This window comes from Jaculus jaculus, chromosome 2 (assembly GCF_020740685.1).
Source record: "Jaculus jaculus isolate mJacJac1 chromosome 2, mJacJac1.mat.Y.cur, whole genome shotgun sequence".
Taxonomy (NCBI): Eukaryota; Metazoa; Chordata; class Mammalia; order Rodentia; family Dipodidae; genus Jaculus; species Jaculus jaculus.
Genome location: NC_059103.1, coordinates 34,624,217 through 34,690,083, shown reverse-complemented (window position 1 = coordinate 34,690,083; position 65,867 = coordinate 34,624,217). Strand labels below are relative to the sequence as shown.

At 43.4% G+C, this 65,867-nt stretch overlaps 1 protein-coding gene and 1 long non-coding RNA gene across 2 annotated transcripts; one reads left to right on the top strand and one right to left on the bottom strand.

Moving 5' to 3' along the window:
* Window positions 1-9,821: 9,821 nt before the first annotated feature.
* On the bottom strand, window positions 9,822-13,522 carry LOC101611143 (mitogen-activated protein kinase 6). Its single transcript, XM_012950914.2, has one exon. It carries the CDS (start codon window positions 12,804-12,806, stop codon window positions 10,644-10,646), a length of 2,163 nt encoding a protein of 720 aa, XP_012806368.2. The 5' UTR covers window positions 12,807-13,522; the 3' UTR covers window positions 9,822-10,643.
* Window positions 13,523-37,919: 24,397 nt separating this feature from the next.
* LOC123458844 lies at window positions 37,920-52,539 on the top strand. The gene is made up of 2 exons (XR_006635806.1): window positions 37,920-38,116; window positions 52,122-52,539. It is a non-coding gene; the product is annotated as an uncharacterized LOC123458844 (long non-coding RNA).
* The last annotated feature ends 13,328 nt before the right edge of the window (window positions 52,540-65,867 follow it).

The window sequence follows — 65,867 nt, the reverse complement described above, 5'->3', positions numbered from 1 at the left end:
ATTTTATGGAAAACTTTGAGAAGCATTGGTGTTAGTTCTTCCATGAAGGTCTTGTAAAATGTGCCAGTGAATCCATCTGGGACTGGGCTTTTTTTTTTTTAATTTTTATTAACATTTTCCATGATTACAAAATATATCCCATGGTAATTCCCTCCCTTCCCACCCCCACAAAGGACTGGGCTTTTTTTAGTTGGAAGACTTTTTATAACTGCTTGGATATCTGTACTTGTTATAGGTGTATTTAAATGATTTATCTCATCTTGATTTAATTTTGGTAGATCATATGAACCAAGGAAATCATCCATTTCTTTCAGGTTTTTTGAACTTAGATGAATATGTATTCTTAAAGTATGTCCTTATAATTGTCTGAATTTCTTTGGTATCTGTTGTAATGGTACCTTTTTCATCTCTAATCGTATTAATTTTTGTCTCTTTTCTCTTTCTTCTGGTCATATTTGCTAAGGGTTTATCAATCTTGCTTACCCTTTCAAAGAAGCAACTCTTTGTTTCATTGATTCTTTGGATTGTTTTCTTGGTTTTTAGTTAATTAATTTCATCCCTAACATTTATGATTTCTTCTCCCCTACTGCTTTTTGGGTTGCCTCATTCTTTTTTCCAAGGCCTTAAGGTGGAGCATTAAATTGTTTATTTGTGAACTCTCTAATTTCTCAATATAGGCACTTAGAGCTATAAATTTCCCTCTTAGGACTGCCTTCATTGTGTACCAAATATTTTGGTATGTTGTATTATCACCATCATGTGATTCTATGAATTTATTGATTTCCTTTTTAATTTCTTCAATGACCCACTGATCATTCAATAGTGTACTGTTTAGTCTCCATGAATTATTGTATGCTCTGTAGCTTTTCTTGTTGCTGATTTGCTATTTAATCCCATTGTAGTCAGATAGAGTACAAGGGATTATTTCAATTTTCCTATACTTTTGGAGATTTGCTTTGTGTCTAATATATGATCTATTTTAGAGAATGTTCCATGTGCTACTGAGAAAAATGTATATTATGTAGCATTTAAATGGAATGTTCTGTAGATATTTGTTAGGTCCATTTGTTCCATCATCATTTAATTCAGATGTCTCTGTTTAATTGTTGCTGGGATGACTTGTCAATTGATGAGAGTGGGGTACTGAAGTCTCCCACTACAATTGCATTTGATGTTATCTGTGACCTTAAGTCTAATAGTGTTTGCTTGATGAAATTGGGAGCCCCCATTGTAGATGCATATATGTTTAGGATTGTAATGTCCTCCTTCTGGTGTGTTCCTTTAGTCAGTATAAAATGTCCTTCTTTATCTTTCCTCACTAATGTTGGTTTGAAGTCTATCCTGTGAGATAGGATAGCAACTGATGCTTGTTTCCTAGGCCTATTTGCTTGAAATACCATTTTCCATCCTTTCATCTTAAGGTGGTGTCTTTCTTGTATTGAAAGATGAGTTTCCTGGAGGAAACAAGTGGCAGAATTCTGCCTTTTAATCCAGTCTGTGAGCCTGTGTCTTTTGGATGGTGCATTGAGGCCATTGATATTAAGAGTTATTATTAAAAGATAGGCATTTCTTCTCACCATTTTTCTTATTTTGTAGTGCTTCCTGTTTTCCCTTTACTCATTTGTTTTAACTGTTATTTGAATGTGGTTTATTTTTTCATATTTCCTCCTGCGTGTGTTTTGCTTTGCTTCAGCATCAAGAATTCCTTCAAGTATTTTCTATAGAGCCGGTTTAGTTGTCATAAATTCCTTTAGCCTGTTTTTTGTTATGGAATGTACTCATTTCTCCATCAATTTGGATAGATAGCTTTGCAGCTTAAAGTAATCTTGGTTGACAGTTGTTACTTTCCAAATTTGGAATACATAATTCTAAACCCTTATGGCTTCTAAAGTCTGTGTTGAATAACCTGCAATTATTCTGATGGGCTTGCCTTTGTAGGTGACTTGCTTCTCTCTATGCTTTCAATATATTTTCTTTGTTTTTTGTGTTTAGTAGTTTAATTATAACATGGTGAGAAGAGGTTCTTTCAAGGGTTTTTTTCTGTCTGCTGTTCTAAAGGCTTCTTGTATCTGCACTGGCATTTCTTTCCAAATTTGGGGAAATTTTTCTTCTATGATCTTGTTGAAAATACCTACTAAGCCTCTGGATTGAATTTCTTTTCCTTATATTATACCCTAAATTCTTTTATTTACTTATTTAATTTTTATTAACATTTTCCATGATTATAAAAAATATCCCATGGTAATACCCTCCCTTTCACCCCCACACTTTCCCCTTTGAAATACCACTCTCCATCATATTACCTCCCCATCTCAATCATTCTACTTACATATATACAATACCAACCTGTTAAGTACCCGCCTCCCTTCCTTTCTCTTCCCTTTATATCTCCTTTTTAACTTACTGGCCTCTGCTGCTAAGTATTTTCATTCTCACGCAGAAGCCCAATCATCTGTAGCTAGGATCCACATATCAGGGAGAACAAGTGGCTTTCTGGGCCTGGGTTACCTCACTTATTATAAGCCTTTCCAGATTGATCCATTTTTCTGCAAATTTCGTAACTTCATTTTTCTTTACTGCTGAGTAGAACTCCATTGTATAAATGTGCCACATCTTCATTATAACTCATCAGTTGAGGGACATCTAGGCTGGTTCTATTTCCCAGCTAATATAAATTGAGCAGCAATAAACATGGTTGAGCACATACTTCTAAGGAAATGAGATGAGTCCTTCAGATATATGCCTAGGAGTGCTATAGCTGGGTGATATGGTAGATCAATCTTTAGCTGTTTTAGGAACCTCCCCACTGATTTCCACAATGGCTGGACCAGATTGCATTCACCCTAGCAGTGTAGAAGGGTTCCTCTTTTTCCACATCCCCGCCAACATTTAAGATCATTTGTTTTCATAATGGTGGCCAATCTGACAGGAGTGAGATGGAAACTCAATGTAGTTTTAATCTGCATTTCCCTGATGACTAGTGACGTAGAACACTTTTTTAGATGCTTATATGCCATTCATATTTCTTCCTTTGAGAATGCTCTATTTAGCTCCATAGCCCATTTTTTGATTGGCTTGTTTGATTCCTTATTATTTAACTTTTTGAGTTCTTTGTATATCCTAGCTATTAATCCTCTATCACATATATAGCTGGCAAAGATTTTTTCCCATTCTGAAGGTTGCCTCTTTGCTTTTTTCACTGTGTCCTTTGCAGGGCAAAATCTCTGTAATTTCATGAGGTCCCAGTGATTAATCTGTGGTTTTATTGCCTGAGCAATTGGGTTTGCATTCAGAAAGTTTTTGCCAAGACCAATATGTTGGAGGGTTTCCCCTACTTTTTCCTCCAGCAGTTTCAGAGTTTTAGGTCTGATGTTAAGGTCTTTAATCCATTTGGACTTAATTCCTGTGCATGGCGGAGAGAAGAATCTATTTTCATCCTTCTGTAGATACATATCCAATTTTCCCAACACCATTTGCTGAAGAGGCTGTCTTTTCTCCAATGAGTGTTTTTGGCATTATTATTGAATATCAGGTGGATATAGCTACCTGGGCTTACATCTGGGTCCTCTATTCTGTTCCACTGATCTACATGTCAGTTTTTGTGCCAGTACCATGCTGTTTTTTTTTTTTTTTTTTTTTTTTTTTTTTGGTTTTTCGAGGTCGGGTCTCACTCTGGCTCAGGCCTACTTGGAATTCACTATGTAGTCTCTGGGTGGCCTTGAACTCACAGCGATCTTCCTACCTCTGCCTCCCGAGTGCTGGGATTAAAGGCATGCGCCACCACGCCTGGCTTGGACCACACTGTTTTTGTTACTATGCCTCTGCAGTATAGGTTAAAATCAGGTCTGGTGATACCACCAGCCTTATTTTTGTAGCTCAGTATTATTTTAGATATTTGAGGTTTTTTGTGATTCCAAATGAATTTTTGGATTGTTTTTTCTATTTCCATGAAGAATGCTTTTGGAATTTTGATAGGGATTGCATTAAATGTGTAGATTGCTTTTGATAAGATTGCCATTTTCACAATATTGATTCTTCTAATCCAGGAACAAGGGATGTTTCTCCACTTTCTAGAGTCATTTGCAATTTCTCGCTTGAGTGTATTAAAGTTCTCATTGTAGAGATTCTTTATTTCTTTCGTTAGGTTTATTCCAAGGTAATTTTTTTTTTTTTTTGGATGCAATTGTGAATGGGAGTGATTCTCTGATTTCATCCTCTGTGTGTTTGTTGTTAGCATATATGAAGGCTACTGATTTCTGTGTATTTATTTTGTATCCTGCTACATGGCTGTAGGTTTTGATCAGCTCTAACAGTTTGCTAGTAGAGTCTTCAGGGTCCTTTATGTATACAATCATGTCATCGGCAAGTAATGATAACTTGATCTCTTCCTTTCCAATTTGTATCCCTTTTATGTTTTTCTCTTGCCTTATTGCTATGGCTAGGACTTCCAAAACTATGTTAAATAAAAATGGGAACAGTGGACACCCTTGTCTTGTTCTAGATTTTAGTGGAAAAGCTTCCAGTTTTTTCCCATTTAGTAATATGTTGGCTGTAGGCTTGTCATAAATAGCTTTTATTATATTGAGATATGTTCCTTCTATTCCCAGTCTCTGTAGGACTTTTATCATGAAGGGATGATGGATTTTGTCAAATGATTTCTCTGCGTCTAATGAGATGATCATGTGATTTTTGTCCTTCAACTCGTTTATATAATGTATTACATTTATAGATTTACACATATTGAACCATCCCTGCATCTCTGGGATAAAGCCTACTTGGTCAGGGTGAATGATCTTTCTGATATATTCTTGTATTCTGTTTGCCAATATTTTGTTGAGAGTTTTTGCATCTATGTTCATGAGGGAGATTGGTCTGTAATTTCTTTTTTTGTTCTATCTTTGCCTGATTTGGGTATCAGGGTGATGCTGGCCTCATAGGAGGAGTTTGGTAGAATTCCTTCGTTTTCTATTTCCTGGAAAAGCTTAAGAAGCAATGGTGTTAGCTCTTCCTTAAAGGTCTGGTAAAATTCAGCAGTGAATCCATCTGGGCCTGGGCTTTTTTTAGTTGGGAGATTATTGATAACAGTTCAGATCTCCGTGCTTGTTATTAAGTCTATTTAAGTGATTAATCTCCTTTTGATTTAATTTAGAAAGGTCATATAAATCAAGGAAATCATCCATTTCTTTCAGATTTTCATACTTTGTGGAGTATATGCTTTTATAGTATGTCCCTATGATTTTTTGAATTTCTCTGAATCTGTTGTGATGTTACCTTGGTCATCTCTGATTTTATTAATTTGTGCCTCTTCTCTCTTTCTTTTGGTCAGATGGCTAAAAGTTTATCAATTTTGTTTATCCTTTCAAGGAACCAACTCTTTGTTTCATTAATTCATTGGATTTTTTTTGTTTCTATTTCATTAATTTCTGCCCTAATCTTTATTATTTCTTCCCGTCTACTGATTTTGGTTTGCCTTGTTCTTCTTTTTCCAAGGCTTTAAGGTGAAGCATTAGGTCATTTACTTGAGACCTTTCTAATTTCTTTTTATTTATTTATTTATTTATGTGAGAGCAACAGACACAGAGAGAAAGACAGATAGAGGGAGAGAGAGATGAATGATTAATTTCTTCCCTAATCTTTATTATTTCTTCAAAAATCATTTCTAATGATTTTTGGTTTGCCTGTTCTTCTTATTCCAAGGCTTTAAGGTAAAGCATTAGGTCATTTACTTGCAACCTTTCTAATTTCTTAATATAGGCACTTAAGGCTATAAATTTACCTCTTAGAACTGCCTTCATTGTGTCCCAGAGATTTTGGTATGTTGTGTTCTCATTATTGTTTGACTCTATAAATTTTTTGATTTCCTTCTTGATTTCTTCATTGACCCGTTCATCATTTAGTGGAGTATTGTTTAGTTTCCATGATTTTGTGTATGCTCTATAGCCTTTCTTGCTACTGATTTGTAGTTTAATTCCATTGTGGTCAGAGAGAATGCAAGGAATTATTTCAATTTTCCTGAATTTGTTAAGATTTGCTTTGTGTCCTAATATATGGTCTATTTTAGAGAATGTTCCCTGTGCTGCTGAAAAGAATGTATATTCTGCAGCCTTTGGATGAAATGTCCTGTGTAGATCTGTTAGGTCCATTCCTTCTATGACTTCATTTAGTCCAGATGCCTGTCTGTTTTTTTTTTTTTTTCCAGGATGACCTTTCATTTGATGAGAATGGGGTGTTAAAGTCACCTACCACCACTGTGTTTGGTGTTATCTGTGACCTTATTTCTAATAGTGTTTGTTTGATGAATTTGGAAGTCCCCATGTTAGGTGCATATATGTTTAGGATTCTAATGTCCTCCTGTTGGAGTGTGCCCTTAGTCAATATAAAGTGACTTTCCTTATTTTTCTTGACCAACGTTGGACTGAAGTCTATCTTATCAGATACTTGGATAGCAACCCCTGCTGTTTTCTAGACCCATTTGCTTGAAACACCGTTTTCCAACCTTTCACCCTAAGATAATGTCTATATCCTTTGTAGAAAGTTGAGTTTCTTGGAGACAACAAATTGTAGGATCTTGCTTTTTTATTCCTTTTTTGTTTTGTTTTTTTTGTTTGTTTGCCGTTTGTTTTTTGTTTTTTTGTTTTTTTGTTTTCGAGGTAGGGTCTCACTCTAGCCCAGGCTGACCTGCAATTCACTATGGTGTATCAGGGTGGCCTCGAATCACGGTGATCCTCCTACCTCTGCCTCCCAAGTGCTGGGATTACAGGCGTGCGCCACCACACCCGGCTAGGATCCTGCTTTTTAACCCAGTCTGCAAACCTACGTCTTTTGGTTGGGGCATTGAGGCCATTGATACTAAGAGATATTATTGAAAGGTGTGTATTTATGTTTGCCATTTTTTTTGTACGGTTTAGATTCTACCTTTGCTCTCTTGTGTTAACTAGTATTTGAGTATTGCTTGTTTTTTTTCCAGGTTCCTTATATGTGAGCTTTTCCTTTTCTTCACCATGGAGGATCCTATCAAGTATTTTCTGTAGAGATGGTTTTGTCTTCAAATACTTCTTTAACCTGCTTTGGTCATGGAATGTCCTTATTTCTCTGTCTATTTGAATGGATAACTTTACAGGATAAAGTAACCTTGGTTGACAGTTGTTATCTTTCAGAACTTGGAATACATTACCCCAAGCCCTTCTGGCTTTTAAAGTTTGTGTGGAATAATCTGTTGTAATCCTGATGGCTTGACTTGTAGGTGACTTGATTTTTCTCTCTAACTGCTTTGAATATATTTTTTTTGGTTTGTGTGTTTGGTAGTTTGATTATAATATGATGAAGAGAGTTTCTTTCCAGGTTTTGTCTGGCTGGGGTTCTAAAGGCTTCCTGTATCTGCATTGGCAACTCTTTCCCAATTTTGGGGAAGTTTTCTTCTGTGATTTTGTTGAAGATGCCTGCTATGCCTTGGGAGTGGAATCCTTCTCCTTCTACTATGCCCTGAATTCTTATATTTGATCTTTTCTTAGTGTCCCGAATATCTTGAATTTCCCACTCATACTCTTCTATAAGTTTGTCATTCTCTTTGTTGGACTGTATTAGATCTGCCACCTGGTATTTTAGCTTAGATATTCTGTCCTCTCCTTCATTCATTCTACTGGTGAGATTTTCTACAGAGTTTTTTATTTCATTAACTGTGTTCTTCATTGCTAGTAATTCTGACTGGTTTTTCTTTATTATTTCTATTTCCCTATTTATGTCTTGTATTGCCTTCTTTATTACATGAAATTGGTGTCCTGTGTCTTCTTTGATTCCTTTGATTTCCTCTATGATTTCCTCTTTGACTCCTTTGATTTGTTCTCTGACTTCTTTGAACATATTTATAATCATTCTTTTGAAATCTTTCTCAGGCATTTCCTCTAACTCGTTCTCACTGGAGGTCATTTTGATGCATTAATACTGTTAGGTGGATTTATATTGTCTTGCTTTTTAGTGTTTCTTGTGTTATAAAGTACATATTTTTGCATCTTGGATTAAGTTAATGCTTGGATTTTCTAGCTAGCTGTGTATTCTTAGCTGTATCAATTGATTTGATGTTATATATCTTCAGGATAGGAGCTTAAAGTGTTAGGTGTGGCTCTTAAGGCTCTTAGAGTATCTACAAAGGTGTTCCTAGGGGTTGAGTTTCCCTGCTATGGGAGTATTCAAGCAGGCTGAGTGGAATAAAATACAGGTAGATTCTAAAATTGAACTAAACACTGTACACATTCAAGCAAAATCAGCACTGAATATTTATGCAAGAGTAGTTATTATAATAACCAGATCCTCTATCAACAAAGAGGTTAAGATTTCTGGTCTGTTGAGGGATCCAAGTCAGCTTGTGACCAAGTGAGAACCTTCCCTGGTGCAATCAAACCCAGTTATCTTTTTGGATGATTTTGGTCTCCGTCAAGTTGCTGGTTGGGTCGTTGGGCTGCTGTTTTGATTTCTGGAGGTGGGCACTGGCTTTTCCTGTGGGGCAAACTGAGCTTGGCAACTGTGGCCCTGCAGAACGGCACCCCGGTGATGGAACTGCTGCTGCTGCTCCTGAAGCTGCCGTTGCTGGATCTGTCACCACCGCTGCTAAAGCTGCTGCTGCTGGATCTGTCACCTCTGCTGTGTCTACCGCTGCTGCTGCTGCTGCTTTAGCTGCCACTGCTGGATCCTCTGCTGCTGCTGCTGCATATGTGACTGCTGCCTCTGAAGCTGCTGCTGCTGGATCTGCCACTGCTGGTGCCGCTCTGCTGCTGGTGCCAGAGCCGCTGATGGTGCTGTGGGACTCGGCTCCTGCTTTGGTCCCACTGTCGGCTCAAGTTGGTGTGGCCGGGTCCCGGAACCACTGCTCTGTTCACTGGAGTTGGGCACAGGCGGTGCGGAAGGGGAGGTAGCCACAGCTGCTCTAGTTCTCTTGCTGTTCCAAATGTTCTTCTTCCTTGTGATCTGCTCCTCCATTGCTCACTGTCGCTCTCCCTTCATGTTTCTTGAGTTGCAGAGAGCTCCTGTGTGAGTGGAAGCACCCGCACCTGGCTTTTCCTGTGGCTGGAGCCGAGCCTGGTGGCTTTCTGGTGCGCCGCTGCCACCGCAGTCAGCAGACCTGCCGGGGCCGCTTTAGCCGGCCTGTGCAGGCTCTGGATTTCTTCTACTTCTCCACTGCCATTTAGATTTCCTATACACCTCACTTTTTAGTAAATGTGTGTATTTTGCTGAGTTTTTTTGGTCTTTTTCCCCCCTAGGCTGCTTTGGCATAGTACCTAAGCCACCATCTTAACCGGAAGTCCTCTAAATCCTTATGTTTGATCTTTTCATAGGGTCCTGAATATCTTGAAATTCCCATTCATACCTTGCTATTAGCTTATCTTTCTCTTTGTTGGACTGTATTAGATCTGCCACCTGGTCTTCTAGTTTACCTATTCTCTTCTCTCCTTCATCCATTCTACTGGTGAGACTTTCCACAGAGCTTTTTATTTCATTGACTATATTCTTTTTTTTTTTTTTTTTTTTTTTTTACATTTAACCTAATTTTTATTCATGCTTGCCTAGGGATGGGGAATAGATCATTCAATAAAAACATACAGTAAAAACAAAACAAAAAAGTCTTATCATGTACAACTTTTAAGCTACAATAATGATGTACCTTAATTTCTTCCATGCACACAAGTTTAACATTACAGGTTTTGAAAAATAAACACAATTAAGACTTCTAGGAGCATTTTATAATAAAGTAATTCCTAATTTTCTTTGTAAATAGATCAAGCACCTCCAAAATACAGATTCCTATACACAGTGAGTACTTTACTTAAAATGAACACTTAACATATGTGGACTGCCTCAGGAAGGGCTGACGGTATGCCTTCAGCTAGACAGGCAACAAACCATGGTGCCAAATGGAAAAAGGGTTGTTGCAAATAAAATTTTAAACTAAGTTAACTTTTATAATTAAATACAGGAAATATACTGATTTGCTAAAATAAATAAGATGTGATGTATTAACACTTCACTATAAAGAATGACCACCAGAACACTGATAGTGATGAATGAGTCTTAAGAACAGTTTACTACAAGAAATGCTGGCTAAACAGAAGTGCACACTGACACACTATGGGTGGTTTATGTTTGCCACATACTTCTGTTACCTTGAGGTAGATAACACATGTGTACCAAATTCGGCATTCATTTTCAGTTGCTGCTGGTATCATGTGTTTTAAGAAATGTGTACAGTATGAAAAACTTGAAAATACTAATGAATGAAAAATGTTTCAGGAAAAAAAATAGATATTTCCATGCAATTATGTACAGTCTCACTGTGTAAATTTCAAGGCAAGATTTTTGTTTCCTGTAAAGCAGTCATTGTTCTGTGAGAATGTTCTAGTCTTAGTGCATTTCTTTTGTCTCCTCCTGCATTGCATTATTTTGCTCTACTCTTTTTTTGTGTGCAAACGACATGCCAGTTAAATGAAACTATCTCACATGTAGAAAAAAAGTCTGGATTTAACAAACTGAGAACTAATAAACTCCTTACTAAATGACACCTTCTGATTCAAGTAAAAAGTGACTTAAACACTAGTAATAAAAAAAGACAAAACACATTTCATGAAGAATACAAAGAAATGTCTGCTGAGTGTTTAGTTCAGGTGTTTCAGAATGCTGCTATATGTCTTATGAGGAATCTGAGGGGACGATTTCATAGTGGAAGGTGTTAACGTGGCCTGGATTGACTTAAGGGGTGACCCCACTGGACTATGAAACTGCGGGATGCCTATGGACTCAAGCTGCTTGTTAAAGAGGAACTCCCCACTGCTGTTCAAAAACCCTGCCTCACTTCCTCTCTCCCCAAGCTTCCCTTCCTCCACTGCCTCAGTGTCTAGCATCTCAGAATCTTCTTTCCTGCTAAAGAACTTGTCCAAGTAACTGGTGTAGGTGTTTTCCTTCTCCACGTGTTCATCCTTCCTGGCCTCACAGCAGAACTGACTGACAAGAAAGCACTCCTCCCCACCCTTCACAAACTGGCTGTCCCAAGAAGACTGATATAAGGCCTCTAGCTGAGCCAAATTTGCCATCCCTTTCTCCTCCTTCTCCTGGCTTACTGACTTTGATATCAGGCCTTTCAGCTCCAGTTGGGACACTGAGCTGTTCAAGTCGTTTAACTTGTCAACAACTCCAGGAGGTTCACGCTGTGAACTGAGCTGAACAGTTCCTGCGATGAAGGAATCAAAGTCAAATCCCTGCCTCTCCCTTTCCACCCCAGCCAGCTGGGATGCCTCCTCCAGCGCTAGCTGGGCTTTAACCAATCCATTCCTTTCACACTTTGACTTGCCTTTCTTATCAGATTTCTCTTTGCTTTGTTCTTTCCGATTGGAAAGATCTATCATGAGTTTGGGTTCATAGTAATGGTTAACCTCACTCTCTCTCCAAACCAAATTATCTAAATATGATGATGACCTCGTTTTGTAGTTACAAGTATGGCTACACTCCAGGTCACAGTACTTGTTTTCATGATGATCCGGGTACTGCCAGCAGGGCTCAGTAGAGTAATTGGTGTCAAAAGCCGGATCTTCCAGGTACTTTTCTCGGTCTCCATCCAAGTATTTCCGAGAGTCTACTTGTACGTCTTCTTCATCAGTGACATCAGACATGGCTCTTGGGTCAAGCTGAACTTCATCTATATCAAAGTTGTTATGAATAGGCCAGTCATGCTCTGAGAACTGGCAATCATGATACCTTTCCCAGTTATAAATATGACTATGAGTTTCATCCATAAGCAAAATATCATCAACTTCATCTTCAATGTGGAAAGGATGACTCGAAATGGGTTCATCAGTGGGAAAGGAGTATATGCTTATGTACGGGTGGGAGAGCGCCTCTTCCGCTGTCAACCGATCCATGGGGCTAAACGTCAGAATCTGTTCCAGGAAATCCAGTGCTTCTCGACTAATTCCCGGAAGCAGCTGAGTTAATGGTCTATGTGGCTCAGTCATGTCGTTTCTAATGTAAACTGGAATTACGCTGAGAAGCTCCTGGCGATCTTCCTCATGTACAACAGGAATAGACTCTAAAATCAGTTGCATCTGTTCAACTTCATGTGCACCTGCAAAGAGGGTTTTACCAGTCAGCATTTCAGCAAAGATGCAGCCTGCAGCCCACATGTCAATGGCTTTAGTGTAATTATTAGGAGAAAGTAAAAGACGTGGAGATCTGTACCATTTAGTAACCAACCCTTCAGAAAGATGACCCTTATGGGAATAGTGAGGATCCATGATCCGCGGAAGCCCAAAGTCACCTATCTTCAGCACCAAGTCTTCAGTGTGAATGAAAAGATTAGCTGGCTTGAGATCTCTGTGCAGCACGTTTGCAGACTGGATATACTTGAGCCCACGTAGCAGCTGGTACATGAAGAGCCTGGCGTGCTCTTCCAGTAAGGGGCCCTGTTCCAGCACATTGGCCAAGTCTGTCTCCATGTACTCCTGAACAATGTAGACGCTGTTCAGCTCTGTGAGGGAGCCCACATCATCTGTTAACTGGCTTCCACTGGGACCAAGAATTTCAAACACCTTCACAATGTTGTCGTGATCAAGTCTTCTAATAATTTTGATTTCACGGAGTGCATGTTTGACACTCTGGGGATCAGTAAGGACAATTTTCTTGATGGCTACTCTCTTGTCACAGTCATTGTCTACAGCAGAAAAAACCAAGCCATTGCCTCCACAGCCCAGTGGTTTCAAGTCCATGTACCTGGAGCCCAGATCAAAGCCATGAATGTTCATGAGACTTTCAAATTTCTCAGCCATTTTGAAACCTTCACTATTGCCTTTTCCTTTGGAATTGCTGAACTTGTGTAAACAAGGAAGAAAACTGGCATCAAAAGGAAAGATCTCTCAAAAGGGGAGAATAAAAATAACTAAGCTTCCGCAGCAAGATGGTGTCTTGATGTTCATTGCATATGCCAGCCAGGCCGTTGAGTTCCCCTTGGATTAAAGCTCAAAAATCTCTACTCATACTGAGAATGAAAAAGATTGCAGTACTCATAGTTCAAAAAGGGGGCAGCAACTCCGCAGACATTTAAAGAAAACACTCAAGAAACTCAAACGGAATGAAATGACATACTATGCACTCAGATTTACTGTGCTAAACGACTTAACATTTAACAAAATGTGAATAAATATGCGCCCAACAGGTTTCTATGAACATCTTCCTCACAGTGCAGATACATTCAGTGTTGGACTGGCCCTGAGCAGCAGCATTCTAAGGTGCTGGCAAGCACTATTTCCGTTTTGCTTTTCTTCCTTTGTTGATGTATTTCAACAGGAAGCCCTGGTGACTGCTGGTGACAGATGTCTTGTTAGTGATCAGGTGGCTCCAGCTCACCACAATCACAATCAAAGCTACCGTCCATCTTACTCTGATACAACGGGACTTCTCCGAGTCATCGAAGGAGTGCGGGGCCCGTCAGCAGCCCCCACGGTCGCCTCTGGTCTCCGGCGGTGCTGCTGGCGGCAGCGGCGTCTCCGAGGCTCTCGCTTTGCCGCAGTCGCCGCCATGTAAGCCCGACCCGCGAGAGCACATTGACTATATTCTTCAGAGCCATGATTTCAGCCTGATTTTTCTTCAGTATTTCTATTCCCTTACACATGTGTTGTAATGACCTCTTTATTTCACTAAGCTGGTTTCCTGTGTTCTCTTTCAGAAGTTTGTTTTCTTCTTCAATTTCTTTGTTTTCTTCTTTCATTCCCTTCATTTTTTCTTTGATTTCTGTGAGCATAGACACCATCATTTCTTGAAATCTTTGTCAGGTATTTCATCTAAAACAGTCTTGTTGGTGATCATTTCTGATTTATGGTTTTTGGTGGGACTTGATTCTTTGAGTTTCTTGTATTATATTGTAGCAACTTTTGCATCCTGAATTGATTTGATGCTTGGGTTTTCTACTTATCTGTAGTGTTCCCAGACATGGCAATCCATCTCTACTTGCCTTCAGGTTATGAGTTCAAGATGCCAGGTGTAACTCTTGTACCCCGATCAAGCCACAGAAGTAATCCTTGGTGTTGAGCTTGCTTGCTAAGCAAGCATTCTAGTGGACTGGGTGAAATATTTTACTGGCAAATTCTAAACTTCAACCAGCACAAAGTATGCAATTGTGGAGATTGAAACAGATAGTCATATAAACCCAAAATCCCTAAGGGTGTGTGTTGTTCTGCGCCCTTAATCTTGTCAGCTGGGAGGTAGAGATTTCTGTTCTGGACTGGGTTCCAGGTCAACCTAGATCTGGATCAGACCCTGCCCCCAATAATGACAGAAGCAAAAGCAAAGACGATATATATCAAAGACAATAAAATTCAACACTCCAAATACAGGTTATCTGACAATAGTAAAGCTAACCAGGACTATATACCCCATAACCTGCTGTGACAAGGAAACAGAGATTAGCTCTTACAGCACTGTGTACCTGTTTTTGTTTGTTTGTTTTTTGACAGTCATCCACATTACCTTTTGGGGTGGCTTCCAATTTCACCAATGCTGAGTGCCATCTCCATCCCTCCGTGTTGTGCTGTGCAGCTGTACCTCTGATCCACTCTGCTGGCTGCACTGCCTCTGGGGGCTGAATGCTGGAGGTTTGCGGTTCTGGTGGTGGGGGATGGGAGAGTTCAGACTTCTGGAGTTGCTCACACTTTCATTAGGTCTTTAGTTTATCTCAGCTGTCGTCCCTTCAGATTTCTTAACTGTGCAAGGAGGCTGATGGAGTTAAAAAATCTGTTGCTTGGTCTCTGCTGCTGCTGCCACCTGGTGCTTCTGGCGGGACTGTGCTGGGCTGGGCCTGTGTGGATCATGGGTTTCAATCTCCTCAGTGGGACTCTGGCCATTTTCCTCCTTTATGGTGGGTCTTGGCCTCTCCAGCTTCTCTGCTGTGTCTAAGAATAACCTTTACTCCTTCACTTTTCAGAAGAAGAGTGTATTTTGCTGGTGTTTTGCTTAAATTCCTCCCTATGCTGGTTTGGCATGGTTCCTAAGCCACCATCTTACCTGGAAGTCTTCTACCAATGGCTTTTGATTAGGTTTTCAGTACAAGGCATGTATTTCCTCCCATAGAATGGGGCTTCAGTCAAATCAGAGAGCAGTTGACGTCCCTTAGAGAATACATGCCACTATTGCACCCATTCAGTCATTTGGCCTGGCTGGTCAAACTTGAGGTCTCCAGTGTCCATTGTTTTCACCACTGATGACTTCTGTCTCCCATAGGGCTTCATGCAGTGCAGCTTTTTCCAGCTTTCAGTTGGCTTGTCTACAAGGTGAAGGTTTTCTGCTCAGCCCCAGCTTGATTTCTAAGTGACTTTGCCATCCAGGCATTTGAAGTCTTCAGCAATAGGGTCTTACCATATGTTACTCATGACAAACCAAGGGCCTTGGCAATAGCCCTCATGTTTCAGGTTTTTTTTTTTTAAAAAAAAAATATTTTATTGACAACTTCCATGATTGTAAACAAAACCCCATGATAATTCCCTCCTTCCCCCCCACACACTTTCCCCTTTGAAACTCCACTCTCCATTATATCCCCTCCCCCTCTCAATCAGTCTCTTTTATTTTGATGTCATGATCTTCTACTCCTATTAGGATGGTCTTGTGTAGGTAGTGTCAGGCACTGTGAGGTCATAGTTTTGTTTTGTTTTTTTGTACTATTGGATATACAACTTAGAGCCTTGCAAAATGTAGACAATCAAATCACCACTAAGCTATGTCCTTAGCAAGCACTGGTAAGAATTTCTTATTGATAATTGCTTAAAGAATCATTTAGGGGGCTGGAGAGATGGCTTAGCGGTTAAGCGCTTGCCTGTGAAGCCTAAGGACCCCAGTTTGAGGCTCGGTTCCCCAGGTCCCACGTTAGCCAGATGCACAAGGGGGCGCACGCGTCTGGAGTTTGTTTGCAGAGGCTGGAAGCCCTGGCGCGCCCATTCTCTCTCTCTCTCTCTATCTGCCTTTCTCTCTGTGTCTGTCGCTCTCAAATAAATAAATTAAAAAAAAAAGAATCATTTAGGAAACTAATATATAACAAGGTACAATTCCCTATGTAAATAAGCTCAGTCTTGCATGAACAGGGGGTTGTTGACTCACTATATCATGCTTAATTAGAAAAAAAAATACAGTGTGAAAGCCACAATTGCAATAAAGAACTTTAACATGACTCTACAGAAGAAAAGGACAATAGTTGAATGAATAAAAATTATCTGCGAGTGGTTTGTTTACAGTAATATCTCAAATGCATAAGGTGCACTGTGCCGCTGCAATGGGTGTGGTAGTGAAAGGCCCAAGAATTCAGAAGCCCAGAAATACTATCACGCTCCAAAGGGAGCTTAAGCGGGCCCCTGCATACCTCAAACTCCAGGCTTTACTCTCTGTTGGAAGCAAGTAAAGAATCCCTCTTCTCATTATATCAGAGCCCGCTCCTAATATAAAACTAGGTAAAAAGGGCATGAGATAGCCCTCAAGGATGGGAAATGAGTAATGAAGTGAACCACTTATTTGGTTTCTGTAAATAGCCTGCACCATAAGCCTTAATAGCCCACACTGTAAGCCTTAGTAGCTCGCACCATAAGCTGTAGCAGCCTGCCTCAGATCACCAAGGCCATAGGAGGCTGATACCATACTCTGCTACCCCCACCTAAGGAACTGCGCAAATGCTGACCTCCAAGGTCATAGGAGACTGGTACCACACTCTGCTACTCCCACCCAAGGACCTACACAAATGCTGACCACCAAGGTCATAAGAGAATGATTGGTCCACAAGGGGCTTGAACAAATTAAACTAATTGGCTCAGAAACTATGGGGTGGCACAAACTGACTGGCTCGCACCCTGCGGGCTCCTGATATTAAAAAAATGATTGGTCTAATGCACAGGCTTTGTTAGAAACCCTATAAAAACTGTCCCGTTCCTGCATTTGGGGCTCTGCAGTCCTCTACCCCTGTGCGGTGTACGACGGGGCCCCAGCGCGCTTGGAATAAAATCCTCTTGCAGTTTGCATCAAGACCGCTTCTCGGGAGTGATTTGGGGTGTCGCCATATCCGGGCAGAGCATGGGGTCCCCCTCCTGGGGTCCTTCAGTAGCAATAAGAATTTTCCAGGTTGTGGCTTCATTTGTCCTTGGGTTTCTTCCATCTGTCACTACTCACCGTCTCAGACGGTGGGTTCTGGAGCCCTGTCCACTGGATGGAATGGGGAATGTCCGATCAGGCGCAGGGAGAGCAACCCCCAGGCCGCGGTTTCAGAGTCGGACTACCTGCGGTCCTTCTCAAGAGTCCCGGGAAGCCCTGGGCTCGAGGGAGGAGCTGGGGTGGGGAGCGGGACGTGGTGTGTGCGGCGCCCAGGGAGGGGCGGGAGCTGTCGGTGACCGGCTCCCCGCTGTCCACCTGCTGGGTCTCTGGTTCCTGAGCTCTTTGGGACCCGCCCAGCCCCGCGCTCCTGGCATGGCCCTGCAGTGGGAGGGGAGACGTGGCCGAGGCTCCCTGCCCTGTTCGTTGCCAGTCTCGCCTCCACACGTCTGTGTTTGTGGGATGGCGGGCGGGGATGGGGGAGGAGTATCACTGGGTATCTTGACGGATCTTTCATCTCTGAATCTCTGTTACTGTCTCAGTGACTGTCAGATTCTAGGCATGTGACTGCCTCTCCCCCTTTCTCTGCTGTCTCTACCCCATGGTCTCTCACCATTTCTTCCTGTCTTTAAAAAATAAAATTTTTTTTTTCATGTGTGATGTGGTTGGATTAGGCAAGAGTAAGGAATTGCTTTGGAGTGGCCCAGGCTGCTCAGAGTTCCTCACACCTCCCCTTTGGGGCCCTCAAACCCAGGAGAGGATTGAGATGAGGATCTCTAGCCACTACAAAGAAAGAGAAACGAAGGCCAAGGGCGAGGCTTAAAGGTGTGGCCCTCACTGCCTGACCCATTGGCAGGCAGGGTCCAGTAGTGTGTGGCCCTTGTGCAATTGGACAAGGTTGTACAATGCTGGGCCCGAGGGGCTTCAGAGGACTTAGAGAGCTAGTGGTCCCCAGTCTCTGAGAATGGTGGAGGGCTCAAGGATCTGTGGGAAAAAAAACAGGCTTGAGAAGTGTGATGGAAGCAAGTACAGTGTGAAAGGAAGTGAAAAGGAGGAGGCCAGAGCCTGAGGAAGGACATGAGTGCCTAAGAGAAGGAGACTCCCTGAGATGATGTGAGGATCTGACAAATAAGTAAATGTCTAATGGAGAAAGTTACTATCGGAAGGAGGAGGGAGGTTTGAGATCTGATGAGTGAAAATAGAACCTATAGAAACACTGAGGCAGGACCCAATGACAGGAAAAATTAAGGGGATTCGAGAAAGGAAAAGAGCCCCCTCACTCTGTAGTTAGATTAACGGCTCTTGTCAAGTGAGTGTCGAGAATGCCAGCATGGTTAGCAATATTTGTTGGGAAGGGTTCCCACATATAGAGAATATTCCATATAGTCATAGTTCAAATAAGAATGATAGAGCTGTGCAGATAGCATAGCAGTTAAACATGCTTGTTTAAAGCCTGCTGGCTTGATTCCTCAGTATCCACATAAAGCCAGGTGCACAAAGTGGCATGTGCATCTAGAATTTACAGCAGCAAGACGCCCTAGTGTGCCCATTCATTCTCTTTCAAATAAATAAAAATGTTTAAAAAGAGAGAAAATGAGCTAAACTTAAGAACTAAGTGTAAATGACCTTTGAGTGGCCTTACCTTTTTTTCCCTCCGTAAGGCAGGGTCTCCTAGCTCAGGCTGGTCTTGAATTCACAGGGATCAGTCCTCCATGTGCTGAACCATCACCACACCTGGATTTTTTTTCCAGAACCAAACTTAAAATTTTCTGGGACTTCCTGCAATATGCTGCTATAGGCAAATCTACAGGAGGGCCCCTGATACTCTGGAAGCTGAAAATGGTGAGTTTGTGGGCTAGCTTCTTGAGCCAAGTGTGGGAAGCTATAACCTGCATATCTGTAGTGAATACTATCTCCTTGGTGTTTATGCCACTTGATACCTGCATTCTGTTTCTCAGAGTCCTCTAAACTTCCAACTCCTGGGAACCTTATATCTGGTTTCCAGGGCATTGCAACCTGGTATCTAGATAATCTCATATCTGTCCCTGGGACATCAGTTTTCATTCCGTCAGCTAATCAGAACTCCTATCTATGTGTGTCCTAAGCTCTTTTTCAGGGCTCTGGTGACATTAAGTGGCCCCTACCTGGCCTTGACCCTCAGGTCACTCACCTCAGCCTGGTTGGCTCTCATGGTGCATAAGGACTATCAGTATGTTTCAGCTGCTATCTCCACCAAGAAGACTTCAGGGCCACAAGTGCCATGGTAGACAGCAGGCTCCAGGGAGGCTGTGTGCATGGAGCTAAAGACTGCGGTGTAGCTGTGCTGAGTGCACAGGTGTGACGGCTTGTATTCACAGGTTTGAGAACCTATGTCCACAGCCCCTGCAGAGTATCTGGCATGGAGTGGCTGGGGATGGAGACCGTGGCTGAAGCGTGGCATGGATTGGGAAAGTTGTCTTACCAGGTGCTCTGTCACCAGATGACCTGAAGGGTCTTTTGTGGGCTTGAGTGATTATATACTCCCTACCATCCACTACAGGGGTTTCTTGAACCCAACTTCTGTGATAGGAAGCCATTGATCATGACACCACCACACCATAGCTCACCCAAGAAGCTTTGTATGGGTCTTCTAGGTGTATCTGTCTAAACCTCTGTCACCTGTATGTGTGAGTGTCAGTGACTATCCCACTGTCCAAATCTAGACAAATGAGAGCAGCAGCCCCTTTTGTTTGTCTCACCATCAGCCCATCTTTCCATAGTGTTGTTATGGCCCTCATCACTTACACAGTCAGGCCTCTGCCTGAAACCCTGAGGTCCACTGAACATGGAATGGAGTCAGGAGTCACACTTCCTGGCTTGGTGACCTTGATTAGACACTTCACCCCACCTCTGAGCTATTTCCACATGTGTGTGTGTGTGTATAGGCAATCATATGTGTGCGTGTGAGAGAGAGAGAGAAAGAGAGAGATACTAGGGATCTAACCTAGATAGTTCTGCATGTTAGGCAAGTTTTCAGAGTAATGTCCACAACTTTTAAACTCTTTTTATTTTTTATTTCTGAAGTAGGGTCTTCCTTTGACTTGCTGGATACATTTGCCCTTTTTTGCATCTGGCATTGCATAGGGGTAGGGAAATTGGACTTGCAGGCTTTGTAAGCAAGCACCTTAACCACTGAGCTCTCCCCAGCCCAACATTTCAGGTTTTATTTTTAAAATCCAATCTTAAAAATACTTATTTATTTATTTGGAGAGAGAGTGGGTATATAGCCTATTGCCACTGCAAAACAAACTCCAGATGCATCTATCACTTTGTGCATCTGACTTTATGTGGGTACTGGGGCATTGAACCTGGGCTGTCAGGCTTTGTAAACAAGTGCCTTTAACCACTGAGCATTCTCTCCAAGCCATCTTTATAGGTTTTAACTTCAAATTTCAACTGTAAAGAAAGTACACTGGAGTACTGTAATCCTGGAGAGTGAAGCAGGAAGGAGGTTTGAATATTTCAGAACAATCTGGGCTATACAGTGAGTTCAAAGAAAATCTTGGTAACTTAGCGACACCTGGTCTCACAAAACAAAACAGTAAATGAAGAGGGGTTCATATTAGTAAGATAGAGGTAGTCTCAGGCTCCTCTCTGAGACAAAGTCCTACTTCTTGGAGCTTTCCAGGATTTCTCTGACGACAGGGATGCTGCTGGGGGTAAATTCTGGACACTGAGTTACAGAGGTCAGATAGGAAGCTTGGGTGCAAGAGAATGGGGCATGAAGCCCACAGCTGCCCAATGGACATACGAGATCCTCTGGGTATCCTTGTCTCTGTGCACATATGTTTCTCCATCACTTCCCTCATGTGTAAGAATGCTAGCACCTACCAGTCCCATCCCCTCTTGTTTTTGTTTTTTTAATTTTAGGAATGGTCTTACTATAGATCAGGCTAACCTCTAACTTACAGCAGTCCTTCTACCTCAGCCTCCTACATGCTGGGATTATAGACATGAGCCACCACCCCAGCCTTCCTGTCCTTTTTTGTCTCCCCATATGTGTCTCTGAAGCTATGTCCTCTGTGAACAGTGTCTTAACAGAATGAAAGCCAAGTGTAGAGCTGTGGTCTAGGAGGATTCTTGCTGGACGGGTCCCCACCCAGGTGAATGAGCACTAGATGCAGGGTTCCAGGAGCAGCTGCATGCAGAGGCCTCACTCTTTCTTGCCTACTTTCTTTTCTCTCTGGATGTCCCCCAGTGGTGCCTATTAAGTTGAAATGGGGAGAGGGCCTACACTGGGTTCAAGTCTCACTTCAAACCAAACTTATTATAGCCTAGGCTGAGAAAGCAGGAAGTACAGTATCACCAGCTAAGGCTAACAGAGTGTGTTCAAGACTGACTATGTCTCAAATGAACAATTGCCAAGTGGGTGAATACCACCTTCCCTTCTCAGACCCACAGATTCAGGGCAGGGGTGGAAGGTGCTTGGCACACTACAGAATAGGATATCCAGGTCAGATGGGTGGAGCTTAGGGGTGACTTTTCCACTAGCTATCACCATGGCACAGGCATGAGAGTGGTTAGGCTGTCACAGAATTCCAGAAGGTAAGGCTGCTACACTTGCCTCAGAAGGACATCAGTGGGGTATGAGACATGTCATTTGCCAAAGTTCTGAGGAGATAAGGGACCAAGGTTCTGTAGGACAAAGATCTGTGGTAGGAAGACAGGTTTGAGGGGGTAAAGAAAGAATGCAGGGCCTGATGAAGGAGGCCATGGGCTGAAGACTGGAAAGCAAGGATGAGAGAAGAGTGACTGTCAGGAGTGACTCCTTGAGCCTGGGGGATGAGGTAAATGTGTGAGGGTCTGAGAGAGGAGGCGAGGGTGCTAGGGTGCTCGTCTGGCCTTGAATTTTGGGTGTTCCTCCTTTTGCTTCTTAAAGACCTGGGATTAAAGACACGCACCATAGGGGCTGGCTTCTGTTTCCTTTGTGGCAGTGAAGACAGGAGCCCAGGTCAGGCAATATGTACTCTTCTGTCTCCTCAGCTCCACCTCTGCGCTCTACGTGCTCCCCCCAGTGCTGGGGCTGGAGGCAAGGCTTCTACTGAAGCTCTGGATGTGACTCTTCTTGTGGGGCCTGCTTTCGGCCAGAGCCCTTGCAGTACAAGACGGTGCCCAGGAAATCCCAGAGAAATACAGGGAGCCAAACAGAGTTAGACATAGAGATGATGAGAGACAGAGGGAGATACAAATAGGAAAAGGCACACAGGCCAACATCTAGGGCCTCCGGCACGTAGACTTTCAAGGAAAGGTGCAGATTCAGTCCTGCTCCCCCACTTCTGCAATCTTGTTGCGGAGAAAGGCCAGGGGTGCTGAGTCATGAAGAAGATGCTCAGGAGCTGCCGAGTCAGAGCACAAGGGGTTGAATCTTGATAACAAGTTTACAAGGGCAGATGGGGAAGCTTTGGAGACTCAGGATAGAGGGAAGTAAAGACTGTATCCCAAATTGTGCCACAGAATTGCCTTTGTTCTCTGCATATTTGTCCCTCTGTCACTTATCCCTAACTCCCCAGTCTGTTTTGTTGTTTGATATTCCAGAAAAAGTCTCAGTTTATAGCCAGAGCTAACCTTAAGCTTATGGCAGTCCTGCAGTTTGCTGTGTGAGTGCTGACATGTGTAGGCATGAGTCACCAGTTTGGGCTATCTATCCCTTTTTGTCTCCTTATCTTTATCGCTATGTTCTCAGTGGTATCTGACACCTGGAACTTGGTTTTGAAGGCCTTGTCTGGGAAGGGATTTTGGCCAGCCTCCAGTCGGGTGGATGGTTAACTTAGCATTTTGGATTCCAGGAGCAAATGTGTGCAGAGTCTTCACCTCCCTTTCACTTCCTTCCCTTCTGTTTGGATTTACCCCTCAGTACTCTGTTAAGGTAAAACAGGGAAGGTTTCTACAGGGTCCTACACCCTTGGGTTTAAGTCTCACCTCCAAATTGTGGCCTGTAATTATGGCTTGAGGAGAGTTAAACAGGAAAAAGGATCCAATATTCTAGACCAGCCTGTTCCACAGACTTAAGATCAAGGCCAGCCTGGGAAATATAGTGTGATCTTGTTTCAAGAAGAAAAAAAATAAGTGTAGAAAACAATGAAAGAAGCAGATACATTTCAATGATAAAGCATTTGCTTGTCATGGGCAGGTCTGTGGGTTCCATTCTCATTCACTTTCTCCCTGTGACTGGCCTGAGAAAAGCCAGTTCCCTCTCCTGAGACTCAGTTTGCTGTGCTGGAGAATGGGTGTTGTGGTCAGCTCCATGTTGCTGGGATGAGCATCCAGCCAGACACAGTTTGGGGAGGAATGGGTATATTGTAGCTTATAGATCCAGGGGAAGTTCCATCAATGGCTGCTTACTTCTATACATCCAAACAGAAACAAGCGCAGCAAGCAAATCACCAACTCCAGCAGACAGCGTGAGCCCTGCCAGAACTCAAAACTGCTCTCACCACACCTTTGGGCTGATACCACATCCACCCCTAGTGACATGCCACCTCCAGAAGGCTGCTGGAGACTTCAGCAGGAATTTTAACTTTATAAAAAAAAAAAAAAAAAAAAAAACCAAGGCTATGGGGGACATACATTCACATTCAAACCACCACATGGGTGATGTAACCCTCTCTCCACTGCTGTTGGTGGGTCACTATAATGCAAGAGTATAGAATTGTCTTGGATAGATTAGGGGTGCTTTAGAGCCCCACAGTCTACCCCAAGCCCCAGAGAGAAGTGTGTTGTAGAGCTATACCCACTGTACAGAAAGGGAAGTGGGGGGGCTGGAGAGATTGCCCAGTAGTTGAGGCACATGCCTGCAAATCCTAACAACTTGGGTTCGATTCTCCAATGCCCATGTGAAACCAGATACACAAAGTGGGGCATTTATCTGGAGTTCATTTTCAATGGTGAAAGGCCCTGGCACACCCATTCTCTGCTCCCTTTTTTCTCCCCCCTTTCTTTGCAAATAAATAAAAATGTTTTAAAAAAATAGAAAGAAGCTAGGTGTGGTGTCAACATGCACTTGGGAGGCAGGGCTAGGATGATCACTGTGAGTTCAAGGCTAGCTAGCCTCTGACTATGTAGTGAATTCCAAATTGGCCTGGTCTAGAGTGAGACCCTACCTCAAAAAAGGGGGGGCGCTGGAGAGATGGCTTAGCCATTAAGCGCTTGCCTGTGAAGCCTAAGGACCCAGGTTCAAGGCTCATTTCTCCAGGACCCACATTAGCCAGATGCACAAGGGGGCGCATGCATCTGGAGTTCGTTTGCAGTGGCTAGAAGCCCTGGCGCACCCATTCCCTCTCTATCTGTCTCTTTCTCTCCCTCTCTGTCACTTTCAAATAAATAAATGAACAAAAAAAAAAAAAAAAAAGGGAAGGTGGGAGCAGAGGGTGAGGGTTAGCTGGTGACTGCTACACTGCCGGCCATCCTGGGGAAGGTGGGGCGGTGGCTGCCCTCACAGCACTGGTGACAACCATGTATCTGCTCAGCTCAGAAGGATCTCAGAAGTCTGAGAGAGAGATGCTGCTGATTTTCTCTAAGTTGAAGGATGGACTAACATGTCTGAAGGAGGAATATCTATGCAAGGAAACGAGGCTTGACAGGTGGGAAGGAGTTGAGAGCCTGAGAGAGACTTTACTGTTCTGCAGGAGCAAGTGATGGTCTGAGACTAGATGATGATCTGAGGGACAGGACACAATTTGCTGAAAACTAAGAACTGAATGGGAATTACGTGGTGAGGCACACTGTTGGGAGAAACAAGATTCTGAGGAGAGATGAGACTTGGAAGGAATCTGAGGGTGGAGGCTGTCGTTTGAGATTTCAGTCCATAATGGTAGGGGACGCACAAGGCAGAGCTTGAGGAATGTATGTTCAGCGCAGTGAGGGAGCACAGAACAATGAATGCTGGCGTTCAGCCACATCCTCCTTTTCACACGGCCCAAGCACTCACCCACAGTCAAGGGGGTCTTTCCACCTCAATCAAATCAAAGTAATCCCTCACAGATGATTCTAGGTCTTACCAAGCTACCAATTGGTATAAACCATTGTACTGCCCCTTTCTTGTCCCTTGGTTTCCCTTTTAGTGCTTTGTTAATGTGAAACAGGGGAGGGGCCCTCGATTTGTCTTCAAATCGCTGAGCTAGGTGGTATAGGCCTACAATTCTGCCTACTGATGAGGCTGAAGAAGAAGGAAATATCAAAAGTTCAAGTCCAGCCTGGGCTACCTAACCCATTCTACACCAAACCATGCAATTTAGCTTACTGGCCTCTGTTACCAGTCTTTACTCCAGCTCACACACATGTCTATACATTTGTAGCTAGGATCCACATATGAGAGAGAACATGCAACATTTGGCTCTCTGGGCCTGGGTTACCTCACTTAGTATAATCCTTTCCCTATCCATTCATTTCCCTGCAAATTTCACTTTTCTTTACCACTGAATAGAACTCTGTTTTATAAATATACCACATCTTCATTATCCACTCATCAGTTGTGAGACATCTAGGTTGGTTCCAATTCCTAGATGTTGTGAATAGAGCAGCAATAAATATGGTTGAGCAAATATCTCTAGGAATGCTATAGCTGGGTCATATGGTAAATCTATTTTTAGTTGTCTCAAGAACCTCTACACTGATTTCCACAATGACTATACCAGTTTACATTCCCACCAACTGTGTAGAAGAGTTCTTTTTCTGCATCCTAGACAGCATTTATTGTCATTTGTTTTCTTGATGGTAGCCATTCTGACAGGAGTGAGATAGAATCTCAAAATAGTTTTAGTTTGATTTTCCCTGATTGCTGAAGATGTAAAACATGTTTTTAGATATTTATATGTCATCTGTATTTCTTTTTTTGAAAATTCTCTGTTTAGTTCCATAGCCTGTTTAAATTTTTTTTTTATTTATTAGAGACAGAGAGAGAAAGAGAGATTGAGAGAGGGAGAATGGGTGCACCAGGGTCTCTAGCCACTGCAAATGGACTCCAGACGCAAGGACCACCTTCTGCATCTGGCTTGTATTGCAGAATCAAACCTGGGTCCTTAGGCTTCACAGGCAAGTGCCTTAACTGCTAAGCCATTTCTCCAGTCTTATAGCCCATTTAATTGGGTTGTTTGATATCATATTGTTTTTTGAGTTCTTTGTATATCCTGGATATTAATCCTCTGACAGATGTATAGGTGGCAAAGAATTTCTCCCATTCTGTAGGTTGCCACTTTTCTCTATTCACCACGTCCTTTCATGTACAAAAGCTTTTTAATTTCATGATATCCCAGTGGTTGTTTAGTGGTTTTGTTGTCGGTGGTGGTTTTTCGAGGTAGGGTCTCACTCTAGCCAAGACTGACCTAGAATTCACCCTGTAGCCTCAGAGTGGCCTCAGACTCATGACAATCCTCCTACCTTGGCATCCTGAGTGCTGGGATTAAAGGCATGTGCCACCACACCCGGTTGACTAGTGGTTTTATTTCCTGAGCAACTGGGGTTCATTCAGAAAGTCATTGCCTATGCCAATATGTTAAAGTATTTCCCCTAAGTTTTCCTCTAGCAGTTTCAGAGTTTCAGATCTGATACTAAGGTCTTTAATCTGTTTGGTCTTGACTCTTATGCATGGACAGAGGTAAGGATCTATTTTCATCCTTTTACATATAGATATCCAGTTTTCCCAGAACAATTTGTTAAAGAGGCTGTCTTTTCTTTAATGAATATTTTTGGCATTTTTGTTGACAACAAGATGGCTTGAGCTGTCTGGATTTACATCTGGGTCCTCCATTCTTCTCCACTGATATATATGTCTGTCTTTGTGCCAGTACTGTGCTATTTTGGTTATTTTGGCCCTGTAATATACCTTGAAATCAAGTAAGGTGATACTGCCAGCCTTATTTTTGTTTTCCAAATTTGCCTTTGCTATTTGAGGTTTTTTTGTGCTTCCAAATGAATTTTAGGACTGTGTTTTCTATTTCCATGAAGAATGCCATTGGAATTTTGATGGGAATTGCACTAAATGTGTAGATAGCTTTTGGTAAGATTAACATTTTCACAATATTGGTTCTTCCAATTGAAGAACATGGAATTTCTTTCAATTCCTAGTGTCTTCTGCAATTTCTTTCTTGAGTGTTTTAAAGTTTTTATTGTAAAGATCCTTCACTTACTTGGTTAGGTTTATTCTAAAGTACTTTTCTTTTTGCAGCAATTGTGAATGGGAATGGTTCCCTGATTTCACCCTCAAAATGTTTGTTGTTAGTGTATAGGAAGGCTACTGATTTCTGCGTGTATCTTCTGTATCCTGCTACATTGTTGACAGTGTTTATCAGCTCTAACAATTTGCTGGTAGAGTCTTTAGGGTCCTTTATGCATAAAATCCTATCATCTGCAAATAATGATAATTTGATCCTTCCATAATTTCTATCCCCCTTTATGTGTGTCTCTTGCCTTATTACTATGGCTAAGACTTCCAGTAGTATGGTAAATAAAAATGGAGACAGTGGACACCCTTGTATTGTTCCTGATTTTAGTGGAAAAGCTTCAAGTTTTTCCCCATTTAGTATTATACTGGTTGTGGGTTTGTCATAAATAGCCTTTATTATATTGAGATATGTATCTTCTCTTCCCAGTTTCTGTTGGACTTTTACCATAAATTGATGTTGGATTTTGTTGAATGCCTTTCCTGCATCTAGTGGGATGATCATGTAATTTTTGTCCTTCAATCTATTTACATAGTTATTACATTTATCAATTTCCATATGTTGAACCATCCCTACATCTCTGGGATAAAGCCTACTTGGTCAGGATGAATGATCTTTCTGATATATTCTTGTATTCTATTTGCTAATATTTTGTTGAGAATTTTTGCATCTATGTTCATTAGGCAGATTGGTCTGTGATTTTCTTTTTTTGTTCTGTCTTTGTCTGATTTTGGTATCAGAGTGATGCTGGCTTCATGGAATATCGGTAGTATTCCTTCCTTTTCTATTTTATGGAAAAGTGTAAGAAGCAGTGGTGTTTGTTCTTCCATGAATGTCTGGTAAAATTCAACAGTAAATCCATCTGGGCCTAGACTTTTTCAGATGGGAGATTTTTTTAACTGCTTGGATCTGTATACTTGTTATAGTTCTATTCAGGTGATTAATCTCATCTTGATTAATTTAGGTAGGTCATATAAATCTAGGAAATCATCCATTTCTTTCAGATTTTCATACCTAGTGGAATATATGTTCTTAAAGTATGCCCTTATGATTTTCTGAATTTCTTGGTATCTGTTATAATGGTGCCTTTTTCATCTCAAATTTTATTAATTTGTGTCTTGTCTCTCTTTCTTTTGATCAGATTTTCTAAGGGCTTATCAATCTTGTTTATCCTTTTAAAAAACCAGATCCTTGTTTCATTGGTTGGTTGTATTATTTTTTGTTTCTATTTCATTAATTTGTGCCCTAATCTTTATTATTTCTTCCCATCTACTGATTTTTGTTTGCCTTGTTCTTCTTTTCCCAAGGCCTTAAGGTGAAGCATTAAGTTGTTTACTTGAAACCTTTCTAATTTCTTAGTATAGGGCACTTAAAGCTATAAATTTCTCTCTTAGTACTGCCTTCATTGTGTCCCAAAGGTTTTGGCATGTTGTGTTATCATTATCATTTGATTCTATGAACATTTTATTTCCTTTACGATTTCTTCAATGTCCCATTCATCAGTCAGTAGTGTACAATTTATTTTCCATGATTTTGTTTATGTTCTATAGTTTTCTTATTGTTGTTTTATGATTTAATCTCATTGTGATCAGAGTACAAGAAATTATTTCAATTTCCTGTATTTATTAAGGTTTGCATTGTTTCTTAATACATGGTCTACTATAAAGAATGTTCTATGTGCTGCTGATAAGAATGTGTATTCTACAGCATTTAGAGGGAATGTTCTGTAGATATCTGTTAAGTCCATTTGTTCCATGACATAATTTAATCCAGATGTCTCTCTGTTTATTTATTCACTTTTTTTGACTGGGATGATTTTTCATTTGATGAGAGTGGGGTACTGAAGTCACCCACTACACTTGTGCTTGGTGTTATCTGTGACCTTAAGTCTAATAGCGTTTGTATGATGAAATTGGGTGTCCTCATATTAGGTGCATATATGTTTAGAATTTTAATATCTTCTTGTTGAATTGTTCCTTTAATCAATATAGTGACCTTCATTATCTTTCCTAAGTAATACTGGTTTGAATTCTTTCCTGCCAGATATTAGGACAGCAACACTTGCTTTTTTTCTAGGACCAGTTGTTAGAAATACTATTTTTCATCCTTGTAAGATAGTTTCTGTCTTTTATGGAGAGATTGGAGGCAACAAATAGAAGAGTCCTGTCTGCAAGCCTGTGTGTTTTGGTTCAGTCATTGAGGCTGTTGATATTAAAAATTATTATTGAAATGTATTTGTTCTTGCCATTCTTATTTTTTCTTCTGGTTTTTCCTTTACTCTCTTTTATTACCTATTATTTGAGTATGGTTTATTTTTTACTATTTCCTCATGTATGTGTATTCCTTTCTCCTCAGCATGAAGGACCCTTTAAGTATTTTCTGTAGACCTGGCTTAATAGTCATATATTCTTTTAGCCTCTTTTTGTTATGGAATGTTCTTATTTCTCCATCAATTCAGATGGATAGTTTTGCTGGATATAGTTATATTTGTTGACAGTTGCTAACTTTCAGAACTTAGAATACATTATTTCAAGTTCTTCTGGCTTTTAAAGTTTGTGTTAAGTAATCTGCTGTGACCCTGATGGGCTTACCTTTATAGGTGACTTGCTTTTTCTCTCTAACTGCTTTCAATATATTTTCTTTGGTTTGTGTTTTTAGTAGTTTAATTATAACATGGCAAGGAGAGTTTATTTCCTAGTTTTATCTTTTTACTGTTCTAAAGTCCTCCTGTATCTATATTGGCATCTCTTTCCCTATTTGGGGGAAATTTTCTTCTATGATTTTGGTGAAAACACCTGCTGCCTTAGGAGTGAAATTCTTCTTGTACTATGCCCTGAATTCTTATGTTTTATCTCTTCATAGTGTCCTGAATGTCTTGAAATTCCCATTTATACCTTTCTATTAATTTGTCTTTGCCTTTCTTGGACTGTATTAGATCTGCCACCTGGTCTTCTAGTTTACACATTCCATTCACTCTTTCATCCATTCTATTGGTGAGACTTTCTATAGAATTTTTTACTTGACTTACTGTGTTTTTCATTTCTAGTATTTCTAATTGATTTTTCTTCAATATTTTGATTTCCTTACCCATGTCTTATATTGACCTCCTTGTTTCATTATGTTGGTTTCCTGTTTTCTCCTTCAGGAGTTTGTTTTATTCTTTGATTTCTTCTTTGACTTTTTCTTTGAACATAGTTATAATAATTTTTTGTCAAGCATTTCATCTAAATCAGTCTCACTGGATGTCATTGCTGATGAGTTTATAATTTTTGGTGGAAGTACAGTGTCTTGATTTTTTGTGTTTATTGTATCATAATACAGAGATTTTTGCATCTTTAGTTAATTTGGTGCTTGGATTTTCTAATTATCTTCAGTGTTCTTGGACATGTATACTTGATATTGCATATCTTGAGGGTAGGAGTGCCCTGGCCAGCAGGGAATTGAACAAGGACATGAGGGGAAACTAACCTGAATGAGAGAAGGCAAACAGACACAACAAGGAGACCATGCTAGATGTCTGTCAAGGCCTCAGAGTCTTTATTTTTTACACAGTGGTTATATAGGGGAAGAAAAGTGGGGGAATAAGCTGGCTGATGTGATTTAGGGCTCTGGAATTGTCAGGAAACCTAGAGGGGATGTAATTAGGTGTTCATCTAATCTTGCCTCAATGGCTTAACATCCTGACTGCACCAAGCTTCACATCCTGACCATAAACTGGCCTTTTGCAAAAGATAAGATTCGGTAAGCAGTCTGCTGACCAACGTTCCAGAAGTACCTAACAGAAGGCTGGATGGAGCAGCTTTCTGAGTAATGAGTCAGCTTATGAGCAGGCCCAGGCAAAATGGCGAGGCTTTTGCTCTATGGCGCCCAACATAGAAGCTTAAGGTGCTAAGTGTGGCTCTTATATTACTCCCAGAGCAACAGCAGAATTGACCCTTGGTGTTGAGTTTGCCTGCCATGCAAACTCTAGTGGGCTGGGTGGAGCAAAATACAGGCAAATTCTAAAATTTTAACTGAGCAATATACACACTCAATCAAATCCAGTGTTTATGTATCAAAACCAGTATTTATATATGAGTGGGTATTAAAACAACAGATTATCTAACAAAGTTAAAGTCCCTAATGTTGTGTCTTGCCCCACACCCTTAATCCTGTCAACTGGGAGGCTGAGATTTCTGTTCTGTAAAGGGTTCCACATCAGCCTGGGGTCACATAAAAGCCTGCCCCCAAGAATGACATAAAAAGAAGACAAAGGCACTATAAATCAGAAAGCAACAAGTGACAACCCCAAAATGCAGCTTATTTGCGAATGACAAAGCCAGCCATCAATCAAAGCTAACATAATGTGCCCTGACATGGAGGGTGTGATTCGCTCTTCCAATGCAGGCCTATATACCAGGCTTTGGGGCAAGCACTGATAATCCCTGATACCTTTTGGGATGGCTTCATTCTCACCTATGCTGCATGCCCACTTAGGTTCCTCTGTACTGTGTTGTGAGCGTGGCTGGGCTGAGAGGGTTGGTGGGGCTGCTGCTTTGATCGCTCCTGCTGGGTGCTTTGTAGCTGAGTTCCCTTCCTCAGGTCAGCAGTGGTTGCCAGGGCTGGCCATTGGGGGAGTAGAGGCTGTGGAGGTGCCTGAAGTTGTGCTGCAGCTTTGTATCTGGTCCCCAAGATTTTCTTCCTCTCAAGCCACTCAGATGGCCCTTGCTGTCTTGTCCTTCAGGAGGAGGCTGGTGGGAGTGAAAAAAGTCCCTTCGCCTGGCTTCTCCTGTGAGTTGGGAAACCATGCAGACTGCACCATAGCAGAAGCTGATTCTGGCTAGGTACCTGCTCTCTAGAAGCCCTGGGTCTCTCCTGCTTCTCTGCTGAGATTAATAATTCCTTATACCTTCATTTTCAGTAGAATAGTGTATTTTGATGATTTTCTGCTTATTTCCTCCCCCCGCCTCCCCCCACCTCCCCCCACCTCCCCCCCAGGCTGCTTTGGTGTGGCTTCTATGCCACTATCTTACCTGGAAGTTTCTTTCTTTTTTTCTTTTTCCTTTTTATTGACAATTTCCATACTTACAGACAATAAATCATGATAATTACCTCCCCCCCCCACTTTCCCCTTCACGTGTTCACACTCCATCATATCCCCTCCCTCTCTCCATTAGTTTCTCTTTCATTTTGATGTCATCATCTTTTCCTCCTATTATGAGGGTCTTGTGAAGATAGTGCTAGGTACTGTAAGGTCGTGGACATCAAGGCCAATTTCTGTCTGATCAATTGCAATGTAAGCAGTCCTACCCTTCCTTCAGCTTATGTTCTTTCTGCCACCTCTTCAGCAATGGACTTTGAGCCTTGAAGGTGTTATGGTGATGTTTCAGTGATAAACATTCCTCCATCACATCTTCTCAGCACCATGGTGCCTTCTGAGTCATCTCAGTGGTCACTACCATCTGAAAGAGAAGCTTCTCTTACCAAAAGTGAGAGTAGCATTAATATATGGATGTGAACATTAAGAGATGTGCTTACAGAGCAGTTTGGTGATCATACTATATGGATTTAGCCACACAAGAGAGAGAATTACACTCCTAATGCTCATGACCTCCCCCACCATAGGCTTTTGATTAGGTTTTAAGTAACAGGCATGCATTCCCTCCCATAGAACAGGTCTCCAGTCTAGTTAGAGAGCAGTTGGTTTCCCCCATAACAGACATTCCACTATTGCATCCATTGGCTCATTTGACCTGGCTGGCCAAACTTGACGCTTGAAGTATCCACTGTTTTCACTACTGATAGCTTCTGTCTTCCATAAGGCTGCATGCAGTGCAGCTTTTTCCAGCTTTCTGTCAGATGGTCTACCAGGAGAAGATTTTCAGCTCATCCCCAGTTTGATTTCTCAGTGACCTTGCAGCCCAGGAATGTGGAGTCTTCAGCAATAGGGTCTTATCATCTATTCCTGGTGTGAAATCAAGAGTCTTGGCAATAGCCTGTAATATTTTGGGGGCATCACGGACCTCCCTGCCAACAACTCACTGGAAGGTATCCCATCCCTAGCACTGACATTTTTCTAGTAACAGTTTATGTCCTCTGGGTATGCCATTATCCAAAAAAAGTAGGTTATCATGTGGCTTATTCACAATATCCTGAATTTTGGTTAACCCTCCCCCACACTGCTTTTACTCATTTGCTTGACCTCACTTAGGCCATTCCACCTGCAGTAATCTATTAATCTACGTACATATATACAGTACCATCCCCTTAAGTCCATTCCTCTCTTCCCTTCCTTATAGCCCTTCTCTAGCTTACTGGCCTCTGCTACCAATTTTTACTCCAAGTCACACACAAGTCTGAACATTAGAGAAAACATGGAATGTTTGGCTTTCTGGACCTGGGGTACCTCACCTAATATAATCCTTTCCAGATCCATCTATTTCTCTACAAATTTCATAATTTCATCTTTCTTTACTGCTGAATAGAATTTCATTATATAAATGTACCACATCTTCATTATCCATTCATCAGTTGAGGGACATCTATTCTGGTTCCATTTCCTAGGTACTGTGAAGAGAGCATCAATAAACATGGTAGTGCAAATATCTCTAAGGCAGTAAGAAGAGTCCTTGGGATATATGCCTAGGAGTGGTATAGCTAGGTCATATGGTAACTCTAGTTTTAGATGTCTCAGGAACCTCCACACTGATTTCCACAATGCTTATATCAGATTACATTCCAACATTGTAGAAGAGTTCCTCTTTTTCCACATCCTCGCCAACATTATTGTCATGTTTTCTTGAAGATAGCCATTCTGACAGGAGATGGAATCTCAAAGTAGTTTTAATTTGTATTTCCCTTATGCTTAATGACGTAGTACATTTTTTTAGATGTTGATATGCCATCTGTATTTCTTCTTTTGAGAACTCCATAGTTCCTTAGCCCATGTTTTAATTGGGTTATTTGATTTCTTATTATTTAGTTTCTGAAATCCTCTGTCAGTTGTAAGCTGGCAAAGATTTTCTCCCATTCTGTAGGTTGCCTCTTTGCTCCATTCACAGTGTCCTTTGCTATACAAAAGGTTTGTAATTTCATGAGGTCCCATTGGTTGATTAGTGGTTTTATGTCCCGAGCAACTGGTTTCTCTCTTTTTTGAGGCAGGGTCTCACACATTCTCTAGCTCAGGATGACCTGGATCTCAATCCGTAGCCCAGGCTGTCCTCTAACTCACAGTGATCCCACTAACTTAGCTTCCTGAATTACTAGAATTACAGGCATGAGTCACCGTGCCTGGTGATTGCACACAGTTAACACAGTTTTCAAGTGATCAAGGCAGGAGAATTGTTCTGAGTTTGTGGCCAGCATGGGCTATATGGCAATACCACTAATCAACCAATGGGACCTCATGAAATTACAAACTCTGTCACAACCCTTCCCCACATAAAAATACTGGGTCAGGCATGATGGCCCACATGTAATCCCAGCACTTGGGAAGCTGAGGTAGGAGAATTGCTGTGAGTTTGAGGCAAAACCGGACTATCTCAAAAAAAAGACCTTATCTCAAAAAAAAAAAAAAAAGCAAAATAAAACAAAGAAAAAAGTTGAAAAAGAAAACAAAGGTCCTATTTCCCTCATCAGAATATGACCCCAATGGGCAAAGAAAGATCTCTCCAATCAGACATAGAAACATTGTTCCAAACATAAGGTTATGGAAAAACTATAGACATTTTTTAAAAAAGACCAGGGGCTAGGTGTGGTGGCACACACCTTTAATCCTAGCACTAGAGAGGCAGAGGTAAGAGGATCACTGTGAGTTCAAGGCCACCCTGAGACTACATATTGAATTCCAGGTCAGCCTGGGCTAGAGTGAGACCCTACCTTGAAAAACAAAACAAAACAAAAAGATCAGGGCTGGAGAAATGGCTCAGTGGTTAAGGCACTTTCTTGCAAAGCTCAATGACCCAGGTTCAATTCCACAGTACTCACATAAAACCAGATGTGCAAAGTGGTGAATGCATCTGGAGTTCATTTGCAGTGGCTAGAAGCCCTGGAGTATCATTCACTCTACCTGTCTCTGCTTGCAAATATATATATATATAATATATATATTATATATATGTATATTTATATTTAAATATACATATATATATATATATAAAAGGCCAACAGGAAGAAGTGGTGGGCCTTCAAGCAATAGCAATGCAGTCCCCACATGCTGGGACTATTTATAAAAACTGAATATACAGCCTTGAAATAAAATGTGGATCTAAATACCCAGAAGCACCCTCTTTATAAGATTTATAACAAAAATGTGAGCCAGGCCTGGTGGTGCATGCCTTTAATCCCAGCACTTGGGAGACAGAGGTAGGAGGATTGCCATGAGTTCGAGGCTACCCTGAGACTACACAGTGCATTCTAGCTCAACTTGAGCTAGAGCAAAACCCTACCTTAAGAAACCAAAAAAAATTAAAAATTAGTATGAATGGAGTTAACAGTTCAAATGGAGTGGTAGACCCAAGAGCCACATCCATGCTAGCTAAGTGGCAGAACTCAGCATCAAAGTCGTCCTGCAAGAGTTGTGATGATGTCTAAAGAGAACATGAAATTCCCTCAGCCACCAATTACAGCAACTAATCTCACAGAACCCCAGGCCCTGCTCCATCTGATCTAAGCAGTCTGTGTTTTCCATAGTGCATTTTCTAGATACTTCTTGTAGACCTTAGAGTACTGGAAAGGAAGCTCCCACCCAAAGGCAGTTGGTCCTAAGATACTGTATGTGATACTAATTGTTTTGTCCATTTGAAATGTGTAAGTTGTGCTAGCCTGTCAAGTGTAACCACTGTCCCCATTGTTGAACATCTGGAATCGAGAAGGTATGTTTGAATGGGTTCCTATGAGGAGTGGTGGGGCATGTCTAACCTGCTGTGAACAGACAGGTCACATCATCACCTGCTGCTGGTTACATGGCCTGGGTCTGCCTCTTCTTCCCTGCCCTGTCTTCCCTCCTGCCACAGCCCCTTAGAACATGAGAAGGCTTCAGGTAGCAGCCTGTGGCACTACTGCTGGGTTTGAGGGGAAATTTGCATGTACTCCTGCCTTCTCAAATCTTGTGATACCCCACTAACAAACCATTATCCTGCCCCGCCCTCCACTCCTACCATTGGCCAAGACATTGATTGTAATCATCCGTTACCTCTGAAATGGGCCTTGTATGAAGAACGTCTCTTTTCTTCCACCTTTACCGAGGGTTGCTACTTTCTCTCTCCTCCACCATCTGTTGCCTGTCACCACCCAACACTTTCTTGCCCTGCCGACCATCCCTGGTGAGCAGTTCTGCATGTTTTGCACTTTCGCTTCTTGGTTGAGTAACAAAACAGGGCGTCCATTTGAGCAGTGTCAAGAACATGATGATCTGAATGGACAGTGTCGCATATTATCTAAGCTCTGGCCACGTGGCAAGGACTGCCGATTCCCTTCAAAATTAAAGCCTAGTTATGGAGCGCATGTGTGCTATGTTCTGGAATGCTCAGCTGAAGAAGCATTAAAATGTTAGCTTAACCCAGTGGAAGAATTAGAATAATTAGAAGAAACTGTTCCAAAGGATGATGTAGAACTAACATTAATAAAGTGAGGAATTTGTGGAAGAGGAGACAGATGAAGAAAAGTTTTTAGACCTCAGGGTTTCAAAAGCCCAGACCTCTCTATCTCTCTCGGTAAGTCTCATAGGACAGCCAGCATCGGCCTATGCATTCTACTGGATATCTAAATGAGGAAGGCCATTGGTCAGATGTTATTTTCTTTGCCATCTGAACAGTCGTTCTGAAAATGGTGTTCCTGTATGTAAAATGTTACACTTACAAAAATGTAAAGGTCTGGATGAGAAAGTGAGGTAGCTTCCCACCTATGCTGTGGAAAATCAACAGTGCTTCTCGTGCAAACCGAAAAGACTTCATTTGCTTGATGGGATTTTTAATTGTAGATAGATGTAAATTATTTTACTTCAGGTTATTTTACACTAAAATAGGCCAGGATAAACTAAAAAGTAATAAATAAATAAAACAAAGCAAAAAAAAACCAACAACAATAAAATAGGCCAGGACTGAATAATCTTGTGTATAGGAAATACTTAAATTGCTTTTTTGTTTTTCTTTCAAGGTAAAATCTTGCTCTAGCCCAGGCTGACTTGGAATTCTTGTTGCTGAGGCAGGCCGAGAGGGCTTCCGAGCGAGATGCAGGCTCCGGAGGAGGGATGGACGGGGTGCGGAGGGCGCCGTCGCCCGGGGACGCCCCTCGGGTCCCCAGCTCTGCGTAGGAGCTTCCCGTCTTTGGAGCGATCGTCCCGACACCGGAGCTTTTCCTGGGTCCGGTGAGGCCCCGGCCTGCGCTGCGGCCCGGCGGGAGGCTCGGTCCGAGTCTCCCGGGGTGGGCAGCCGGGGCCGGAGCGGGCCTTGCGGCCGGGAGCAGGAGCCGTGCGGGGAGCGCGCCGGCTGCTGGGTCGGGCGGAGACCGCCGCCCGCGTCGGGGCCCGGGCAGAGCCGCGCTGCGGGACGGCGCCGGGCGCAGCCTCCCCGCGGCTCCCAAGGCCGTTCTCCGCGGGCCCCGCCGGCGCCCCGCGCGAGGAGCCTCGCAGCGCCCAGGGCAGGTGCTCGGCCCTGTTGGATCGCAGAGGCCGGGAGAGCCGGCCCGAGGGACGGCAGCGCTGCGCTCCGCTCCGCCGGGACGGAGCTGCCGCCGGGGAACCGGGATACCGGGGCTTACCGGGCCAGGGGCGGCTACGGCCTTTTCTTTTGTTTACTAATCTCCCGCCCGGGTGGCCTGATAGCTCTTGAGGCCGGATCTTTGAGGTAAGACCTTGCTTTGTGCCATATGTGTCTTGCCATGCTATGGTCTAGCAAAGTTTTATGGCCCACCAATCCGTGGTCCGAGGTCAGAGGCTCATTAACCCTTCAGGTCGCTCTTCCACCGGAGAGCTTACCTCCGGGAAAGGGGTGCCAGAAATGTCCCGTCGTTTCCCACCCTCTCCCTTGTCTCTGCTCCCGTCCTATCAGGTTCAATTCTCAGGACCCAACAGGGCCCAAATCATGTACAAATAATAAATAGGTTTATGAGCAAATAAGGGCGGTCATGTTAAAAAATGAAAAATCTGGAGCTGAGGAGATGGCTAAGTGGGTAAAGGCACTTACTTGCAAAGTCTACTGGCCAGGGTTCAATTTTTCAGTACCCATGTAAGGCCAGATGCACAAAGTGGCACATTACCCACAGTTGTAGAGGCAACGGGCCCTGGTGTGTTCTCACCCCTCAAATAGTTCTTTAAAAATGAACAATTCCTAAGGGAAATAGGGCCTGATAGTTTATGAACATGGTAATTGTTCTGCCCAGTTCTGGGCACCCCCTCAGTGACCACCAAGGAGAACCATCAGCAACAAAACTATAAGTAATGGCTCCACTAAAGCAGACAACAGGGTGGTCAACCAAGGAGAATGGCTGAACCATGACTCAAACCATCCTTGAGATTCTTCTGTTCTTTGTTTTCTGGAGTGATCAGCATAAAAGCAACATTCTTCTCCCAGGGCTGCACGTGGTCCTCCTTGCTGGAGAAATAGTAGATCTAAACCTCTTCTATTTTGCAGGACTACCTCAGCTAGAGACCTATGCGACTCTTGCAGGTGGGAAATCAATTTTTCTAATTTCTGAATGTCCAAATCTGTAGCTGCTCTAAGGTCAGCGTATTGTTGCTTCTGGGTTACTAAGGAGATTATTCCTGTTCTGGCTCTGGCAAGTCCCAAACCTATTAGTAAACTAACACCTAGAGCAGTAATAGGTCCTCTCTTTACACTAATTGGATCTGCACATAGTTGTTGGTCTGTTTCTTTAATTGAGTGGTAGGTTATTCTGGGGACTAGCTGTACCTGTACACAGAGATCTTTAGCTTTAGCCAACAGAGACGTGCTAACACAGGGGGTAAGTCCCGTGCTGCAAGCCCACCAGTTTTCGGAGGGAATAAGATAAGAGGGGGATGTGTTGATAAAGATGGCTTGGTTACACAGGGGGGAGGAATTGAATTGGGACTGGCACCACTAATGCATAGTCCTCTTCCTGATTCCTGTTGGAGGGTGAGTCTTACAGTTCCGGATTGTTGCCATCTACATTTATTTACATCTGGTGACATACTATATGAATCAGAGACTGCTATTCCTTCATAGAAACGGGGGAGCAGTGCCACAGCAGAGCCAGCAGGCTGTAGTAAGGTCTGGTCTGGTGGCATTCAGGACCACAAAGGAGTGATTAAGGAGGGTGAGAAGGGGATTACCTAGTTTAGGTATCTATGGTGGGATGCTGGGCTGAGAACTAGAACTAAGAATGTTTCCTGGTGTGGGCGTGGGGCCAGAGGCAAGGGCTGGTTCAGGTTGTAGTGGCGGCGCTAGGATCTTGTTTGGGCCTATGGGCAATGTTTTAGGATGTGATACCGGCAGCTGAACACTTAATAACCCACCTGGATCATGGATGGGGGGGGGTGTCAGGCAGTTCTGGTCATAGATTCTTGTTCCCCAAATTAGTCCCTGTAGCCACCTCTGATCTTGTTTTCCCCCTTTAGTAAATGATAGCTTGATTGGGTTACAGTGTCCCTCAGTCCGAGTCCATGGAACATATTGTGCTCCACTTAAGGAGAGGACTAACTTCCTACCAAGTTCCTGCCTTACACTTGGGGTGGTGCCCCTGGTTATAACAACAGGCCATCTTTCTTTGGGGCTGCCCACTGATATGTCCTGTAGACACACAGTCCCAAGCCCCACAATAGTATTCATCTGCCCCTCCACACTGCTGATGATATGTCTTCCCCCCAATATAACCTGAGCAAGCATAGAAATTAAGCTTTTGAGTTACTGAGTCAGTTGAACCATGGAAGCTCAAGAAAAGTGGCTAGATCAAAATATAGATCTGGAAACCAGATCCAAAGGGGGTGGAAAGCAGTGGTAGAGTTTAGAACCTCCTGAGTAGCTAGGTTATAGATTTCCCAAGTCAAGTTGACTGGTTGATGGGGATTAAGGGAGGAAAGGAGGCTACAGGGGGCACAAGTGGTGAATAGTACAAACATTAAGAGCATATAAGCTTGAGTTTGAGGGGGGATTTTTGATCCCACTTGACTTTCCATTGTGGTTGGTAGTCCTCAGGTTCAGCTATTGCATCTTCCAGTCAGACGTAGGTGTGATGAATCCAAGTGGCAATTCCATCCACCTTCACAGCAGTAGGGTGGTCAGAATGATGATGTAGGGTCCTTTCCAGTGGGGCTCCAATGTCTCATGGCTTGGAGCCTTGCTGGCGTGTTCCATCTCCTTTAGGATGATGGTCTGCATTAGTCATCTTACAGCTTAGGCATTTGTTAGCAATTTCTTCAATGTGAGATCTTTTGTTTGTTTGTTTATTTATATGAGAGAGACAGGGACAGAAAGAGGCAGATAGAGAGAGGGAGAGAGAATGGGCACACCAGGGCCTCTAGCCACTGCAAACTAACTCCAGACACATGCACCCCCTTGTGCATCTGGCTAACATGGATCCTGGGGAGTTGAGCCTCAAACCCAGGTCCGTAGGCTTCACAGGCAAGCGCTTAACCGCTAAGCCATCTCTCCAGCCCCAACGTGAGATCTTAAATTGACTATTTTGAGGTGACTATGCCTTATCAGTTCTTCAGTCTGCTTTGTGCCCAGATGTGCAGACCGGTGCAAATGTTGGAGAAGCTGCTGAGCCAGGCATGTGGGAAGGATCAACTTATCATCCTCACTTTTGATCCAACCTCCAGTGCCCTCTTGTGTTAAAGGCAACTTGCTAATCTGTTTGGTGTCCTCCTTTGAATACCCTGGAGTGTCAGGTAAAGTTGGAGGTCCTGGGTCTGGGAGTAGAGTCAACACCAGTTCAGCATCGAGGGCAGCCCTCTTAGCGACTCCATCTGCCCTCATATTTCCCCTGGCCACCGGAGTATCATTTCTTTGGTGGCCAGGGCAATGCATAATGGCCAGTTTAGTGGGCAACCATAAGGTAGCCAACAAGTCCAAAATTTGCTCTTTGTTTTTGTTTCTCTTTCCTTCTGCTGTGAGGAGGCCTCTCTCTTGACAGATAGCCCCATATACATGGGCAGTCGCAAAGGCATAAGGGCTGTCTGTATACACATGCAGCTTCTTGCCTTTGCCTAGTTGCAAAGCCTTTGTCAGAGCAATAAGTTCTGCCCGCTGTGCAGAAATCCCTCTAGGTAATGCTGCCACACAGACAGTCTCTGTCTCACTCACCACAGCAGCCCCCGCATACCTTTGTCCATTTTTCATGAAGCTGCTGCCATCAGTATACCAAGTAACTTCAGCATCTGTTTCGGTCCAGACCCTGGGGAACTTTTGTAACCATTCAGCAATGTCCGTCATGGGACTTGGTTGTTGGTGGAGTCTATATTCATCTTCCAATTGCATGGTCAATATTCGTACTGGGTGCCCATTTCTATCAGTAAGATGAGGCTCATCCAGGTCAAAAGAAATTTGAGCTCTTATTTTGGTTAGTAAGTCTCTTCCCAGTAAGGGGTAGGGCATTCAGGTATGACCATGAAGGAGTAGGATCCCCGGCCCATGCCAGGTCCATTGTTCTTCGGGTAGTCCATGAATACTGGTTCATACCAGTGGCCCCTTGCACCCAAGACTTTTTATCTGACAGTTTCCCTTGGGGCTTTGTTAGCACGAATGTTGTGCCCCAGTATCCACTAGAAAAGTGATAGGTGTCCCCTCCACTCTTAAGGTTACCCTAGGTTCGGGGAGGGGGTCTGAACCCCATCTCCCTCAGTCATTAAGCCCTTCTAATTCCAGGACACACACTCGCTCTGTATGGCTCATTTTCTGAGGAGGGTTCTTAGGACATTCTTTTACCCAGTGCCCCATGTCTTTACAATAAGCACATTGGTTACAAAGGAGTTTGGGCCTTTCTCATGAAGGTCCCTTCTTACCTTGCTCTCCTGCAAGTTTCTTGTATTGCCAACGTTGGGTGTCAGGGGACTCTGCAGTGGCTACCAGGAGGATCTTAGCCAAATTGTGGGTACTTGTTTCATTTGTTGATGCAATAGCTCGGGCTTGATGTTCCTTGGGACTCTCTCTGTTATACACTCATTCCACCAGTGCCACCAGCTCCCACAAACTCTTATCTGCTAGCCTGTCCAGTTTTTGAATCTTCCTCCTTATGTCTGGGGCTGCCTGGTTAACAAAACTGAGAATAACTGCCATCTTATTTTCTGGAAGCTCTGGGTCCATAGGAGTACATGTACAATATGCCTCCATGAGTCTCTCCAGCAGCAGGAGTCTCATCTTTACCTTGCTGCACATCACTCACTTTAGCCAAATTAGTGGGATGCCTAGCAGCGGCCCTGAGACCCTCCATTAGAGTCCAGCAGTACACCTGGAGTCTCTCCTTACCTGCCACTGTGTTGTAATCCTAGTCTGGTCTAGTCAAGGGAAAGAAGGTATCAATGATAGCTTGATTATTGGTGGGATTCCTATCTGCGCCCGGAACCAATTTCGGGGCTTCAGTCTGGATTCTCTCTCTTTCCTCTGTGGTAAAGAGAATCTGCAGCAATTGTTGACAGTCATCCCATGTTGGTAGGTGGGTAAAAATAATAGAATCCAGAAGATCAATAAGCCCCTGTGGTTTCTCAGAGAATTTAGGAGTCTGCATTTTCCAATCATATAGATCACTAGTGGTGAATGGCCAATAGTGATGTGGCTGGTTACCATCTTGGTCTGGTGGTCCCATAACCCAAAGGGGAAGCATTGTGGCCTCTGGGTCTGGGGTAGACTCTGGGAGGCCCTATTACAGGTGTGGGGAGGACTAGGTACAGGTGGGGGTTGGGATGTTGGTGGTGGGTCCTGAGATTGTGGATCTGTAGGCGGAGGTAAATTTATAGGTGGAGGAGGGTAAGGAGGAGGAAAGATTAACTCTTCTTCCTGGGAATTTGGAAGCACAGGATACAAGGAGCAGAGGGAGGAGAGGGAGTCATCTGATTCATTATTTTTCTTCTTTGCTGTCAGAACAGTAGTGGTCTCCTGTGGAGGGGGAAGAAAAGGTTTAACCCAGCAGGGGGGGAAATCTTCCACCAGATCCCTCCAAACCAGTATATAAGGGATCTTGTCTGGATGGCCATGAGGTTCTTGGAAGATATTTTCCTGGACTTGCCTTATGATCAAAAGGTGGAGGGTTCCCTCTAGTGGCTAACCCAAGTTAAAGGTGGGCTATTCATTCCTGCAGAGAACAATGAGTTTTTTTCTTTCTTTCTTTCTTTCTTTCTTTCTTTCTTTCTTTCTTTCTTTCTTTCTTTCTTTCTTCTTTTTATCTCTGCATTAAGGTTATGAGCTCTAACTTTAACATCCTGAAAATGGTCCGTCACTAAAGAAAGCAGGGTAGTCTGCATCTGTCCCAATCACACAAACAGTAATTCCAACGAAGAACAGAACAAAGAGACAGCTAAAGAGTTCGGCTGGCCAGCAACTACAAAACCGAAATTGAGACAATGGGCTCTGGCAGGTCCACCGTAGGGATCCGCGTTGCCTCTGCAAATCTACCAAAGGGATGTAATCCCCTTCTGGCGGGCCTGGGGCACCCAGGACTCGCAGTTCAAACGAAGTGGCCTCCAGGGGGCATCCGCCCAACCACAATTTTTCTGATGAACAGGAAGACAGAGAACATATATCCAGAGAAGACAAAGCACAAAAACACACCAGCTGGCGACCTGAGCTCCACGTGTTGGGGGTCCTCAGGGTCTCTGGGGGAGGGAAAACCCCAGATGAGCCCCCAAATGTTCTGCCCAGTTCTCAGTACCCCCTCAGTGAGCACCAAGAAGAACCATACACGTATGCAAGGGCAAGGAGCTTTATTTCGGTCTTAAGCTCAGTCTCTTGACTTCACCAATGCATTGGATCCATACAAGAGCCTGGAGCAGCAGGGTGCCAAGTTTCTTACAGGGATTTGAACAAAGAAGTAGGGAATGGGTACATGATTGGTTGATTTTTCAGGACATTGGTGGCAAGGTTGGCAGGTGGGAGCTAGGTAACTAACCAACCTCTGTTGCGATTGGCTAAACAAGCAGCAATAACATTTGTATGTATTTCGATTGGTTGAGACAGAGAGGTAGGAGGGATAAATCTCTTAATTGGCCAGGGCTGGAGGTAGGCGGGACAAGTCTTTGGCAAGTCTCAGGTGTCCTGGGCAGGGGCCAGGGCAGCTTCCCCTTTGTTCCTTTGTTTAAGCTGAAACTTGTAATTTAGGCCTAACCAGGGCAGCACTCGACTGAAGCAGACATCATTCAGTTTCTGGGTCCTTCAGTAATATTGATTCAATAACAATAGGTCATGCTTAACTAGAAATAAATACAATCTGCAAATCCTAATTGCAATGGGGAAATTGAGAATGTCTTCACAGGACAGGAAACACTGAGCAAATACAAGTCATCTGAGAAAGGCTCATGAACACCACTAGCCTCTTAACAAATGCACAGTTTGCACTCCGACCTTCAGAGTCTGTGACATCACTGCGCAGTAGAATTTTTGAGGTTCTTAATAATCTTTAGCACCTTATTTGCTGTTTATTAATGAAAATATTATGCAGCCCATGATATTCTTGATAGGCAGTACAAATATCAGGAAAGAACTCAAAGCATGTGGTCCTAAGCCCTGTGCGTCCAGTCATGTATACGGTAGCTAGAGCACTTAACACGTTTCTTCATTTCTTCTGCTTGTATCCCATGCGCACAGACTACTGGTAAATTCCAACATTAGGTCATAATGCATTGGTTATAAAACAAATGTCACAATCTTATCCAGCTTGAATTAATACAATACAGGAAGCCCTTCCTCTGTATAGATCACACTTTGCTATTACACATCTCTTCATACCACATATTTTATCATGTAGCTGGGCAGAGTCATATGACTGCAATCCTAGTTACTTGGGGCAAAGGAGTAGAATGGGTACAAATTAGAGACTAGCCTGGGCAATTTAACAAGACTTTTTTTCAAAATCTGTCCATTCCTGATAGACTGACTTCTGGAAAGGTGACAGAATAATCTCCTAATTGTTGCATCAGCCTAGGGAGTCCCTGAGTCAGGTATGCAATTGTGGAAAACTGTTCTATGATGAGGTTGAGATGCATACTAGCTATGGAGGCTAAGAGCACAAGGTATGTTCCTTTATTGCTCTTCCTTCCCTCCCAAAATTTTAGGGTGGGCTTCGCCATGGGCATCCATGCCACACAAAAACCTGACACAACCCATCATGCCTACCTTGGTTTCCTTGAAAAAAAAAAAAAAAACCAGAAATCCATAGCTGCTACCACTACCCTATAGTGGCTACAAAAGTTGGGAATGCATTGAATGCAGGACTGGACCAGCAGTGTGGTGTTAGTGGTCTCAACTTTGCAGCAATCAATTACCCTATGTGGATTGTGGGCCACATGGGTTCTATAAAGTGTGCATCCTGGACACAGAGATCAATGATACCAGAAAAACAGAAAATAAACACACATTCTCCAAGTCACTTTATTAGGGCATAAAAACTAAAATACCAAACTGGACGTGGTGGTGCACGCCTTTAATCCTAGCACTCGGGAGGCAGAGGTAGGAGGATCACTGTGAGTTCAAGGCCACCCTGAGATTACAGAGTTAATTCCAGGTCAGCCTGGATCAGAGTGAGACCCTACCTCAAAAAACCAAAAGAAAAACTCACATGTTTTGTGAAAAATGTGTGGTGGCCAAGATACAGGAATATTCTTTTTGTTGTTGTTGTTCATTTTTATTTATTTCTTTGAGAGTGACAGAGAGAGAAAGAGGCAGAGAGAGAGAAAGAATGGGCATGCGAGGGCTTCCAGCCACTGCAAACGAACTCCAGATGCATGTGCCCCCTTGTGCATCTGGCTAACGTGGGTCCTGGAGAATCGAGCCTCGAACCGGGGTCCTTAGGCTTCACAGGCAAGCGCTTAACCACTGAGCCATCTCTCCAACCCAGGAATATTCTTATAGCTGGAGAAAAAAGTGATGGTCAGAAGGTAAGCTTTTATTGTTTGTTTGTTTTTCAAAGTAGGGGCTCACTCTAGCTCAGGCTGACCTGAAATTCATTATGTAGTCTCAGGGTGGCTTTGAACTCACAGTGATCCTCCTACCTCTGCCTCCCGAGTGCTGGGATTAAAGGCATGAGCCACCATGCCTAGCTAAAAGGTAAGCCTTTTTTTTTTTTTTTTTTTTTTTTTTTAATGAACACACTCTGAATACTTTACTCTGAAGTCCTCAACAGTGCTGGGTGTTCCTCCTGCCTTATGTTACTGAACAAACCTGGAAAATAGGAATTGCATTCTCCCCTTACTTTTCATGTGGAACAGTAAAGCAGAGGAAGATTCCTCACAATCCAGCAGGTAGATGTGGTAATATTTGAACACAGGGGTTCAAAGGAAGCCCTCCCAAAGTTGTAATGAGGGGCTGAAGAGATGGCTCAGTGGTTAGAGGCACTTTCTTGCAAAGCCTGCCAGCCTGGGTTCAATACCCCAGTACCAATATAAAACCAGATACACAAAATTATAAGTGATAAGGAAGAAATACGAATGGCATATAAGCACCTAAAAAAATGTTCTACGTCACTAGTCATCAGGGAAATGCAGATTAAAACTACATTGAGATTCCATCTCACTCCTGTCAGATTGGCCACCATCATGAAAACAAATGATCATAAATGTTGGCGGGGATGTGGAAAAAAAGGAACCCTTCTGCACTGCTGGTGGGAATGCAATCTGGTCCAGCCATTGTGGAAAACAGTGTGGAGGTTCCTAAAGCAGCTAGAGATTGATCTACCATATGACCCAGCTATAGCACTCCTAGGCATATATCCAAAGGATTCATCTCATTTCCTTAGAAGTACATGCTCAACCATGTTTATTGCTGCTCAATTTATAATAGCTGGGAAATGGAACCAGCCTAGATGTCCCTCAACAGATGAGTGGATAATGAAGATGTGGTACATTTATACAATGGAGTTCTACTCAGCGGTAAAGAAAAATGAAGTTATGAAATTTGCAGAAAAATGGATGGACCTGGAAAGTATTATACTAAGTCAGGTAACCCAGGCCCAGAAAGCCAAGCGCCACATGTTCTCCCTCATATGGGGATCCTAGCTACAGATGACTGGGCTTCTGTGTGAGAATGAAAATACTTAGTAGCAGAGGCCAGTAAGTTGAAAAGGAGACATAAAGGGTGGAGAAAGGAAGGGAGGAGGATACTTAATAGGTTGATATTGTATATATGTAATTACAATGATTGTAATGGGGAGGTAATATGATTGAGAATGGAATTTCAAACGGGAAAGAGTGGGGGTGGGGAGGGAGGGAATTACCATGGGATATATTTTATAATCATGGAAAATGTTAATAAAAATTAAAAAAAAAAATAAAAATAAAAATAAAAAAATAAAAAAATAAAAATTATAAGTGAGGATGGACCCTCCTTTGATCATGCTGTCTGCTATCCATTGAATGCTCAATATGGAAACCATCATTTATCCCTCAACTGAGAACGTGGGCTAACAAGAGGACCCAAGCTTCTTTTAGAGCAATAGGATTATTTTGGTAAAAGGTAGTGCTTTGGGATGGAGAGATGGCTTAGCAGTTAAGCGCTTGCCTATGAAGCCTAAGGACCCTGGTTCGAGGTTCAATTCCCCAGGACCCACGTTAGCCAGATGCACAAGGGGGCACACACATCTGGAGTTCATTTGCAGTGGCTGGAGGCCCTGGCACACCCATTTTCTCTCTCTCTCTCTCTCTCTCTCTCTCTCTCTCTCTCTCTCTCTCTCTTTCTCTCTCTCTGCCTCTCTGTCTGTCTGTTGCTCTCAAATAAATAAATTCTTTTAAAAAGGTAGTGCTTTTACATTTAAGTAAAGATTGATAAACTATGGATATAAATACAACATATGCCAAAGATTTGAAGAGATCTGTTACCTCCAAGATATTTGGATATTGTGATTACAATCTAATCTACAACCCTAATCACAAACAAAATAAAAATCACAGAAATTTTAGCTTTTAGTGTCTAGTATTCAGTTTTAAAATCATATGGGACATGTACATAGTAAAATGCAACTTACCTGTTCAACATTTAGGAAGCCCATATCTCCTCCAATACACACAAAAGTACATAAATGAATAAAGTAAGACAGGATAACTCATATCTTCCTAGGATAAATTTTAACACTTCAAAGTGACTATTAATATCCTAACTTTTTAAAATTTTGAAGTAGGGTCTCAGTTTAGCCCAGGCTGACCTGGAATTCACTATGTAGTCTCAGGGTGGCCTCAGACTCACAGCAGTCCTCTGCCTCCTGAGTGCTGGGATTAAAGGTATGTGCCACCACTCCTGGCCTGTTTTGATTCTTAATATATATATATAAAATCAAGTCAGACATGGTGGTGAATACCTTTAATTCCAGCACTTGGGAGGTAGAGGTGAGAATGATCACCATGAGTTCAAGGTCAGCCTGTGATAGAGAGAGACCCTACCTCAAAAAAGTAAAAATAGGGCCACTTTTCTGCTCTCTCCGAAGCTGGCAGCAATGGTTTTGGGTCCTCAGACGGGTAAGAGCCATCTCCCATGCTGGCAGCCACGCCGCGGTGGGAAGAGACACTTTTCACTTTTTTCTTTTTACTACTGTCTTCAATTTTTTTGTTTGTTTGTTTGTTTTGTTTTGTTTTTCAAGGTAGGGCTTCACTCTGGCCCAGGCTGACCTGGAATTATGTAGTCTCAGGGTGGCCTCGAATTTACGGTGATCCTCCTACCTCTGCCTCCCGAGTGCTGGGATTAAAGGCATGTGCCACCACACCTGGCATATTACTGGCTTAAATTTAGATCTTTCTTGGACGTACACATTTTTTTAAATCCCTTCTCATTTTTTTTTTTCCTAAGAACCATGTTCAGTTACATGGGCTTTTGGGTTCCACGTGGTATACTTCTCTTCTCCCCACTTTATCTTCCCTTACCTCCTGGTTTTTTCCCTTCCCCACTCCTTTGTAAGATCTGAATAAAATGTGATATTTTAAAAATCAAGGGGTGGAGAGATGGCTTAGCAGTTAAGACACTTGCCTGTAAAACCAAAGGACTCAGACTTGATTCCCTAGTACCTATGTAAGCCAGATGCACAAGGTGGCACATGGATCTGGAGTTTGTTTGCAGTGGCTAGAGGCCCTGGTGTGCCCATTCTCTCCCCCCAACCTCTTTCCCTCTCTCAAATAAATAAGTTATTAAAAATCAATAAAAATAGCCAGGAGTGGTGGCACACACCTTGAGTCCTAGCTCTTGAGAGGCAGAGGTAGGTGGATCGCCATGAGTTCCAGGCCACCCGGAAACTACATAGTGAGTTCTAAAGCAACCTGGACTAGTGTGAGACCCTACTTCGAAAAACAAAAAATAAATAAATAAATAAATAAAAATCGAATTTAAACTTCATAGAATACATTGGATATGAAAGCTAGTAATGGGTTATCAGGGAAAGAAATGGAACCAGCACAGACATAGGGCAGTGGTAGAAGCCAATGGAGGAACAAAGTACAATGATACCTGTAGATGCATAAATGAACACATTACTTTGCATACTAAACTAAAATTAAACAAAAAGTTGACAACTGCCCCTCACATTTTGTTTGCTTTGGATCTTGCTGTATTAGGGGATTCCTTCCCATTTTAAAGTTTAAGCTGCCTCCAAAGAGCAGGGTTGGAGAAATCCATTGGAAAATAAAACAGATTTTGAGATGGAGCTGAGCACTGGAGTTAGGCACCAAGGCTAGATGCCATTCCAGGGCTGCTCCCTGGGAGGGAGTAAACCAGCAGAAGATGACAGAGGAGAACTAAGATCCATTGATGAGACAAGACTGCCCACCACAGGATGTGCTACCTCTACCACATCTGTCAGGACCCAGGAGAAATTTCAGAGGAAGTGGTGACATGAATACTGCTCTTATTGCTACAGAGAGCTCAACACTAAATCACATTGCCAACAGGCCTGCCATGGCTCAGGGAACATTGTTGAGGAGGGTGTGGTAGGTTGTAAGAACCACAGGGTAGGAATATGCTGACCCCACAGTGAACACCATAACCCCACATGTGTGTATTTATGTGGCGTGGTGCATGCGATGCACGCTATATTCATATGTGTGTGCAGATGCCTGAACCGTGTGTGTGTGTGTGTGTGTGTGTTGTGCACGCACACAGAGTTTAGAGGAAAAAATTGAGTGTCCATCCTTTTCTTTGTCTTCTTTTTTGAGGTAGAGTCTTATTCTAGCCCAGGCTGATCCAGATCTCACACTGTAGTCTTAGGCTGGCCTCAAACTCACAGAGATACTCCTACCTTTGCCTCCCAAGTGCTGGGAGGTTCCTTTTGTTTTTGTTTTTGTTTTTTAAAACTCCAGTCGCACATGTCACCATGTGCATCTGGCTTATGTGGGTTCTGGGGAATGGAATTTGGATTCTTGAGCTTTGCAGGCTAACTCCTTTAACGCTAAGCCATCTCTCCAGCCATGGTGTTCTTTTCTTATTGTTTACCCACATATTTTTTCTTTCTTTTTCTTTTCTTTTCTTTTTTTTTTTTTGTTTGTTTTTCGAGGTAGGGTCTCACTCTGGCTCAGGCTGACCTGGCATTCACTGTGTAGTCTCAGGGTGGCCTTGAACTCACGGTAATCCTCCTACCTCTGCCTCCCGAGTGCTGGAATTAAAGGCATGCATCACCACACCTGGCTTACCCACATATTTTCTTATGAGTCTCTTCCTCATCCCAGAACTGTTGTCCATCAGTGAGTTACAACAATTTTTCTATCTCTACCCTCTGTGGGTTAGGGTTACAGATGTGCATGGTCACACCCAGCTTTTTGTGTGAGTTCTGGGGAGTGTAACTTAGTGGTCTCTTACCAAATAAATGCTAAGGCATCTTTCCAGAACCAAAGCCTTGTGATGTCCCAGAGGGCAATTGTAATGTCACTGTGAGTATTGTGATTGGACAATGAGGTACTATATCATAGTGGGTAACTGTGATGTCACTGTAGGCATTGTGACAAAATGGTGGGATATTGTGATAGCACAATTATATTTGTGACATCAAAGTAGGGAATTTTGATGTCACAGTGACATGATGGACTCTACTCTCTGGAAGTGTAAGCCAAAAATAAACCCTTCCTTAAGTTGCTTCTGGTCAGGCATTTTTTTCCCAGCAGCAAGAAAGTAACATACACTGCAAGGGATGGGATACCTTCCAGCGAGTTGTTGGTAAGATCCCCTCCCCCATCAAACAATAGAGGCTATTTTCTAGGCTCTTGGTTGGCCACCAGAACTAGATGGTAAGACCCTATTGCTGAAGAGACCACATGCTTGGGCATCAGGTCACTGAGAAATCAAATTGGAACTGAGCTGAAAACCTCCTTCCTGTTGATTAGCTATCATGGTACTGGAAAGAGCTATGAAGCTTGGGTGGGGAAAATTCATCACAGGTCTTAACTAACAGTGGACCCTGCAAGGTTTATGGCTGGACAGCCAGGCCAAATGTTCCAAGTGGTGCAAAAGTGGCATGTTTATTTTGGGAGAAAACAACCACCCTCTGATTGGACTTGAAACCGGATTCATGGGAAGGAATTCATGCATGGTACTGAAAACCTAATCAAAAGCCTGTGGCTGGGGATGTCATAAGCCACAGGTCAGAAACTACTGCTGTTGTCTGGCTAAATGGATAAGTTACTTTATTCATCAAACCTCTATTTACTCAATAATGCTCATATATGAATTTTACTCTCACTTTTGTTTCTTTTTTCAGATGGCAGTGACTACTGAGGAGACTCAAAACTCACTAAAGTGCTAAGAAGAAATGACAGAGGAGTGCTCTGCACTAAGTGAAGCATCTCTGTCACACCCTGCAGGGCTCGGGGACCCTTGTGGAAGAGGTGGCGGAGAGAAGACAAGAGCCAAAGGACGGGGGGAGTGCTTACAGTCCTGTCTATCAGACACAAGTGGCTGTGATAATCATGATCTTCAGCTGCAAATATACCTACACCAGACCTGGATACTGAAGGCAAAAATGATGACTTTAAAGTAGAAGAGAGATTAATTGGAAAGAAGAAGGGGTTCAGTGGAGGGAGTATTTGGATCAGGTTAAGGGAGACTTGTGGGAGAGGATTATTATCATGGTATATTGTCTATATGTACAGAGGTTGTTAATAAAACATTCTTTAGAATCTGTTGTGATAATTTTGTCTTTTTTATATTAGAAGACTTATTAAATCTCAGCACAAAAAAAGGCAAGCACCTCATAGTTTGGCAGGCACAAATATACTTGTTCTGATTCACTCCTAGTCTCAGACAGTTATGAAAAATGGCATTACTCTTTATGAAATTGTTACCTTCACTTTACTGTTTTTTTCCATTTATTTTCTGCATTCATCAGTTGCCTAGAGACACCTGCATATACAACTGGTGGATAAAATTCCTCAGACTGATATCCGAGTTTATCCTACGGCCTTCACACACCTGCACACACATAAGCACCTGCATATCATGTGCACAAAAAGAATCTGCAAGAATTTAGAGGGAAGCATTGCAGATCTGAATAAACATCCAGGTGAATGTCCTGTGTTAGAGGGTGAGAAATTCCTATGCTGGGGAACCGTCTTATGGTAAGATTCAGTAAACAGGCCAAACGCAAAGGCAAAATGTGGTCACAGTGTTGTAGAGTTGAGTATCAACAAAGGTGAAGGCAGCAGAAGCCTGTGGCTAACAGTTGGTTCCAGTGACACATGATCTTTCTTTAGAAAACTCTGGCAACTGATTTTATTATGCCATTGGTCAGCACCAGGAACCAGCTCAGCTGTGGTTTGGGGTCACTGGCTTCAGGAACGAGCAGCAATTATTTTCTGTTTTTTTGGGTAAGGTCTCACTGTAGCCTAACCTGACCTGGAAATCATTCCATAGTCCCAGGCTGTCATCCAGCTCAAAGCAGTCCTTCCACTTTTGCCTCCTTAATGCTGGGATTAAAGGCATGTGGCACCATGCACATTAGGAATGATTTTCATGGGGAGATGGTATAAGTCCTCCTCATCTACTGGACAAAACCAATGTGTAGAGGCATAAAGGTACAATTTCATTATCTCTGCTCTGGGACAAGGGCACAGAGTCCTTTACTACTGGGATTTGAATGCAGGGTGTGCACCTTCATAAAGGAAATGTGTGACCTGTATTTATTCAGGTGGGGGAAGAAAGTCTTTCCTGCACGAACTGCCTTTCAGTGAACTTCAGGTTAAAATCACCCTCATGTCAACTGGCATACTTTGGAGTATCAGAAAGGCCACTAGGAAGATTACTGTTTCGTGAGATGGAAAGTTGAAGGTTATGCTTAGGTGTTTGGTTTTAAGGAAAAACATTAACGCTTTCACAATAAAAATGGAGAGCTTGGTTATTTTCCTTTTGGTGCTGTGAACAAAAGGCACATCCTTGTACAGGGGATGCAAGCGCCACATGCAGCTTTGCCCTTGCTCCGCATCTGCTGCCGGGTGCTGCTCCAGGCTAGCCAAGGCACGGGGCTCGGTTGTTAAGAGCGCTTGCTGGGTCAGCATGCGGACGCAGCCTCAGGTCAATAGCTGGATACCTGCTGCAACGATTGCACTGAGCGCCACAGAGACAGAGTTGCTGGGACTCCATGGTCACAAAGTCTAATAGGAACACAGACGTCTCCAGGGCAGCGAGGGACTCTGTCTCAGGGAATAAGGTGAAGAGCAACAGAGGAGGAAACCTGATATTCTCTGTCCTCCACGCATGTGCACATTAAATGCACACCAAAAACAAAAAGAAGAAACAAAAATGTCATGGCAAGATAGAGTGGCCATTCTGTTTTCCATTTTAGGGCCTAAAATCTTTGTGTTTCTGTGCTTGGTACCCGTGTGCAGAGCTCCTGCTGATTAAGGGGTGTCTGTGTGGCTGTCTTGGAGCTTAGGGGCAGCAGGAGAGGACAAGCCCCTTCCCTGGGTGGGGTCACTGGCTGGGGCTTTTTGTACAGGAGGCTCCCCTGAGGTCTAACGGACCAGAGATGCTGCAAATCCACCCATCATATGCAGCTCAGCTTCACCAGAGACACGCCCCCAGCACACCTCTGTCAATTGGCTGAATCCAGCCTTACGTCACCAATGGTGGCCAATCAGGATCTTCTTATAGTCAGCCTCGCACCCCTCAAGACCAGTAATTGAAATAAAAAGCAGGGTTATTTAAACTTCTTCCTTCCCCAAAGGTTTTCTTTCCCATCTCAGCCTCTGTGCTCAGCCCTTCAGAACCCTGTGTCCTTTGCAGAATCCAGATCCCAGGCAGAGCCATCTATAACTCCGGCTCTACCCCAATCTGTCCTTGGCACTTCTGGGCACGTGGTACATGGGTCAGAAGTGACATTACTATGCCAGATGCTCTTACTAGAGGTCCAACTGTCTCTGCCTTCCTTGGCTTCAGTGGCTTCCTGCATGCGCTTTGCAAGGAGGGAGGAGGAAGAGAAGGAAGGAGGAAAGACTGAATAAGGATGGTGGAAGGAAGGAAAGGAGTGATTATATATATATATATAATCTCCTGTTACTTATCATTTACCTTCAACCATTTATATTTATCGAAATACAATATATATATATATTATTTACCCATCATCTATCACCTGCCTATTATGTATATATTATTTATATTTCAGTAATATATTTATATCTTTATATTCTACATTGCTATCTACCCATCTATTGCCTATTTGTTCATCTATTATCAATGTTCAATCAATTATCAATCTATCAGTCATTTGTGTATCATCTATAATCTAATTCATATTATTATTCAGAAGCAATTCTAGTGAATCAGGTACAAGATAACTTTGAGCATATGATCTGTCGAAAAAAATCCAGATCTGAGCTCTCTTTTTGAAGTTTACCTCTCAGGTAAAATGAAAACAACTTATTCTGTGGGGACTTTTAATGCTAAAAAAAAATATTCTCCAGCTGGGCCTTTATTCCCAGCACTCGAGAGGCAGAGGTGGGAGAATCACCCAGAGTTCAAGTCCACCCTGAGAGTACATAGTGAATTCCAGGTCAGTCTGACCTAGAGCTAGACTCTACCTTGCAAAAACAAAACAAAACAAAAAATCTCCAGAGATGAGAATAAAAACTGATTAGGAGCCAGACAATGTCCCCACAGACTTGGTGAGATGTACATAGACTTTGTCCAAGTGTGTGTGTGTATGTGTGTGGGGGGGGGGGGAAGAAGAAGAAGGAGGAGGAGGAGGAGAAAAGTGAGGTAAAGAGAGAGAAGATATAAATAGATATGTAAGATTTTATAATGGTATACCACATTGTGATGAAAGTATACAATTTGATTTCAAATCTATAAGAACAGGGTTGGGGAGTTGGCTCAGTTGGTAAATCACTTGCTGTGCATGCATGATGACCTGAGTTCAGATCTCTAGCATCCAGGAAAATATTGGGTGGGTGTGAGATCCTGCCTGTAATCCCAGTGTGTAGGAGCAGGAAGCAGGTATCTTTGGGGCAAGCTGGCTAGCTAGACTAGCTGGATGGGTGAACTGAGGGTTCAAGTGAGAAACACTGTCTCAAAAAATAATATGGGACTGGAGAGATGGCTTACCAGTTAAGGTGCTTGTCTGCAAAGCCCAAGGACCCAAGTTCAGTTCCCCAGTATTCACATAAAGCCAGATGTACAAGGTGGTGCAACCTTCTGGAGTTTGTGTGCAGTATCTGGAGGCCCTAGAAAACCCATTCTTTCTATCTGCCCCTTTCTTACTCTTCTGTCTCTCATAAATTAAAAAAAATTAAAAATAACAAAAATAAGGTGGAGGGCAATGGAAAAGGTACATGATGTCAATTTCTGATCTTCACATGTATGTGCATACACATGCATACACACCCACACACATTTGTGCCTCAAGTGAAATGTATACACACATAAACACATATACATATATAAAAAGTAAAAATAAATTTTAAAATTATGAAAAATGTTGATTTTTAAAGTAGATGTTTTCCCAACTTCATTCACCTAATGGACATCTATTGTTGGTCACAGGAAAGGCCTGGCTAGGCTCCACACTGAAGGGAAGGGGACAGCCACAGAAGTGACTGGTGGGCTTTTAAGGCCCTTCCTGAGAAGAAAGGAGCCCATGTGGTCTTCCAGAACTGCAGAATACACCCTGATCTAAGGGTGTGGCTCCTGCAGGTTTTCTTCATGGGCCTTTTCTTACATATCGGTGGGGTGATTAGTGGGTGGGATGCACCGCATTCGCTCTGAGTAAACTGTGTGCAGTCCTCACAAGGCTGAGGGTGGGTGATTGTAGGTCATTCTGCTAAGATGCTGTCCTCAAGGAGGCTGATGTGTCCTGTTCTTTTGATTCTGTGCTCCTGCCTGTGGTTGAGGATCACTGGCTTCAGGAGTACTCATTAATAATTTTATTTCTTTCCTTCATCCTTTACTTTTGATTTATACTGAGGGAGGATCTCACACCAACCCAGTCTTACCTGGAATACACCCTGTATCCCAGGCTGGTCTTGGCACAGTGATCCTCTTACTTATGCCTCTACACAGTGCTGGGATTAAAGCTCTGTTTCACCACACCCAGCAGTAATGAATTTCATAAGGAGGAGGGTATAATTTTTAGCCACCTACTGTGATGTAATCACCCACTGTGTGTGGCATAAAGGTTCATCTCATTGTCACTGCTCTGGGGAGACCTCCCAAGAATGTCCAGGCAGTACAGGTGTCCAGGATAGCTATGAGTGCATCCAAAATTATTTGTAGATGCCAGTTTCATGTTACAATGTGCAAAGTTTGGGTACTTCTGAAATATTGGCATGGTGACTCTGTGGGTCTCCCCTCCTGTTGGTGGCTTCATGGTAAGGGGACTGGTACACCTGGCACTGGGACTGGCAGGCAGAGCAGAGACCGTTTTCCCTCCTCATAACCTCTTCTGAAGGCAGGTGGAGTTTAAATCAGAGTCATCAAACTTGTCTGTAAACAAAATAAGGATAATATGGCTAGGGACCTGGCTCAGGGGGAAGTGTGCTTGTCTACCATGTGCACAGACATGGCTTCAACCCCCAGTACTATTTAACCTCCATGTGGTGGCACACGCGTTTAGTCTAGGCACTGTGAAGATGGAGACAGGAGGGTTAGGAGTTCAAGGCCATCCTCTGCTACATAATGAGTTCAAGGCCATCCCAGATTACATGAGCCTCTGTTTCAAATACATACATACATAAATGCATACCTATGTATAGAATGCTGTGCTAGTGTGAATACATGAGTTCAGATGCCAAGAACTCATGTAAAGCAGAATGAAATGGCATATTTTCTGCTATCCCAGTGCATGTGTGGTAAGAAGGGAGGCAGAGATAGAATCTTCTCAAAGCTCATGGGACAGCTATCCTGGTGCACAACCCAGTGAACCGTGAGAACTTGCCTTAAACAATTGTTGCAGTCCGGTTTACATTGCTGGTAGAAATCACCCAACCAAGAGCAGCTTCTGGGAAAAAGAGGTTTATTTTGGCTTACAGGCTCAAGGGGAAGTTCCACGATGGCAGGAGAAAACGATGGCATGAGCAGAGGGTGGACATAACCCCCTGAACAACATAAGATGGACCACAGCAACAGGAGGGTGTGCCAAACATTGACATGGGGAAACTGGCTAGAATACCCATAAGCCCACCCCCAATAATACACTCCCTCCAGGAGGCGTTAATTCCCAAATATCCATCAGCTGGGAACCTAGCATTCAGAACACCTAAGTTTATGGGGGACACCTGAATCAAACCACCACAACAATGTAAGGGCTGACTCCAAAGTTGTCCTTTGACCTCCACATTGTGCTCCACATCACACAGACATTCTGCCATATAGTACCATGACACATACTTGCCCTCATGCACACATATGCACACACACAGAGACATCATATACAGAACAACTCACAGCAAGAAAAACATATAAATCATTTTTTAAAAAAAACAAACCCAACTTACAGGCTGTGGTGGTTTGATTCAGGTGTCCCCCATGAACTTAGGTATACTGAATGCTAGGTCCCTAGCTGGTGAAAATTTGGGATTGGAGCCTCCTGGAGATGAAATATGGTTGGGAGAAGGCTTAGGGGCATTATAGCCAGCTTCCTATTGCAAGTGTTCTGCACAGTCTCCATCCACTGTTGTCCCCCTGATGTTGGCCAGGAGGTGATATCCACCTTGTGCTCATCATATTCCACAGCCATCATGGAGCTTCCCCTTGAGAATGTAAGCCAAAATAAGCCCTTTCCTCTTGCAAGCTGCTCTCGGTTGGGCATTTTCTGCCAGCAATGGAAAGCTGACTGCAACAACAAAACTGGTATCATGAGTGGGGTCACTGCTGCTAGAAACTTGGTGGTGTTACTTTTGGCCTTTTGGGACTGATTTGTGGGAGGAATGTGGATGGATTTGTAATTTGGCCTAAGAGTCTCCTTGTAGTTCTGACTATTCTGGTCAGACTTGAAAGACCTGAATTCAGTAAGAACTATGGACTGTGAGGTTTGGCTTGTGAGGATAAGAAAGAGCTTTGCTTGGACTGGCCTAGAAACAGTTTGTGTGAGAGGCTTGCTGTTATGACCATGTCCTGAGAACTTGTGCATGATTGCAGAGGGATATGGCACAGAAGAAAAAATGAAATCTTTGGGCTAAAACTGCTGTCCATTCAGCTGCAGTTGTTTGAGAGGGCTCTTTTAAAGGAGCCTGAATGCTTAAGCAGTGTCCTGCTCTTCAAAGTCAGATTTAATTCTCCCCTGGATTAATAAATTGGTAGCACACCTGGTTCTATAGCATATAACAAATGCAGAAAAGAGAGGGTCATTGAATTTGCAACACAGTTTTGTTTTTTGGAAATGTTCATAAGCAGTGAGAAGCAGGCTTGTTGGATTACCTGCATGGAGGCCCAATGGAGCCATGTGAATGAACTGTGGGTTGCAGTGGATACCCAGTGGAGATGCCACAACTCTGTGATGACTGGAAAGGAGAACTTCAGGCACCAAGTAAAATGTTCCCGGACTGTGAGTAGCCTAGCTGGAGGAGTGAAATTGAAACTCCAGAGAGTCATCCCTGGTTAGAATTATCAGCCTTGGAGATGTGTCACTGACTAGGGTTGTGGGATTTGGAGCTAAAGAGTGTGATGTTTGCCCTGTTTTAAATCTTTTATTGGTTGAATATTTCTTGGCTATGCCCAATGCCATCTTTTGCAGTGTGATTGTTTAATCTGTGTCCCTATGGAATTTTTTGGTGGTATGGCTCAGTTAAAAGACCTTGAACTATGGGAAGTTTGTATAGCATTAGTATTGATTTAAAAAAAAAAAAACTATGGGTACGTTTAAAGTTGGATGGTTATCAGTACCTGGGGTCAGGGTCATCATCATAAAAGGAAATTAAAGACCTGCCTTTAGGCAGATAGAGAGAGAAGAGGCTTTACTGCAGTTACTGCCTTTTAGTTGGGTTCATATCAAAATAACCCTCATGTCAAGTCGGTGAACTTTGGAGTAACAGAAGGGCTGCTAGAAGGATGGCCGTTTCGTGAGGCCATATTTGGAGAGATGAAGGTCATGTTTGGGTGTTGGGATTAAAAGAATAATGTTAGAAGCCAGGCATGGTGATGCACATCTTTAATCCCAGCCCTCGGGAGGCAGAGGTAGGAGGATCACTGTGAGTTCGAGGCCACCTTGAGATTACAGAGTGCATTCCAGGTCAGCCTGGACTAGTGAAACCCTACCTCAGAATAACATCAGCACTTTTAGAATAAACACTTTGAGGGCTTGCTTATTTTCTATCTGGTGCTGGAAACAGAACATAGAATTGTGCAGTCTAGGGAAGCTTCCTCTCTCAGCTGGGCCCTTGCCCCTCATCTACTGTGCCTGTTTCTCCAGGCTAACCAAGCCAAGCAGTGAGGACTTGGTGACTGGGTACCACGTCTTCTGTTTCCTGTCATCCAGGATTTGCTCCCCAGCACTCGCATAAGAAGCCGAGTATCTCCTGGAAGGGCAGCACTGCTGGGCCCTGAGACAGGAGCCGAGCCGAGCTCCCTGTCTTATGGGAGAGCAGTAGTGGAGGAAACCTGATCATCTTTTCTGCCCTTCACGTGTGTGCACAGAACGTGCACGTCTGTACACTCGCATGCATGATTTATACACACACAACAATAACCAAGACAAGTTTTCATGACAGGTTATGGTAGTCTTTTGCTAATTTTGTTTTGCATCTTGGGGCCAGAAATGTTTTGTGGTTTGTGCTTGGCACCTCATTTTCCAGAGCTCCTGCTGATTTAGGGGTGCCTGTGGGCTGCCTTGGGGCTTGGGGGCAGCAAGAGAGGACAAGCTTCTTCTCTAGATGCTGCAGATACACCATCTGCAGCTCAGCCTCTCCAGAGTCCCGCCCCAGCAGGGCTCTGCCAATTGGCCGAATCCAGCCTGACGTCAGTGATGCTGACCAACCGGATCTTCCTATGTTCAGTCTCCTGCTCCTCAAGACCAGTAACTTGGCAGGGTTCTGTTTTTAATATTCTATTTATTTATTTATTACAGATAACTGCAAACAATCCCCAGATGCATGCGTCGCCTTGTGCGTCTGCTTATTTAGGTGTTGGGAAGTGGAATTGTCCTTAGGCTTCACAGGCAGGAGCCTTAACCTCTAAGCCATCCCCCAGCCCTTTGCAGGGCTCTTTAAATGGCTGCTTTCCCCACACGTTCTCTGTCCCGTGCCTGTGTTCAGTCCATCAGAGCCCTGTGTCCTCTGCGGGACCCAGATCCCGGGCGCAGCTATCCAGGATTCCAGCCGCCTGCAGTCCTGCCTTGGCATTCCACTCACGTGGTACTTGGGTCGGAAGTGACCTCCCTATGCCAGGTGCTGTCAGCTACGGTTCAACTGAGGCAGCCTCCTGAAGCCCCCTTGGAGTCAGTGGTTTCCTGAATGAAGCAAGCACTTGAAAGGAGGCAGGAGGAAGGGAAAGAAGGAAGAAGCAGTGGAGATGGAGGAAGGGGGGAGAGAAGTGAGCAGACTCGCTGACATTGACAGTCTGGATGCCCACAGATGCCACCCCAGTGAAGACATGCACCTCCACAGAAAGGCCAAGTGTGAGGGAAACCCAATCCAGCTGTTTCTTCAGGACTCGTCTCCTGTGAACAGTGTACCTGGAGACAGGCCTCTGAAGTCGGTTCCCAGGCATCATTTATTTCAAGCAGGGTGTTGTGTGTGTGTGTGTGTGTGGGGGGGGGTGTTTGCAGTTTGCTTGGTGACCAAGGGGACCAGGGCACACGACCCCATCCTTCCCCAGGTCCCTGCCAAAACCTTTTAGAAGTTTCACGTACTCATGTCCTGGGCCTCCAGCCTGAGAACCCCTCTGAGGCCCAGAAGGACCAACCCAGCCTCAGCTCCACTTGAGCATCCGTTTCCTCGCACACAGACATGAGAACTTGTCTCCCACTGCTGAGACCAGGTCAAGTGCTGCCCCCCGGTCTTCCCATCACAGTCTCCCACTCTGCCATGGCCATGGCCTGGAATCCGCCACCTTGTAGTGGAGGTGGTGCTCATGGGCCACCTGCAGCTCACTGCTGGGACCGTCCTCTAGGGAGCGTCAGAACTCACCCTGCAAGCCCGCCGTCCTGCCATTCTTCTGTGCTGGGAACTGTGCTGCCATGCAGTCTAGAACTTTAAGTGTCTAAAAATAAGTCAGGCACCAGGACTTGCTTGTTCAGTCAAGAAAGACATGCTGAGGTCCCTAAGGACACAAGCAGAGACAAAGGCTTTGTTGCTGGGGATTAAATAGACGCTTCTTCTTGTTCATTCCCCGAGTCCACTGAGGGCTACAGGGAGACTTTGTTCAGTGTGATAGCCACTTGGTCCGCAGGGTTGATGAAACCTTCACTGCGGCTCACATTGTCACTAGCAGACAATGGGTCAGATGTCTGGGAGCACCTTCCTCCCTTCTAGAAACTACTCTTACCACCGTGATGATCTGGCTGGCTAGATAGCTACCTAGGCAGCAGGATCTGAAAGTACTACCCATAGTCTGACCAATAGAGTAGGGAGTGCTGTTCTCAGTGCTGACAGGTAGACCAGGGAGTGCTGTCCTCAGTACTGACAGGTAGACCAGGGAGTGCTGTCCTCAGTGCTGACAGGTAGACCAGGGAGTGCTGTCCTCAGTGCTGACAGGTAGACCAGGGAGTGCTGTCCTCAGTGCTGACAGGTAGACCAGGGAGTGCTGTCCTCAGTACTGACAGGTAGACCAGGGAGTGCTGTCCTCAGTGCTGACAGGTAGACCAGGGAGTGCTGTCCTCAGTGCTGACAGGTAGACCAGGGAGTGCTGTCCTCAGTGCTGACAGGTAGACCAGGGAGTGCTGTCCTCAGTGCTGACAGGTAGACCAGGGAGTGCTGTCCTCAGTGCTGACAGGTAGACCAGGGAGTGCTGTCCTCAGTACTGACAGGTAGACCAGGGAGTGCTGTCCTCAGTGCTGACAGGTAGACCAGGGAGTGCTGTTCTCAGTGCTGACAGGTAGACCAGGGAGTGCTGTTCTCAGTGCTGACAGGTAGACCAGGGAGTGCTGTCCTCAGTGCTGACAGGCAGACCAGGGAGTGCTGTCCTCAGTGCTGACAGGCAGAACAAGGGGGTGCTGTCTTTAGTGATGACAGGAAGAGTGGGAAGTGCTGTCCTCAGTGCTGACATGTAGAATGGTCCTTCTGGCAAAGGATGAGCCCTGCTATTGGAATTTCCGTTCCCATGTCTCCCATAAGCCCATGTGTAAATGTTCGGTTACAGGCTACTACTTTGGGGAGGAGTTGGGGCTCGCAGGAGGTGGTACCATGACCGAAGGATCTTCTTAGAGAGTGGTGAAGTGCTCTGAATGGGAATCACGAAGACTGGTCTCCCCTGCACGCCTTCTCCCTTCTTTGTCTTCCTTCTCCTCTATTTATTACTTCCTTTTCTCCTCCTTCTTCTTCCTTCTCTGTTGCTTCTTTTTCTTTCTCCTCTCTCTCTTCCTTGTTCACCTCTTTCTCTTCCTCCCCTTTCCACCACCTCCTTTCATTCTCCTTTTTGTCCTCCCCTTTCTTCTCCCCCTCTCAACGTCCTGTCCGTGTGGCGTGCAGCTTTGATCCTCCATGTCATGATGTGCAGCCTTCTTGGCTATGGTGAGTAATTCTGCTATGAACTTGGTTGTGTAAGCAGTGGTTCAAATCTCGGCTCTCACTTCTTTGATGTCATAAAGAGGAGGAGCCTTCAGGAGGTGATGAGATCATAAAGACAGAGTGCTGGAGGAGGGGGCTTAAAGTCTCTATTAAAGAGATTTCATCTACTGCCCATCTCTTTGCCCTCCAGCCTCTGTCCAGTGAAGTAGTCTCAGGCTTCCAGACACCTCCTGGAAAAATACAGAGATGTCTCACACAGCCTCTTAACCTGGTTGTGCCATAAACTTGCACTTTAGGACTCCATAATTGTAAGATTTTTTTTTCTTATTCATAAAATACTGCCATGGGTATTTTGTTATAGTAGCATAAATGGACTAAGACACTTCTGTTCCCTCATCTTTGGAGACAGATCTTTGACATGTAAAGTCACAACAGAAGACTAGTGTCCAGTTGAGCTTGTATAGGAATCAGACTTCAGCTCGGTCCTGTGGTTTCAATTTTATTTGTATGTTCTTGTGAAGAAGGTGATTGTAGGCTATAGCTGATCTCTCTTGCTCATTCCCTCCACACTGAACCCCTTCAGTCACCTTCCCATCTGTTCACAGATTTCTGTTGATATGAGACTCAGGCTGGGCTGTTCAGACACAGTGGGGACACCACAGTCCTCTTCATTCCTTGGTAAGTCCACTTTCAGGGTGAAATTCAAAGGAAAGTCCCATTGACAGCTTGGTTCCTCCAGACCCTAAGTTCCTAGAAAGGTCATTTCCAGGCGTTGAACCCCCAAGCCTGTACTCCACAGCCTAGCTGCTGGGTACACACCAGTCAATGTGTTTCCTGCATTTCCTTCTTGTCTGTTTCAGTCCGCAGAGTTTGACAGTGTCCTGTACAACATGAAAAGCTCTCCTTTGAGCTGGAGATAGCCTCATAAGCATGAGGACTGGAGTTTGACCCTGGAACAGGCACACTGGCAATGCTGGGTATGCAGAGAAAGGCGAATCCCCGAGGCTCTCTGGCCAGCCAGTCTAGCTTATTGGTGAGCCCCAGGCAATGAGTGATTATGTCTCAAAAAAGGTAGACAGGGATGGGGAGGTGGCTCAGTGGCTAGAAGCACTTGCTGCACATGCCTGATGGCCGGAGTTTGGATCCCCAGGATCCACAAAGAGCTGAACCCAAATAGCACAGGTGTCTCCAATCTTAGAGTGGATACAGAAGTGGGAGACAGGGACAGAAGAATCCAGAAGTCTGCTGCCCAGTTACTCTGATATTTGCTTAGCAGACAACAAAAGACAAAAAATGCCCTCTGGTTCCCACATGCTCCTGCTTTACATGCACATCCACCCACCCACACATGTACCCCCATACATGTGTGTACCCACACACCTGAGCATGTACATATACACACAATACCTCTTGATGTATTAGGTACCACAGAGATGATGAGATGTGGCCACAGACTCTGCATGCTCAGCTTGCTGGCACTGGAGTTGTAAAGCCCCACGTCTGGACTTAAACCAGCACATGCCCTCACTTCATCTCAGCACCTTTTGAGTCATCCCAAAGTCACCAACATTTGAAAAGAGAAACTTATCTTACCAAAAGTGAAAGTCGCATTAATATATGGGTATGAACATTAAGAGAAGTGCTTACTGGCCAGTTTATGAGCATAGTGTATATGTTTAGCCAGACACCAGCAGACGTTACACCCCGGGGCTCGTAACTACCCCTGTTGTAGGTTTTCAGTATCAAGCATGTATTCCCTCCTGTGGAGTGGGCCTCCAGTCCAATTAGAGAGCAGCTGCTTTCCCCATGCTATTTCCTTATAAACTCTTTTGAGCTACTGGTTTCTGCTACTTTTAATTCCAACTCACATAGAAGTCCAATCATTTGTAGGTAGGAGCCACATATGATAGAGAACATGTGACATTTGGCTTTCTGGGCCTGGGTTACCTCACTAAGTATAATCCTTTCCAGATACTGCAAATTTCATAATTTCAGTTTTCTTTACCACTAAGTTGAACTCCATTGTGTAAATGTGCCACATCTTCATTATTCACTCATCAGTTGAGGGACATCTAGGCTGGTTCCATTTTCTAGCTACTGTGATTAGAGTGGCAATAAACATGGTGGTGCAAGTATCTCTAAGGTAGTGAGATGAATCCTTAGGATATATGCCTAGAAGTGGTATAGCTGGGTTATATGGCAAATCTATTTTTAGCTGTCTCAGGAACCTCCACACTGATTTCCACAATGGCTAGACCAGATTGCATTCCCACCAACAGTGTAGAAGGGTTCCTCTTTTTTCTCATCCTCACCAGCATTTATTGTCATTTGTTTTCTTGATGGCAGCCATTCTC

Coding starts and splice junctions, on each gene's coding strand:
- LOC101611143 (XM_012950914.2), bottom strand. CDS start 12,806: ATGGCTGAGAAATTTGAAAGTCTCATGAACATTCATGGCTTTGATCTG.